Source organism: Armigeres subalbatus, chromosome 2 (assembly GCF_024139115.2).
Source record: "Armigeres subalbatus isolate Guangzhou_Male chromosome 2, GZ_Asu_2, whole genome shotgun sequence".
NCBI lineage: Eukaryota > Metazoa > Arthropoda > Insecta > Diptera > Culicidae > Armigeres > Armigeres subalbatus.
In genome coordinates this window covers 20,047,600-20,119,591 of record NC_085140.1, presented here as the reverse complement: position 1 = coordinate 20,119,591, position 71,992 = coordinate 20,047,600, and the positions used below count along the sequence as shown (strand labels likewise).

General features: G+C 39.0%; 1 protein-coding gene across 1 annotated transcript; it reads right to left on the bottom strand.

The window, feature by feature from the left end:
* Nucleotides 1–22,272: 22,272 nt before the first annotated feature.
* Nucleotides 22,273–53,337, bottom strand: LOC134218118 (uncharacterized). Its single transcript, XM_062696984.1, has 4 exons — nt 53,244–53,337; nt 49,138–51,343; nt 48,683–49,072; nt 22,273–26,670 (listed from the first exon to the last, which is right to left on the bottom strand). Exons 2-4 carry the CDS (start codon nt 51,324–51,326, stop codon nt 22,398–22,400), a joined length of 6,852 nt encoding a protein of 2,283 aa, XP_062552968.1. The 5' UTR covers nt 51,327–51,343; nt 53,244–53,337; the 3' UTR covers nt 22,273–22,397.
* Nucleotides 53,338–71,992: the final 18,655 nt, after the last annotated feature.

Below are 71,992 nucleotides of genomic sequence, written 5' to 3'. Positions count from 1 at the left end.
CCATTATTTGCACGAGCTTCTTAACCCGTATCGGCCTGAGTGAAGGAAAAAAATCAAATTGCTACCATTTCGTCATTTTATGTCGTACTGGCCTGGTTTTATCAATGTTCTGCTTGTACGGATCCCAGAATTCAGAATACATGTTGAAACTTGTGATGTGGTCCTCCTCTCCGTAGTTATTCCGGTGGGTCAATGGGTAAGATGCAGTAAATTTGGCCACAACTTCCTTTTTTGGCAATATAAGCCCAATAAAATGACGTTTACTTTGTCCCTATTTATACCATTCCGGTAGATTTGTTTTGTATATACGGATTATATCAGAAACAATAATCATGGTGACACCTGTTCCAGAAATGATCAACAACAAATGGCCCCAAAATGGCCAGGTCAATATTTTCGCTCCATATTAGCAATATGGGTATCAAACTTCAGCATTTTGCAAGACAAGTAGGGTTATGGCTTCCGGATATGCTTCTGGGGACATTGTCCACCCCAGGATCAGTTCCGAAGCCCTTGAGGAAGCCTCCGGAAGCATCAAAATCGGCATTTTTCGAAATGTCACAAACTATGACAATATGGGTTCAGCATTTTGCAAGATAATGAGGATTATGACATCCGGATCGAACTATAACAATATGGTATCAAACCTCAGCATTTTGCAAGACAAGTAGGATTATGACATTCGGAGAATATTTACTACCCTGAGGTTAGTTCCGAGGCCCCTGAGTAACCCAGGTTTCAGGTATCAGAACGTCGGCTCCAGGGGCACGTTCTCCTCAATATGGGAGATTTGTGCCACCGCCTTCACAGCCTTTTTCATCACACACCTGACGGGAAAAGAATTGAACAAAAAGGAAAGGAATTTAGATGGGAGAACAAAAGGAAAATTTGGAAGAGAGACCTTGAAGATGGCATACAACGTATAAGCGTGGTTCTATCACAAACGCCCGAATGACACTCGCCCGAATTCCATTCGCCCGAATAGACCAAACGCCCGAAAAGACCAAACGCCCGAATGGACCACTCGCCCGAAAAGACCATTCGCCCGAATAGAATATATGCCCGAATAAACCCTTCACCTTACTTGACGAAAAGATTTTTTGTGACTAATAAAAAGAAATGGTATATTTGATTTCCTACTTATCTCATATTTTGTTGCAAACGTCTCTCACATGTATCTAAATATTCGTTTCGTTTATGTTTATGGGTCGTCCTTAGCCGTGCGGTAAGACGCGTGGCTACAAAGCAAGACCATGCTGAGGGTGGCTGGGTTCGATTCCCGTTGCCGGTCTAGGCAATTTTTGGATTGGAAATTGTCTCGACTTCCCTGAGCATAAAAGTATCATCGTGCTAAAGCTATGTCTATTTAGAATCCGGTATAATGAAATCATCTGTATTTCGGTAACGGATTGACGTACAAATAAGGTTAATACATCAAAACAAGGCTAATTCACTGTACTTTAAGGAAAAATTATTGATACAAATAATTTATTCTTGTTTCTAGTGAAAATTCGCACCTTCTTCTTTATTCCTCTTATCAAAAGTTGCACACCTCCGGAGTTAACTTCCTTGGCACATTTTGGTCAGTAATGCCCCACAAATCTATTACATAACTAGTTTTTAGATCGATGGATACCTGGTTATCATGTTACGATGATCTGTTGTTGTTTTATCGAATTTTATTAATATTTATATAACGGTTCTGGTTCTTCGTAGCAACGAGCAATGCACGCAAAAAGGGGGTAAGATTGGGCCAAGCTTTTAGTTGATTTGCCTTACATAGTTGGTACGAGCCGTAATGTAGGCAATTATTTTGAATGAACGATTGAATCGTTTCATCGACACCGCTGAACTATTTCATTTGGCCCAATGTCACCCCCTGTGCGGGGTGAGAATGGGGCAATTTTGAACAACATATAACTTTGAAGAATTTCCATAATTCATTATTTTTTCCCCACACAGCGGTAAAGTTATTATTCAAGCTTGTACCAAACTAACTAAAACTTGATTCCAATGTTAACCACTAGAGCTTTTTAACATTTACTTTTTTATAAATTTAATCAATATACGTTAGATCCAGAGTATATACTACTAGTTTATTCGTGGACGCTGTAGCGCCCGTGGCAAGGTTTTTTTTTTTTCAATATAAACGGTTCTTTAATTCATGCACTTAAGAAAATCAAAATTTTCAACGTCTGTTGTCTGTGATTTTTTTCATCAAATGCTGTGTTTGATTGTCTAAGGTTGTCACTGGTTTTGTTTTCTGCATCTGATAGTAAAAAAGATTTGAAGTGTCAAATATTTTATTTTTTGTGAGAATTTCCCCGCGTGCTGCGTCTGGTTGGCTAGTCACCGGACAGACAAACAGGGCTATTATATATAGTATTGGATTTTAGGATGGCTGGGATTAACCAAAGTTTTGTTTTTAGAAAACATCACTGATTGGGATTACAATCGGCATACGGGAAGGATTGCAAAATACAGACTTCAACTTGCCTATAAAAAGTTTGTTACCTTAGCACTTTTTCCATGTTAAGATATAACAACGGCATTCAAGGAGGTTCGGAAATCTTGCTCAAAGAAACGTATTTTTTTTTATGTAAGCAAGTATTATGTGAATGGGGAATTATTACCGTTAGGCATAATGGACGTTATACATAAATGACCCAAAGAACAGCCTATGACATAAAGAAGGCAGAATTATGCCAGACGACCATTAAGCCTAACGTACATTATTCCTAACGTCCTTAATGCGTAACGTCCATCATGGCTAACGTACTTATGCCTAACGTAGTGGACTCATGTGAATGGTCGCCAATCAACGCACAAAAAGACCACTAGAGACCCACTTTTCTCCCCTTCACTATGGTCGGTCTATGAAAATACCCTAAACAGTATTCCTCGAACTTCCAATAACATTATAGGGAGGCACAATAAGTGGAATACGCTTTTGAAACGAGGAAGTCTCACGTTTTACAGCGTTCCAAAACAGTCCCAACTACCCGATCAGGAATACATAACAAAATTATAACTCAATTCTATCAATGGTTGTTATTTAAAACAACGTGTGTTATAATTAGATAATTCGATAAAAATGTGTCTTCGGCCAGTTTTATTTCATATCAAAAATATAACAACATTAGTTATGTATATTTACACAAAATAATTGCCTACATTTTTTGATATTGGAAAAAAGCGGAAGTAATCACCTCCAGTATAACTTGAATCAATGTTCGATGTTAATAGCTAGTACAAAGTTAATTGCCTACATTATAGATGAAAATTCGGCGTTGTAGCGTACCACATTTTATACGTGATGTAAGCGAAATTACCATGAAAGTAGATTTTTGTACCTCATAATCATATCAACGGTTGTTATAATGTTGAAATGAAGGTAACAACCTCTGATATAATTATGTTACGGCTAGAGGGAATTTTGATATTATTTTTGTTATTTTAACAACTAACCAGCCAATTTTATAACACATTTTGTTACATTATTTTTCTGAAATAAATAACTCCCCTTGTTATAATTTTGTTATGCATTCTTGATCGGGTAGAAGAAAGAAATGCGACCACTGATACCCTACGACCACTGCAGGCTAAGAGGATATCTAAAAAAGCAGAAAAGAATGAAAAACTAGACAAACTGGAAGGCTCATATATTCCAGGTTCCCGATCAAGAATGCATAACAAAATTATAACAAGGGGAGTTATTTATTTCAGAAAAATAATGTAACAAAATGTGTTATAAAATTGGCTGGTTAGTTGTTAAAATAACAAAAATAATATCAAAATTCCCTCTAGCCGTAACATAATTATATCAGAGGTTGTTACCTTCATTTCAACATTATAACAACCGTTGATATGATTATGAGGTACAAAAATCTACTTTCATGGTAATTGCCTACATCACGTATAAAAATGTGGTACGCTACAACGCCGAATTTCCATCCATAATGTAGGCAATTAACTTTGTACTAGCTATTAACATCGAACATTGATTCAAGTTATACTGGAGGTGATTACTTCCGCTTTTTTCCAATATCAAAAAATGTAGGCAATTATTTTGTGTAAATATACATAACTAATGTTGTTATATTTTTGATATGAAATAAAACTGGCCGAAGACACATTTTTATCGAATTATCTAATTATAACACACGTTGTTTTAAATAACAACCATTGATAGAATTGAGTTATAATTTTGTTATGTATTCCTGATCGGGTTATTGGCATATTTTTTCTTTTAATATGATATAAAAAACCCAGATTAATCCACCTAGCGGTAATGATGCCTTTCTCGTGCGGTAAAAAATAGTATTTTGGGCATTACTTCTGAGCCCGTCGTTCGATCGGGCCAATTTTCAATAGGAAATAATGAAACAAGATTCTGCATTGAATGCAACCTGTTGCGAGGAAATCCGTTTAAGGTAAGTGCATTAAAAATGAGCTAGACTTTTTTAAGCGCTTTTTTATGAGAAAAAGTATTTTGGCCATAACTTCCAAGCCCATAGTCCGATCCGGCCAATTTTCAATAGGAAACAATGGGGCAGTATACTGCGTCGAATGCAACTTGTTGCGAGTATATTGGTTGAGGATAAGTGCAAAAAAAGTGAGCTAAACTTTTTGCTCTTTTGGTGCGCACACACACACACACACACACACACACACACACACACGCACACACAGACATCACCTCAATTCGTCGAGCTGAGTTGATTGGTATATAACACTATGGGTCTCCGGGCTTCCTATAAAAAGTTCATTTTTGGAGCGAACATATAGCCTTTACGTATACTTAGTATACGAGAAAGGCAAAAAAGTGAGCGAGACTTTTTTACGCGCTTTTTTATGAGGAAAAGTATTTTGGCCATAACTCCCGAGCCCATAGTCCGATCCAGCCAATTTTCAATAGGAAACAATGGGGCAGAATGCAACCTGTTGCGAAGGAATCGGCCAAGGGAAAGTAAAAAAAAGTGAGCGAGACTTTTTACGCGCTTTTTTATGAGAAAAAAGTATTTTGGCCACAGCTCCCAAGTCCATAGTCCGATCCGGCCAATTTTCAATAGGAAACAATGGGGCAGAATACTGCGTCAAATGCAACCTGTTGCGAAGAAATCGGTCAAGGGTAAGTACAACAAAAGTGAGCGAGACTTTTTGCTCTTTTGGTGCGCACATACACACACACACACACACACACACACACACACACACACACACACACACGCACACACGCACACACACACACACACACACACACACACACACACACACACACACACACACACACACACACACACACACACACACACACACACACACACACACACACACACACACAGCGAGTCACGATGTTCGATGCTGCAAGGACACGCAGCTAACCTCGAGGGTGCGTCATGCACTGGCCCCCCTTTGAAGCATTACTTTCTGGTTGTACCGAAGGGACGATGGGCTTGGCGACAATGGAAACGGTTTAGCTGGTCGGGGATGCAGTCATGTCTCCCCCATTGCAGGTGGCCCCTAACCCAGCACTTCCTGGTCAACCCAGGATGTCTGTTGAGCAGATTCCCCCTCCATTGTTTAGGAAGAAAAAAAAACACACACACACACACACACACATACACACACACAGACATCACCTCAATTCGTCGAGCTGAGTCGATTGGTATATAACACTATGGGTCTCCGAGCCTTCTATAAAAAGTTTGTTTTTGGAGTGAACATATAGCCTTTACGTATACTTAGTATACGAGAAAGGCAAAATAACATGTTGGTATAGAATATATGACCTATTCGGCAGAATGGTCCATTCGGGCGAACGGTCCATTCGGGCGAGTGGTCCATTCGGGCGAATGGTCTTTTCGGGCGTTTGGTCTTTTCGGGCGACTGTTACTTTCGGGCGAGTGTCATTCGGGCGTTTATGATAGAATCATAAGCGTACAAGAGCTTATAGCTCCTTACCACAACGGGTTATGAACAATAAAATGCTCCGAAGGTTCAGGTTTCTGAAGTCAATTTCACTAAGTAAGTGTTTACCAAATATTTGGAAGCGCAATTGCGCATAGACTGGGCAGTTACATATCAGATGAAAAGAAGTTCCATAATCGGATTCACAACTATCACAAACAGATGATTCAACGCGTTATGATAGTTCAGTCGGCAGTGACCTGTCAAGGCCTTGACTAAGACACTGCAATTCTGTTCAGACAGATTAGCTAAATAGCTTGCTACTACCAGAGATGGCTCCTGGATATACAATTTTGTTTGATGACATGAATCCAGACAATGCCATTAGTGCTGAGTGACAGCCCAAGGGTTGATCAAAAGCTTCACCCAACACTTGGATATTGGAATAGCTGGCTCAGAACCAATAAAGTCATGTGATGCTCCTTTATGAGCTAACTCATCAGCCATTTCGGTTTCCAGCTATGGAAGAATAGCCAGGTACCCATATAAGGTATAAAGTATTAACTGAATTCATTTCCTCAATTTGAGTTCAACATGCGATTACTAACTTCGAATTGGCACACATACAAGCCTTTTTGATTCTAAACTCAATGTTAGGAGTCCAGAAAGCTTTTGCATCCAAAATTAGACCCACATACTTTACTTGATCAGTTACATTGATTTCAGAACCAAAAAGATGTAATGGACGAATACGATTACGGTTACGTTTTTCCGTGAAAAGAACAATAGATGAAGACATTGGCGACACCAATTTTCAACTAGCTGAAGAGCGTTTTGCATCAGGTTGAATAAGGTAGTAATGCACAAACCCACTATCAATGTTAGATAGTCGTGGGCAAATCCATAGGTAGGAAAACCGCCATTATTGAGTAACCTCAATAGCGTATCTGCAACGAGATTCCATAAAAGTGGAGACAATACTCCCCCTTGAGGGCATCCACAGACACTTAATTTCCTAATCGCTGCTTGACGTAATGTCGAGTAGAGATGCCGGTTTCTAAGCATCTGGTGAATCCATTTGGTAATTATATTAGGTAGCCCATGACAACGTGCGGCTTCCAATATTGCATCAAAAGACACGCTGTCGAAAGCACCTTCAATATCTAAGATAGCACCAAAGCACGATTGCTTTTGAGCAAATGCTTTCTTGATATCGTAGACAACCTTGTGTAGAAGAGTCACGGTGGACTTTCCAGATTGGTAAGCATGTTGATTAACATGAAGAGGCATGTTTGCTGAACATAAACAGTCATCACGAATGTTATGATCGATAATACATACGTTCTAAGCATTTCAGAAGAAACGAAGTCAGACTGATGGGTCTAAAACTCTTTGCTTCTTCATACAAAGCACGTCCTCCTTTTGGGATAAACTTTACAGTGACATCCCGCCAGAATTTTAAAACATGTTTGATATGCTCAAAACCTCTCTGAAGTAGAACGGGATAAATCGCATCCTCCCCTGGAGATTTGTAGGGAGCAAAACTGTTAAGTGCCCATTGAATCGGTTCAAAAGTTATGATTCTACGAGCTTGAACCCAAGACCCATAGGAACATGAAAAGACATCAGGATCATCCGAAGATGTTATATCGACACATCCAGGGAAGTGAGTATCAAATAAGTGCTCTAACGATTCTTCATCAGAAGAAGTGTAGTCAATGGACGATCACACCTTGTTGTGAACAGGCGTTTTTATTCACTCGCGCGCTTGCTTTCGGCACTTATTTAGCCATAAACTGTAATATTTCGCAATGTGCAGTGAAGCGACGGTCAAGAATACGTTGGCATTTATTTTTCCGGAGAATGCCGCCCAGTCAGCTCTAGCTGACATGGTCCGCTTCGTTAAAGCGCTGAACGGCGACCATTCTTTGATGGAGACCGCTTATAAAATTTCTTATTAAAAAGACAGAATCACCGTCTTCGACCTGAGGTCGCACAGACTGAACACTTAACATATAGCATGAGACAGCTGACAGGACAATTTCACAACACCCAGTGGACCAGTGGAGAACTTTTCGCTTTACGAAAAGTTTTTTTCTTTAACCGGGGTGGGAATCGAACCCACACTCCACAGCACATGCGTCTAGAGCAGCGGTTCTCAACCTTTTTCTCGAGTGGTACCCCTTCAGACCATGGCACAGCTTGAGGTACCCCCTAGTTTTTTTTTTAATTTACTGGTAGCTCAAATGTAAAAGTGGGTAATCGATTTTCATTGGGCTTTTATCAAACTTAACCATTCAATTTGATTGAATTTTCAAAAACATAATTTTGGGCTTATGAAGAATAATTCACGTATAAAAAAAATCGTTATGTCAAAAATGTGGCATATTTGAACCAAAAAGCTGAGAAGGAAAAGCATTCAGGTTCATCAAATGTTTGCATGATTGGATGATTCTATGCTGGAGTGCCTCAGAAAGGAGTTTTGTCAGTAATTGAGACTGTAACATCTATGGCTGTGTCCCTGTGTCCCTAGAAATCTAAAGGATACCAACTTTCATACGTAATGGATCATGTAGGACCTTCGTCACCTTCAACGGAGGACTTGGTATCGATGGTAGCAGAATTTGGCGGCAAATCCGGTAGCTGTTCCAGTTCTTCCATCAGTTGGAAACAAAAAGGTCTTGCGTGGCAACAATTGAATCTGTCAACAATCTGTCTGAGAATCGGTGATTGAACACAAAACTATACTTGAAATCAAAAGGAGAAGAATTTTATCATGCAAACCTTACTGCTCCTGGCATTCATATTAGCGCCGTTGATAAACGACACGTGGAATTCGTAAAGTATCACAAAATCTCCCTTTTTTTAAGTACTAGGGAAGATCCATAAAGTACGTCACGCAAAAATCGGTGATTTTCAACCCCCCCTCCCCCCTTCGTCACACTTTTTTTAATAAAACTCTAAAAATTTTTGAGAGTCGTCACGCTGCTCAGAACCCCCTCCCCTAGCAGCGTGACGTACTTTGTGGATGGCCCCCTATACATATTCCATTAGTTTTCAGGAAGTATATATACTTTCCTTTTTTTCTATCATTTGTTTTATAAAAATAAATCAAACGGAGGGCGACATGTTATGTGCAAAGAAAATATATTGGATTTATTGGGTTTTCATGGGAAATATTAAAACTGTGCCAATGAACCATCAGATTTTTTTAAAATTATAAACTTGCGTTTGCGCTTTATGAGAATATGAACTGATTTTTGGGTATTTGGAACATTTTTCAAGCAAACGAAAAAAAAAAATCATACATTTCCGAACTAATTTTACGTTTTTTTGCCAGAATACGTATTTTTGGATGAGGGTTCAAAAAATATGAAAATCTAATTTTGCCCAAAAATGTCACACATGCAGTTTCTTAAATAAATGGTTCACATATAAGCAAACACTTTTCATATTTTGTTATTTCATATTATGTGTAGAGAAGAAATGTATTTGTAATTTAATGCGCGTCACGTATTCTTCCACCTATTAGATCACTGCAGAGTTATTGCCAATTTTTGTTGAATAACCAGCTCACCACAGTCCAAAATAAAGTTGTCTTGTACTTATCACGTTTATAAATCCTCTGATACAACGATATAAAAAAAAAGATTTTGAAAAAAAAAGTTCATTGTAAGAGACAGGCAAAAAAGTCAGAATACAGATTCATATTAATCAAAACAATTATGTTATTATGTATGATACTGCCATCCGTTTTTTTATTTCATATTTTCAGAAATCAAGAAGTCTATTTCTCGATCTTTGAACCAGAATGAAGCATATTACCCGATCTAAACCAGAACATCTCTTGAAGAGCTATTGGTTTTCGATCTCTAAGGGCATGAATCTAAAACGAGCTGACGTTGAAGAAAGGTCCAGGACATGGAATTAAAACTTGGTGAGAGAATTCCATTATATATAATTACCAAATTATATTGAAACCATATGATTATATACCATAAAAACCATCAGGGCACCCGATTGAAGCGATTTGGATAGGAGGAGTGGAATCGCCAACTTCCTGTTGTTAACATCTCGTGGATAGAAGGCGGGCTCTTCTCCCCATCTATTGGGCCAATCTGGGAAACGAGGGCTAAATTATAATATTGTATGTACGAACTTTCTTCTAGAAGGAGATTCTGTATTCATCCCGTGGATTCGCATAAGTGTCTCTGCTTATGGAACCACCCCACCCATTTTTGGCCCTTCATACAGGAGTCTGATGAGGCAGCCCTTACTTTGCACCGTTCAATGTGGAAAAACGATCCATAAAAGAATGAAAAACGATCCATAAATAACATCTGAATGTTCCATAAAACGCTACCATAAATCCATAAAATAGTTCGAGAGATTCCATAAAGAATATTTTTATGATCCATAAAACTTTGAAAAATGATCCATAAAAACTATAAATTGATCCATAAAATTTCAAATTTGCGCAATTTATATCCTGATGATCCATAATTTCAGCCATATGATCCATAATTTTGATCATATGATCCATAATTTTGATAATGTGATCCATAATGCTTTTTGAAAGAAGGCCAATGAAACCATATTAATTGATCCACACATTTTATAAAATCTATGGATCATTTATCAAAATTTATGGATCATATCAACAAAACTATGGATCATTTGAACAAAGTTATGGATCAAATGGCCAGAATTATGGATCATATGACTAAAATTATGGATCATATTACTGAAATTATGGATCATCATCACGATAAAAAAATGCGCAAATTTGAAGTTTTATGGATCAAAATATAGTTTTTTATGGATCATTTTCCAAAGATTTATGGATCATTTGTCATTTTTCATGGGAAAATAGCAAGAATTTTATTGTTTTTCTTGACTATGTTAATGGAACATATTTCCCAATTAATTGCTAAATATTGGCTTAGTTATGGATCGAAAAATTATTCTTTATGGAATCTCATTAACTATTTTATGGATTTATGGTAACATTTTAAGGAATATTCAGATGTTATTTATGGATCGTTTTCCAGTTTTTTATGGATCCGTCTTTATCGTTTATATGCAAAAGTATGTTTTGCCGTCTGATGAAATACAAACAGTAGTAAAATCGTGATCAAATCGTTTGTCAGATATGGCCAGTGCTATCGGCAGGTGCCTTGCTACAATAGATGGTAGTATCATCATCATCATGAATAATAATTCACGTATATCGACTTATCAATTTTCAACCTTGCTAACAATCATATTTTTTTATTAATTACAACATGGATGCGTTACGAAATCAAAGTAAAATTTAGGATACTTCGACAGAAAGGGTAAAAATTAAAGATGTTCGGTGTTTTAGAAAAATAAAACAGTTCTTCTGATGCAAGACCATGATGAAGGAGGCTGGGTTCGATTCCCGGTTCGGTTCAGAAAGTTTTCTCGGCTGGGTAGTTTCATCGTGTCAATAATGCAAAAGTAATATCACTTTACTTTGTGATGGGCAACTTTATCAACGCGAGAGAGCTCAATCACCACCAAATCCAAATGATATTGACAGAAAAGGAACCAGAATACGTAGATTTGCTGTATTAGCGGGAAATTCGCTGACTTAGCCAATGCTTGAAAGATTTTTTTTTTCTTTTCGAAAGGAAATCGCACTCTCTTTACCAGATAAAGGGAAATCAAAGGTCGAGCTGAATGATCTTGAATAGGTGAATGGATAGCTTCTCTAGTAGATGTCACCAAGCATTTTGTTAACTTGAATATAAAGCTGCAAGGCAAGGATCTACACGTCGAACTTTTATTTTCCAACATTGAAGTTTTTAAAACAAAATTAATATATTGGCACAGTATGTTTACTGGAGTTTTCAACACGGATAAACTCAGAAACTCATTAATGAGTAAAAAAGTATGTGACTGTCAGAAAATGGTGAAAATTTGACAACTTTAAATGTGTGAAAAAATACACATTTCGAGAATGTTGTATCGGTTTGAAAATGATTGTCGTTTACTCCTAAATGGGTGAAAAAATACACTCAGGAAAATCGACACATACTTTATGGCAAAAATCCATGTATTTTGAAATATGCATATCATGTGTCGGCATATACCAAATTGCATACAAATTCACACATGGATACGATGACCCACATAGATAGTATGTATGAACGCTCATGTAATTCATGCGGGCGCATGAAATATATGTGTCAAAAATATGGAATGCATTTGGCAACCCCCATTGCAAAAATCCATGTGTAAACTCATGAATATAATGCGGAGTTTTTTGTGAGTGTACTTAGGAGACAAGTTTGAGCCCATCACAAAGTAAAGTGTTTTTTACATTAAATATTATAGTTTTAATTTGATTTGAGTTGCTCAAGTTTAATTTTACGACCATTTACGACCGTTAACAACATGGGGGTGCTAGTATACGCAAAAGTAAGTATGCACTTTGTTTTTCGCTTCGATTTTCATTCCTCATGTTCGACAGTGCGTGATCTCTCTTGTTTCGGACAGCAGAACGATCGCGCGGTCGGCCGAATTATTGTGTTCTGCATTGCGCGGCCGGTAATAAAATTAATCAGTTCTGTGCGTGATCTCTCTTGTTTCGGACAGCAGAACGATCGCGCGGTCGGCCGAATTATTGTGTTCTGTGTTGTGCGGCCGGCGATAAAATTAATCAGTTCAGTGCGTGATCTCTCTTGTTTCGAGGCGGGCTTGGTAGTCATATGGCTACTGCTTCTGCCTCATACGCAGGAGGTCATGGTTTCAATCCCAGGTCCGTTCCATTCTCCTACTTTTTATCTTTCTCTTTATTTCTTATGTTCTAGCAATCGCTAGAACTGGAAATGGACTTCATACCATTTCCATTACTATTCCTATACCTTCAACTTGAGTATTCTAACAGTAATCTGCTAGAATTGGAAAGAACTATAGAGCCCGTTTCCTTCATCCAATTAGAAATTCCATCAGTTACCTTCTCCTATCTATCACATTGGCAGCTCGTTAACCAAGACGGACCCCTGCCTCCAACCTAACCCAAAAATTCCAACAAATTCCGCATGAACTCGTGTAGCAAGTGCAGAGGTATATTCGGCTTGCAGTGGGCGAGTGATTGCATCATCATTTCCTCCCCTTCCCTACATTGACTTGCATTCTGACGTGGCAGGCGCCAGTATGACCTAACAAATGAGATCACCAGTACTTGTACATTGAAGATGTATGCTAGTCCCAAGCAAACATCTGTTGGTTCCTAATGCAAGAACAGCTGATCTGGTCATAATGGAGTAGCAACTACGAGCAGTCAATCAAGCTCAAGCTCAAGCTCAAGCTCGATTTTCATTCCTCATGTTCGATATAATTTGTTTCAGCATGCAGGTGTCACGGGAGCACACAGTTCACCACGGATCCAATTGCTGCTTCTTCTTCTTCTTCTTCTTCTGCTTATTGGCATTATATCCCCACACTGGGACAGAGCCGCCTCGCAGCTTAGTGTTCATTAAGCACTTCCACAGTTATTAACTGCGAGGTTTCTAAGCCAAGTTACCATTTTTGCATTCGTATATCATGAGGCTAGCACGATGATACTTTTATGCCTAGGGTAAAGACACTATATACAAAGACGCGAAATCTGATCCTTGAACAAACAAATCAACCGGCAACATCGAATGCGCAACACTGCAGACACTGCATAAACTTTCCAAATTGGTCCATCAGATTTTCAAGTTTCATCAATATTGAATTAGTAACGCGTTCACCAAGCCAAATCGGGTTGTGAATTCATGATAAACAAGTAAACTTTATTTCCAACCATTTGTTGTGGTTGATTTGCTCAAAATGATCAAAAAATAGTAAAATAATAATCGAAACATGTGTTTTTATGATAATTGAAATAGCCCTTACCAAATGTTAGGCGTGATTTTTTGGAATGACAGGTCTCTTGCTCGATTGGAATGACACTGACAGTAAATTTGGAATTCCAATTGGAACATTTCCTGTCTTTGTTTATAGTGTCTTTAGCCTAGGGAAGTCGAGACAATTTTCAATCCGAAAATTGCCTAGACCGGCACCGGGAATCGAACCCAGCCACCCTCAGCATGGTCTTGCTTTATAGCCGCGCGTCTTACCGCACGGCTAAGGAGGGCCCCAATTGCTGCATTTTCTGCAAAAACCCAGCAGGGTAACACAAGGGTTTTCGAGTAAAAAAATCCAGAAAAAGACGACATGGCATCCCAGAAAAAAATGACAAAATTCGCACAAGATACGCCGCCTTTTTCAGCTTGGAAAATATTGTGTCGTTCCCTTTGGCGAAAACATATTATAATGTGTAAATACACTTATATTGTCGGTGCTTATATGGCTTATAAATAAACTTATTGTGTTCATATTGTTTCATTTGCTCTTTTATTTTAAAATTAGAAAAAATATTCAAATTATCGGCCGCGGCCAAAAAAAAAAAATCCCAAAGCGAGTAAAATTTACCCATTCAAAGTTCTGAATCATTCTCAAAAATGGGTTAAAAAAGCCCCATTTTTTGACACATATTGCGTTTACTCATTAAAGAGTAAACAATGTTTTACTCATTTTATGAGTAGATCCACTTATTCTTCGAAAAGAGTGAAATTTTACCCATTAATGAGTTTCTGAGATTGTCCGTGAAGCATATTTGCTGATTTTTGAGAACACAGTAACAAAACTTTCATTTTATCAACACCGTTTACTGTTATAAACAATGTACCTGAAATATTTCAAATGGTGATTATTAACCTCCAATGTAAAAACAAGCTTAAATCTATACAAGCAACCTCTTCGGTAGTTCCGTTACCTTTTGCTCTTAAGGACTCTTTATCCAGGACAACAAATCTGCTCAACACAAAAAAAACTGTTCTTTCTGGTAGTAGCGTCATATTAATGAAATAAACAGAATGAAGAGCTTGAGCTTGAGCTTGAGCTTGATTGACTGCTCGTAGTTGCTACTCCATTATGACCAGATCAGCTGTTCTTGCACAGGGAACCAACAGATGTTTGCTTGGGACTAGCACACATCTTCAATGTACAAGTACTGGTGATCTCATTTGTTAGGTCATACTGGCGCCTGCCACGTCAGAATGCAAGTCAATGTAGGGAAGGGGAGGAAATGATGATGCAATCACTCGCCCACTGCAAGCCGAATATACCTCTGCACTTGCCACGAGTTCATGCGGAATTTGTTGGAATTTATGGGTTAGGTTGGAGAGGCAGGGGTCCGTCTTGGTTAACGAGCTGCCAATGTGAACCTACTGTTCAATATAGCGCTCGAGGGAGCGATTAGGAGAGCTGGTGTGCAAAGAAGCGGTACCATTATCACAAAATCGCATATGCTCCTGGGATTTGCGGACGATATCGATATTATCGGAATTGATCGCCGTGCCGTGGAAGAGGCTTTTGTGCCTTTTAAGAGGGAGACAGCGAGGATTGGACTCACGATCAATACCAGCAAAACGAAGTACATGGTCGCTGGCAATCAACGTGGGTTCATTAGTGGTGGTGGTAGCGAAATAGTGCTGGATGGTGAAAAATTTGAAGTGGTAGAAGAATTTGTGTATCTTGGAACATTAGTGACGTGCGATAATGATGTTACCCGCGAGGTGAAAAGGCGTATTGCAGCTGCAAATAGGGCTTATTACGGACTTCGTAACCAGCTTAAGTCCCGTAGTCTGCAAACGAAAACTAAACTCGCGCTGTATACTACTCTGATTCTTCCGGTGGCTTTATACGGCCATGAAACATGGACGTTAAAGGAGGCTGATCGGAGAGCTGGTGCTTGAGCATCAGGTGTTTGAGCGTAAGGTGCTGCGGACAATACTCGGCGGTAAACAGGAGAACGGTATCTGGCGGCGTCGCATGAATCACGAATTGTACCAGGTATATAAAGGGCTGGATATTATTAAGCTTATACAACACGGCAGACTACGGTGGGCTGGTCACGTTGTTCGTATGCCGGAAGAACATCAAGCGAAGATAATATTTAGTAGAGAACCCGGAAGAGGCCGCAGGCTTCGTGGAAGGCCGCGTACACGATGGCTTTTTGCAGTTGAAGAGGACCTGAGGGCGCTCAATGTTCAGGGCGACTGGAAGCGATTGGCCCAGGATCGAGTCCAGTGGAGAAGGATACTCCATTCGGCGTAGGTTCATCGAAGAGCTGTAGCCCATCAAGTATCAAGTATCAAGTAATGTGATAGATAGGAGAAGGTAACTGATGGAATTTCTAATTGGATGTAAGAAACGAGCTCTATAGTTCATTTCCAATTCTAGCAGATTACTGATAGAATACTCAAGTTGGAGGTATAGGAATAGTAATGGAAACGGTATGGAAGTCCATTTCCAGTTCTAGCGATTGCTAGAACATGAGGAATAAAGAGAAAGATACAAAGTAGGCGAATGGAACGGACCTGGGATTTAACCCACGACCTCCTGCGTATGAGGCAGAAGCAGTAGCCATATGACTACCAAGCCCGCTATAATGAAATAAACAGAATGAAGTCGATTAAAACATCAAGGTCAATCCTAAAGTGAGTATTATTTGCTTTTATATAATACAACATCCGCCATTACGCATTTTTGTCTCAGGTACCCCCAGAGACCAGCAAAGGTACCCCCAGGGGTACATGTACCCCAGGTTGAGAACCGCTGGTCTATAACATAGTGGAAGCATGCAACTTACCTTTAACCTCAGGGGCTGCCTACTCTGCCGTTCAAGAGTCGTCGATGGTTAGGTTGGGCCCGCGCCGTCGCTAACTGTTTTAACAACGCCAGCGGTTGGGGACTAGGTATGAGCGTCGTTGGTCGGACGCCGGGATATTACGTCCGGCACTCACGGAACACACGCGCCGAGACGGGGTACCCGCGTCTTTATAGCTACAAAACTAGCTAACACACTGCAAGCCACAAGCTCACTTTCGTGTCCACGACTGGTACAATTTTTCGGGGCTTGATTTAGGGGTTCACTTTTCGGGGGCACTGAGATGGCCGCTCTAAAGGCCGGCTGTTTGGGACCACACTGGACTATCGCTTTACCGACTACCCTTTCTAGGCACACGCTTTACAAGTATGGTTTATTCACTACGGCCAAATGATTGCGGAATCTAACGTCCCGAAATAACTTTCGTTTCCCGGCGGATTCCGGATTATCACTTGGGGTTCCGAAATCACACGATCACGCACTATCGGTATTGAGACATTATTTTCGCCAGTCGCACAACTTTTCGGTTTGGATGCACGGTACAGACTGTCTCGAATAAAAACTCATTTGACCGGACTCTTCACACACGACCGTATCAATGGCTGGCTCAAGCGAAGCCCAAAAGAGGACGAGCAATGGAGATGAGTCTCCACCGAACCCCAACCGTTTTCCCCATTCTTTTTCTGTTTCCGTCAGCTCCGCATACCAACTGTATCGTGTGACTTTGGTAGCAGAAACTTGGAAAGTTTTGGTAGCAGACGGCGTTCAAGTGGGCAGATAAAAATGAACAAATTTTAACAAAACTAATTCCTAACTCCTAACGCAAAACAAAATACATGTATATTTTTTTTAGAATATTAATTTTAATGGGACGTGATTTCATGTTACAGGTCTAGACGATTGAAGTCGCTAGCCGCACGACTACGAAGCCCACAAGCCATCCGGTTTAAAATTGAAGGCAGCTTCCCTTCCATTACACTAATGACAGGAAGGTTGGAAATACTCGCTACGTGCGGGTATATGACTTGCCACCGGAGGTGACAGATCACGAGCTTTCATCAGTGATGTCGAAGTTCTGAAATTGACACGAACTGTGAGTAAGCGATTTCCATCCGAGTTCCAGCTTGACATGTTCACTGGTGTACGCGGGCTCTACATGAATGTCGAGCAGGATATTCCTGAGGTAGTTTTCTTCAAACACCAAAAAGGTAGAATTAATTACACAACAAAAAAAAAATTGTAGTATCACATCAGATTTGATGCACATCATCGCCGTCGTAAATTGTATGTGTTTTTACATCTGTTTTGTGTAACTAAAAGTGACGTAATTGGCATTTTTTCGTCAAATTTATACTATGTAAGACGTAATATGTTCAACGTAATGACAAAATCGACGTAATAACCAGCCAGCAGAAACCTCGCTTTTGGCAACTGGGTTAGGGGTTTTCGGGAATTTTCTTTCATGCTTCTAAAATACATTAAAAAAAACAGATTAATCCACCTAGCGGTGATGGTGCCTTTCTCGTTCGTTCAAAAGGTTTGGCTAAATCTAAAATAACACCAATGTGTGGATTGGTCTTGTTTTTCATATTCATTTATAGGCATAACAAAATTTCTCGCCGAACGCAACTTGTTGCAAACAAATCGGATGAGCATAAGTGCAAAAAATGGGATTTTATTTTGTAGTTTTAAAATTTATATTTTCGCTATAACTTCTGATCCAATTGTACGATCCGGCCAAGTTTCTACAGGAAACAATGAGCCAAGATTCTGCGTCGAATGCAATCCGTTGCGAGCGAATAGATGAAATCTAAGTGCTAAGAAAGAGAGCTAGACTTTTTTGCACTCTTTTTAACAATAAATAATATTTTGACTATAACTTCTAAGCCCATAGTCCGATCTGACCAATTTTCAATAGGAAACAATGGGACATTCTGCGCCGAATGCAATTTAATGCGAGCAAATCGAGTGAGGAAAAGTGCCTGAAAATGAGTGACATTTTTTTAGCGATTTTTCCATAAAAAATTGTATACGTAAAGGCTATATGATCACTCCAAAACCAAACTTTTGATAGAAGGCTCGGAGACCCATAGTGTTATATATCAATCGACTCAGTTCGACGAATTAAGATGATGTCTGTCTGTGTGTATGTGTGTGCGTGTGTATGTATGTGCGCAAAATAAAACTCACTTATCTTTTAGGCACTTATCTTGATCTGATTTGTTTGCAATAAGTTGCATTCGACGGAAAATCCTGTATCATTGTTTCCTATTGAAAATTGGCTAGATCGTACTATATCTGATGAACGAGAAAGGCACAAACACTGCTACGTTGATCAATCAAGGTACGAGAAAGGCAAAAATGGTATAATTATCGATTCCATAGTCCGATATGGCCAATTTTCAATAGGAAACAATGGGACAGGATTCTTCGTTGAATGTAACTTGTTGCGAGTAAATCGGTTAAGGATAAGTGCCCGAAAAATGAGTGACATTTTTTGAGTCGTTTTGCGCACACACACACATACACACAGACACACAGGCTCAATGTCGAAAGATGGTGATGAATGGCACGAGAATGTTGTTAAAAGACTATGATTAGACCTATATCAGGCTGGGAGCTGAATATCTCATGGACAAGGGAGAACAGATCCGGGGGAGATTCCGCCGCCGGGATTTTTTTTCGCCGGTGTACGCCAGATCCATCGCCGGGGACTAGGCCGAGTAGATCGCGACGCGTTGAAGGGCCGGTTTCGGGTCGTCGAGGCACCATTGAACCGGACGCTTTGCTCCACCCAGAATCTCTGGATCGACTTCGGCACTCGTCCGGTAACCCGTTGACGTGAGAAAGTGCATAGGACCTGCTGACCAGGTGTATTAGTAGTGTTGATAACAAAATAGCCTTCCAAAAATGCGGGCCTTCGGTTTCGGGGGAGCTTCCGCCGCCGGGGGACTGCCCGTCGGAGTAGGATAGATCCGCCGCCGGGGATTATCTGAGTAGAGTGCGACCACGTTGAGAGCTAAATGGCTCGAAAAGGAGATGGTGCTGAATGGCACGAGGAAAAGATAAAGGGCTCAAGACTTTTGTGTGCTTACTGGTACAAACAAGGGAGCCAAATGGCTCAGAAGTAAATTGAACATCGAAAAAAGGCGCCGTGAAACGTGCCATTTTGGGAGGAGTTAATTTAATACTGCCTATCCCCCAGAAGTAATACTGGAAGGTTCAGGGTATTAGGGGAGAGGGTAACTCAAGTAACCTTCTGTTACTTGGGTGGTTTTAGTGGGTCCGGCGGTTCGGCCTTCTGCCTAACGTGTCAACCCCACTCCCTAACTGATAATTTCAGGTGTCTGTATGCCTTCACCCCTCTATAAAAAAACACACACACACACAATTCGTCGTACTGAGTCGATTGGTATATAACACTATGGGTCTCCGGGCCTTCTATAAAAAGTTTGTTTTTGGAGCGATCATATCTAGACCAACATTTGAAAAGGGCGTAACAGCCAAAATTTATTCCTTCTGCTTCTTTGTCCACATTTATAGCTATATATGTTGACGAAGAATCAGAAGGAATAAATTTTGGCTGTTACGCCCTTTTCAAATGTTGGTCTAGATATAGCCTTTACGTATACTTTGTTTACGAGAAAGGCAAAACGTTTCGCTATTCTGAGAAATACCAACTTTGAGAATAATGTCTCAAAGTTGGATCCCAGTTCGGAACCCTTTAGGAATTAACGAAAATTCCTAAAAAACCTCAAAAGCCAATTAAAGAGGGAAATAAAATTTTATTAACAAATGGCGAAAAGACTCAAAAACCTGCTTAGCAGTTCGAGAGTACCCATAATTTTAGTCTAGGTCTCACTAGTCCAATTGAGGATCAAGTTACACGGAGCTTCGAAGACATTCTCAATCAAGAGAATGTTTTTGACCCTTCGTTGGGAACTAATTTGGATGAAGTGAGATCTATTACTAGAAAATTTAAAAATATGAAAGCCTCGGGTGATGATGGTATTTTCTACATACTTATCAAAAAACTTTCTGAGAGCTCTTTATCCATTTTGGTTAATTTATTTAACAAATGTTTTCAATTAGCATACTCCCCAGATAAATGGAAAAATGCCAAAGTTGTTCCAATTTTGAAGCCGGACAAAAATCCAGCTGAGGCTTCTATTTAACGCTTTCTTCAAAAAGCAAATTGTTTGAAAAGATTATTTTAAATAGAATGATGGTTCATAATAATGGAAATTCTATTTTTGCTGATGAGCAATTTGGTTTTCGCGATGGGCATTCAACCACTCATAAGTTATTAAGAGTAACGAATTTAATTCGGCTCAACAAATCGAAGGATATTCGACTGGAGTTGCTCTTCTTGATATAGAGAAAGCATTTGACACTGTTTGGCATGAAGGTTTGATTGTAAAATTGATGAATTTTCATTTTCCTCTGTACATTATTAAACTGATCCAAAATTATTTATCAGATCGCTCACTGCAGGTAAACTATCAGAATTCTAAATCTGATAGATTACCTGTAAGAGCTGGTGCTCCTTAAGGCAGCATACTGGGGCCCATATTGTACATACATTTTTACTTCTGACTCACCTGATTTACCACCAGGGTGTCAAAAATCTTTATTTGCAGATGACACGGGTCTCTCTGCCAAAAGGCGAAGCCTTCGTGTCATTTGTAGATACCAAAAAAGTTTGGATATTTTTCCACTTTCTTGCAAAAATGGAAAATTTCCCCGAATGCTTCCATAACTCAGCTTATAATTTTCCCACATTAGCCGAGAGCTTCTTATTTGAAACCTTCTAGCAGACATATTGTCACTATGAATGGGGTTCCATTTAGTTGGTCTAGCGAAGCCAAATAGTTAGGATTTCTGCTAGATCAGAAATTGACTTTTAAAAATCACATTGAAGGCCTTCAAGCCAAATGTAACAAATATATTAAGTGTCTATATCCACTTATAAACAGAAAATCAAAACTTTGTCTTAAGAACAAATTTTTGATTTACAAACAAATTTTTAGACCAGCCATGTTGTATGTTGTGCCAATATGGACTAGTAGCTGCAATACCAGAAAGAAGGCACTACAGAGGATTGAAAATCATTTTTTTTTAAATGATTCTGAAGTTGCTTCCGTGGTAAAGTGCCAATGAACTTAAAAGAATTTCAACAACAAATGTCCAATAAAATAATTTTACAATTTTAGACAAAAATCATTCCAATCTTCTATTGCAACGATTCGCTCCTTGTATCTTTAGTATAAATTGAGTTAAGTTTAGTTTAAGTTGAAAACATGTTAATTCCTACATGGTTCAATTCAACCAGAGGAAAAATCCTAACCGCCAGAGGCAATGGAAGTGTATTAATATTAATTAAATATGAAACATAGCAAATAAGGATGATAGTGTTAAGAAAATACGGAACACCTAGTCTAATGATGAATGCATGTATTAGATAATTAGCAAATAAAATTGGGTAAAAAAAGAAGCAATACAAAGCACAATTACCCTGTTGACTAAACGGGTTTTATCATTTTCCGATTGTAATTAAAAACTGCCAATCAAACTGGAAATTCCAAGCAAAGCGGGACACCTACAACTTATTTAAATAAAAGGCATTATTTGCTAGATCGTCTCTTTATTAATCATGTGTATATCATATTGATAAATCAAGTTATGAAAGATATTATAGCTAAATGGAATTAATTTCGTCAAACATCATATATCATATATCGTTCTGAGCAAGCAGTTCAAATCAGATATTCTGATAAAATCTTATCGATTCCGCATGTTTTCTATTGGATTCTTGTAGTTTCCTTTTCTTACCTTCAGAAGCTGTTGAAGTATTTCGCACCCTGGATGCTTTCAAATATGTATAATTGATTTCATTGAGATGCATATTACTATTAATCAAATTAATTTTCTTAAGATGCGATTGACAAACGATTAATTCGTAACTCCCCAGATGATCTTTTCGAGCGGTACGTCCTTTAATTTGCGTTTCCTCCTTGTCGTCCAGCGAAAAGAACGTCTGTATTACGTGAATGCCGCCATTTTTTTCCACTAGAAGTGACGATTTATAATCCACTCCACGACCCATGGCCCGCGATCCTAAGGTAACCGTCCGGGTTAGACCAGCCTCGGCGATGTACCGTTCTCTGATTCCGGGGTCAGTGTTGATCGTAATTTTGTGCAATCGATCAAGTTGGTTCTCAAAGAGCCGCGTGAACCGGTTGATCTCGATTTCGTCTTCGAAAAATACAATTACCGATCTGTTGGCATTGATGATGGAATTCACTCGAGTGAATATCATTCTTCGCCAGCTGCTTTCGTCCAGAAGACATTGGAAATTTTCGGTTTGCGAGAATATCAGATTTGTGCCGCCGAAGTACGAAGGCATTATCGACCGACGCTTTATATTGTAGTTATTTTCGATGGCATTTTTCTCATAAGGGCTAAGACCTGTAAGCGTACCGGTGACACCCAATATTAGGGGATAACTTTCCGGTAACTTAGAGTACGAAAAAGAAGCAGAATCTAATATCAAGTAACCGAAGTTCAACGAAGCTCCCACCTTTTCAATGAAAGCGGTTTTACGTAGCTTGAAATAAACAAATGTATTGAAATACCCACGTAAGCAATGACTGAATTGGCCAAGATTGTCAGTTGTTTCTATTTTCCCAGAATCATCAATTCTGAAATTACAAAAAAAAATATCATCTATTGTTCGATTATGGACATTCTGCGCAAAGCTTATCATACTCCGTAAGTGTTTAAGAAACAATGATTCGTTCGTGTACATATTACTTGATGCTTTGTCATGATCATACAAAAAGTAAGACCCATTCCGATACATGAGTGATCTAAACTCAACAATGTCTGAAGTGTATGATGAGTCTATGAATTGTCTGACTCTGTTCTCAACGTCATTAGGATAGCATTGAACCAACTCCCAAATCATTTGTTGAATATGACCTAGTCCTTTAATGTTCAGCGTTTTACCATAGTCAGAAGTATTGCCATAAAATGTGTCTATGAAGAAAACATCGACCTCGTCAATCAGGAGTACTGAGTCAGTTAAATCATCCTCATTTGTACTATATTTACTGTATGGAAGTCCGATGCATTTTCTGATATATTGTTCTGATCTACCACTAAGAGTGCGTATTTGATCACATACCACGTCATCGATTGTTTTGTAGGATATCTTCGATTTGATAGAGAACTTTTTGAAGAAACCACAGAAATCATCCGAATCTCGTTCGGTTAAATATTTGCTGTAACAGACAACATCTACTTTATGGCCATACAAGGCGAGTATCGCCGCCACTAGACCAAGAGTGAGTGATTTACCCTGGCCAGTCAAAATTTGTGCCAGGTGCTTGTCAACGCCGGTGGTCTTGTCGTCAACGCACAGCAGTCTCAGAACACTGAGTATTTGGATCGGATGCGGTTTCAAATAGTTTCCTGAGTAAGCGACATCCATCGAAACCATGATGGACCACACAGCTCCCAAGCCGGCAAGAATTTTCGGAATAGTCGTCTGCTTCAATTCTTCGGTCCATGTGGAGGAGAACGTAGGGTGGACCTTTTCGTGAACGGCATGAACGATACTTAGAATTCTTTTATCGCTGTCCAGCTCACTATTTCCAAGCAAGTATATCTCGAACTGATCATTATATAGTTCGAAACATGACTTTAAAATTGATTCGTTAAAATCGTCGTTATCGCGGCTGCACAACTCTAGAGCCATATCGATTCCAATAGAATTCTGGTTACGGATGTACCAGAACGAGTCTTTAATCAGTGACACTCTTTTGGTAAAGTTTTCCATCGAGTCACTGTCTTCAATAACACTGCAAAAAGGTTTGACAGTTTCTTCGAAAAATTTGTCAAAATCAACGTAAAGTGGCTGCTCCTTGAGGTACATTAGCGAGCTCCTAATTGCATTTATCAGCAGAACCGTCGCATTCAGCTGGTCCTCTTCAGTTAGCACACGATCATTCTTCCATTGGGATTTTCGTATAAGACCAATCATGTATTCGAGAAACTCGCACACAATCTCTATTTGATAATGCTTAGGTACTCCTATTCGAGCACAAATCTTTACAAAAAATTCGGACGTTTGTTTTGAAACCTGATAGCATTCATTAAAAGATCCCCTCAAGCTGTTTTTAACTTTTGTTATTACGTTTTGCTCGAGTAGAGAATTCTTGATGGCCTCATCACGAATCCGCACATACCACTCAAAGTTAAGCTCTTTCAAATCCATAAGAAAGTCGTTGAACGACCTGAAGAATTTTGTTATGCCATCCGAATGTATTGTTTTGTTCAAAACGTGTGATATGAGTTCCATGAGTTTGGGCTTAATTTCATGATTCTGTTGATCCAGGCTGGGTATCGTAGGAAGAATATCATTGAATCTCTCCCAGAAATCTTTAAATACATCTGTAACTGCTCGATATTGTGTGAAAGCTATGCGGTCGCCGAGAAATGATTGACGCATGAAGCATATCTGTCTGTCTAGGAACATTTTATTCATTTCATTGAGACCGTATCCCGATTGCTCTATTTGAGCGACTAACTCCAACGTATTATGTGTCAGGGTGCGTATCGATTCAAGCGATTCCGAACGCAAGTCTTCAGAAGACAAGCAGCTCTTCAACATTTCCGCTACAGAGGAATATTCATTTATGCGATGCAAGTCTTTCTGGAAAATATACACCATCGTGAAATCTGCCACATAGAGCCAGATAAGATGTTCACTACATGAGCTCTCTGCCGGTTTAAGAAGCTCGATTTGCATGTCGTATGGATAGTTTAGTCTCACAGTCGGCTTTCCAGGCTCAAAGTGATTTGCCAGTTTCATGAGCATCTCCAACTGCTTTTCAAAACACTTAGAAAGTATCGATTTCATTTGATTCTTAGCTGGGAACGTCATAGTCCATTGGCCATTCTTATAGTCAATAACGCTTACAATTCCAGGATGTTCCGATATTAGGCGATTTTCAATTTCCACCATGCCTTTACATATTGAAAAATAGACTCCATTAACTAAAGGCAACGAATTACAATAATCGTTATGTTTCAGTGCGTTTATTCTTTCAACAAATCTATCCAGAATTTGTGGGAGAGCGACGCTTATGACAGTATCTTTCAAGGAACATTCTAAGTCATTGAAAAGTTTAACATCGTCTTCTCTCAACATCATGAAGCAACACAGCTCTAAATTGCAAAGTTTACTTCCAATTGGAACAGAGCACAAATTTAAGAGATACGATTTATACTTCATGTACACCTGTCCCAAAATATCTTTGAAGCATTCATTATTTTGAATTATTTTTTTGAAAGCTTTCCATCCTCTCTGAAACAAACTTCTTTTTTCCAGTTTAGAAGAACTCCCAACATAATCATTGATAGCTAACTTCAACTTTTCACTTTTAACAAAAGCATTTGAAACAACATCTCCAGCAAAGGCTTCCGTCATTCGGTTCTGGTGCAACTCTGAAATTCTCCACAGCTCCAATAAGCATCTTCCAGAGTTAACATTTGTAGCACTTTCAGTCCCCAAACGGAACAGCTCAGATCGGAAGGACTCCAGTGCGTTCGCAGTCCTCTTCTGCAGTTCGTCCAGCAATACTTTGTCTATTTTCATTTCCTTCAAAAGTATCATCTTTGCAGAGTTGAAATTGGATTCATTGTTGAGCTCTGCAATTGACTGCATAGAGACTTGTGCTACAAAGCTGGATCCGTTTGTGATTAGGCATTCTCGGCCATGCAGCCGCCAGGTGGAGCCGTCGTGGTCAATAACGGCTGAATACGGAATTCCACTGGAATTGGGTTTTCGATGCTTTATATACTGTTTCGCGTTGCCGTCTGTAAGCTGACCTCGGTGCATAAGAGTCCATCCATACATTTTCGCACGCAATGCCTCCATAGTTCGTGGGTTTAAACTTTGTTGCTTAATTCGAAAATTGTCCGATGCTTCAGAATAAGGCCTATTATTAGGTTTCTTTTGATTGGATGTCCTGTGAAATATAAGATAAAAGCGTCTTAGTGGTAATTACACAATTATGAGATCACTGTTTATTCTTCTATTCTCTGCCATATATTTTTGAATCATCATATTTTTACGCGTTTGTTTATTTGGAAGCATCATGTTTCTTCTCGAGCCAAGAGACTCGTGAATTAGCCGAGGTTAAGGTGTACAATAAAATAGTAGAAAGGGAAGGGAATTTAGAATGCTTAAAAATACGATGCTGACGTTCTCGTGGGGTAAAACGAACTATTATGGAGGGGTTAAGCACCATGTCAAAACACAATTGATTTCAAAAATTCTTTAAAAAATACCTGTTGGTCTTTTCCTACATTGCAGTAGTCAAATAGGTTGCTCGTTAACTATAGTTTCTTAAATATTACGTCAATTGTGCTAAACTTATGTTGTTTTGTTTTTATCACTATAAAAACAAACTACCGAAATAATTGGACGTAGTTGCGACATTTTTTCAAGGTTAGTCCTATTATTGCGGTATTGCATGTAATTCTTATGGAGATCGATACCTTAGCACTATCGCAATAACAGGCTCAAAGGATTCAAATTTTTAAAGAAAAATGTTGATTTTTCATAATTTTGAACGGAATTTTGTCAATCAAAAGCTGTTCTAGTCGTTAATTCGAAGAGTTTTAGCGTATCCGCAATTGTTTTTAATGCTATTATATCCAGAATGGACTAATTTAACACTATCGCAACATTAGGACATGAGCTGTTTTGGGACATCGCGATGTGATCTTTGCCTTTCTTTGTTTGGATGACATCAAAGTTTAATGCCTTTATTCTTCTATTTCTCATTTTTATTCCTTGTCCGATTCTGTTTTTCTGTACCATGTATCACGAAGCTCTGGCCATCTGAAAGATGCTCTCTGACGCACCAAAATCGAGCCCGACGCCACGTGAGCCGTTTTCAACGTCAAAAGCCCGTATGAGCAGCTGAAATAGCCAAAACCCAGATCGCTATCCCGTCCGTCCTGTATTAAGTAATTTTTAACCTTGAGTCGCCAGGAGTATTATGGAGTTCTGTGCGTGATCTCTCTTGTTTCGGACCGCAGAACGATCGCGCGGTCGGACGAATTATTGTTGTTGCCGCTGGCTACACTGCTCGAAGTAATCCGTCACAGGTGTCATCTGAACTGAACCTGGCACATGGCCTGTCAAAAGGAGCAGAAGACAACAGAGGAGGGGAAAATTGGCATGTGAATCGCAAGCATAGTGGCAAATCGTTTCTCTAAAATCTAGCTTATTTATTCTTCCTAAACCTATAAGTAAATACCTAAAACTATTTGTGAATTCGTTGATGAATTGAATGCAAAGCAGAAAGATGTGAGAATAATGCAAACCTAAAATTATATAAAGCTAATTAAGATTACTATTGCAGCTTACTAAAAGAGGTTAAAACCTAGAATCTAGCGTGTAGTTAAAAATATAGTTTCTGCCTAAAAGTAACTTAATCTAACATGCAAACTAGACTACAATCTAATGATTTCCCTGTTTATAGCTAGGATACTCGTGAACTGAGTCGGGTTGAGTAGAGGGATAGTCTGCAAAGTACGAATACCGAAAGTGTAAGCTATCAAATATGTAATCTAGAACTTCCGCTAACTAAAATATATTTACAGTTTAAAGCTGTACCACAATCTACCTAGCGTGTTTGGTCCTGCTGAGAACCCGGTGTCTAGTTCCCCTTCATACTCCCCGCTAACAGAGCTTTAAAACTTTCGACGATGAGTACTATCTCGAAAAACAAATCTCCTACATCGCCAAAGGTAGGACAAGAGGGAGGCTGCGTAAATTGTTCGCGCCCCAATTCCTACGACAATTTAGTACAATGCGATAATTGTGACGATTGGTGGCATATGCGATGTGCAGGAGTGACTAGCTCAATATCGGAGCGACCGTGGACCTGTCCCACATGCCTGCCACTAAGTGTGTCGTCCTCTGGTAGTAACGCTGCACGTATAGCACTCCGACTGAAGCAACTCGAAGAAGAGCGCGCAATCCAGCAGCGCGAATGGGAGGCGGAGAAGAAGGCTTTGGAGCAGGAAAAAAGGGCCATGCAAGAGAAATATAAACTGCTGGAAGAGCAGTTAGCAGAAAAGGAGAACGGATCTAAACGAAGTCACGTAAGCCGGCGCTCCGGTATGCAGAGAGTGAGTGCTTGGGTCGAAAACTTAGCTGAGAATGAAGAATTAGAGGGCGCCGTCGGCGGAGAGGTCGGCGGAGAAGAATTAGCGGAACGAGGTAGATTAGACCAACCGAAGCCAAGTAATGGACCGTCAATGGAAGAACAACCAAATCAACCGACGATGGCTAATACTTCAGTGAATAGAATGTTGCTGAATCAGCGGCGAAATACTGGCGCGTACCCTAAAAGTGCTCCGAAGTATCCAAATCAAATCGTAGGTTGTATAAAGGCAACCCAAGGTAATATTAAACTCCCTGCACCCCCCGTACTTCCACCAGGTAAGCCAACAATTAGCAGTAAGAAAATCGAGGAGCCCTCCTTTCAACCTACCAATGACTCATATAAAGATTTGCTAGCTAAATTAGGCTCGATAAGCGTATCTCCTAATATTGAACATTCTCCACCTGTTTTTGGTACAGAGCCTCCAATACAAGGCCGTGTCCCTACTGTTTCTTTTCCTGCAGTTGCGGAAGGAAACAAAACTTGTTCAGCACAAAGAGGCAATACTCAACTTCGTTCTGATAATATTCAATCAAGTTTGTCTCCTGCATTATGCGCCATGAGTGTGCCTGAGCAGGCCCCTTCCCCCTCGCAGTTAGCCGCGCGACAAGTAATGCCTCGTGATTTACCTGTGTTCACCGGTGACCCCGCGGACTGGCCGATATTCATAAGTGCGTTTGAAAACACAACCGTCGCGTGTGGGTACTCTAAAGTGGAAAACTTGACAAGACTACAGCGATGTTTAAGAGGTGCAGCCTACGAATCAGTCAGAAGTCGTCTCCTGTTGCCAGAATCCGTGCCTCAAGTTATCAGTACTCTGCAACTTCTCTATGGACGCCCGGAGCTGCTAATTAGTGTGCTATTAGAAAAGGTGCGATCAACTCCAGCACCGAAGGCCGAGAAACTCGAGACTCTAATGGAATTCGGAATGGCCGTGCAAAGTTTATGCGACCATCTTCAAGCAGCTGGTCAACAGTCCCATCTAACAAATCCTTATCTGTTGATGGAGCTGGTGGAAAAGCTTCCGGCACACGTCAAGATGGATTGGGCCAACTACATGCAACGACATGTGGAAGTGAACTTGAAAACGTTTGGAGACTTCATGAGTGAAATTGTGATATCAGCAAGCAAGGTGACGCTGTACTCTGGAGGGTATGGTAAAAGCGGTTCCACAGATAGGACGAAAATTAAACCCAGAAGTTCAATGAATGCTCATTTGGTTAGACCGGAACATCCGAAACAAGAAGAGAAGTGTTGTGTTGTATGTGAGGAGCGTGGACATTATGCTCGAGACTGCGACGTTTTTCGTGCTTTTTCTGTCGATGACCGTTGGAAAACGGTACAAATCCACGAGTTATGTCGCAGTTGTTTAAATGCTCACGGAAGAAGGAGCTGTCGCAACGCCAACCAGTGTGGAATCAACGGTTGTACATATCGACACCATCGTTTGCTGCATTCAAATAGCAGTAGTCAACCCACAGCAGAAACAAGTGCGCGAAACATCGAATCGGCTGGGAGCCATACGCACCGTTTAATGGAACATCCATTGCTCTTTCGTATTTTGCCAATTACACTTCATGGACCTTCTAAGACGGTAGATACGTACGCGTTCCTAGACGATGGATCGCATCTCACGCTTCTAGAAGAACAACTCGCCAAGGAACTCGGAGTTAGGGGTAGAAGTATGCCTCTCTGTCTCACGTGGACAGGAAATGTTTCACGCGTAGAAGCCAACTCGAAACAGTTACATCTTGAGGTGTCTGGGGCAAAGCAAAGAAACCTTCTAAAATTGAACGACGTTCGCACAGTGGAGAGCCTTGCACTGCCTGGTCAAACCTTACGAATTGAGTCTCTTAGAAGTAAGTTTGAACATCTGAAAGGTCTGCCTATATCTAGCTACAATAATGCGATCCCTCGTTTACTGATTGGAGTGAATAATCTGCACGTAACAGTTCCATTAAAAGTGAAAGAAGGTGAAACAAATGGACCAGTGGCCGTCAAAACTCGACTGGGATGGTGTGTATGGTGGAGGAAGTAATCCATCGTCAACGTCACTCAACATTCACACATGTGAGTGTAACAACGATCGGGACCTCCACGAGATGGTGAAGAACTATTTCACTCTGGAAGATGTCAGATCAAGCTCAACCGAACCATTGATCGCAGTGGAGGACACGAGAGCTCTCGAAATTCTAAAGAGAACAACTGTTCGCATTGGCGATAGATTTGAGACGGGGTTATTGTGGAAACAAGACGATATCGAGTTTCCTGAGAGTTACAGCATGGCAATTCGTAGACTTGAATGTTTGGAACGTCGAATGGGAAAGAACGCCTTTCTGAAAGAAAATTTGTGTCGGCAAGTAGCAGAATATCAACAGAAGGGATATGCTCACAAGATCAGTGACAAAGAGATGCAGACAGCTGATCTCAAACGGGTTTGGTACTTGCCACTCGGGTCGGTGGTTAACCCGAAGAAGCCAGAGAAAGTTCGTCTGATTTGGGATGCAGCGGCCATGGTCGATGGAATTTCTCTCAACTCCATGCTCCTGAAAGGTCCAGATCAGCTAGCATCCTTGACAGGGGTGTTATTCCGGTTTCGCCAGTATGCTGTAGCGGTAACGGCGGACATCAAAGAGATGTTCCACCAAATAAGGATTCGAGAAACCGATCGGCACTCGCAGAGATTCTTGTGGCGCGATGATCCCGCAAAGTCAGCTGAGGTATTTGTAATGGACGTCGCTACATTTGGGTCATCTTGTTCGCCTTCGTCAGCCCAGTATGTTAAGAACAAGAACGCCAAGGAGTTCGCCAAAAAATTCCCGATTGCTGCAAAGGAAATTGTCGAGAATACATACGTAGACGACTATTTAGCTAGTTTCTCGTCAGAAGCCGACGCAGCAGACACGGTTGTACAAGTTAAAGCGATTCAACGAGAAGGTGGCTTTTTATTGAGGAATTGGCAATCTAACAGCGGTGTTTAGGAGAACCGTTGGAGAAAGGAAAAAGACATCTATTTCACGACAAAAGTCAAAATTTTGGGCGAGTCCTAGGTATGCTCTGGGTTACGGATGAAGATGTATTAAGTTTCTGTACGCAACTAAAGGACGATGTACAGCAAATCATCTGCAGTGACGGACACCCAACGAAAAGACAAGTACTTCGCTGCTTAATGAGCTTCTTTGATCCATTAGGATTATTGGGGTTCCTTCTAGTCCATGGTAAAATATTGCTGCAAGAGATTTGGCGTACTGGAACTCAGTGGGATCAGGTAGTTGAAGAGAAACAATTTGAATTGTGGCAGAGATGGACTTCGTTACTACGGAAAATAGCCAATATTAGAATACCTCGATGTTATTTCGCTGGTGCTACAGAACTCGACTATCGGAAGGTGCAAATACACGTGTTCGTGGACGCAAGCGAAGCTGCCTATGCGGCAGTAGCGTACTTCAGGATTGTAGATATAAATGGAGCAGCACGTTGTGCGTTGGTGTCAGCAAAACTAAAGTGGCGCCACTGAAGCCGTTGTCTGTACCACGACTGGAGCTGCAGGCTGCGGTTCTTGGGACTAGATTAATGCGGTTTGTCCTGGATTCCCACTCCTTTAAAGTTGCAGAGCGCTACTTGTGGTCGGACTCGTCAACGGTACTGTCGTGGCTTAAAGCAGATCCAAGGAAATACAAGCAATATGTGGCCTGTAGAATTGGAGAAATTTTATCGGTGACTGAAGTTAACGAATGGCGGTGGGTACCAACAAAGTTGAACCCTGCGGACTTAGCAACAAAATGGGGAAGTGGCCCATCACTGGATGTAGGAAACATTTGGTTTGGAGGACCGTCATACCTATTACAATCAACCGAAGAATGGCCAAAGCAATTGTTCTCGCGCCAAACAGTTGAGGAGGAACTACGACCATGCAACGCCCATTACCAAAGTTCAATGCGGTTACCAATTATCAATTATGAACGATTTTCCAAGTGGGAGAGGCTTCTGCGGGCTATAGCCTATGTTCACAGATACGTGGGTAATCTGAAGAGAAAGCGTCTTGGTGTCGCGATGGTTGATAGTTTCCTCACACAAGAAGAGTTAAGGAAAGCCGAAGTAACGTTAATCGGGGAAGCTCAGTGGCAAGAATTTCCAACAGAAATGACGATACTTCTTCGCAATCGGAACTGCTCAGAAACGGAGAAGAGAAATCTCGATCCACGTAGCACATTACACCAGTTAACGCCGTACATTGACGACAATGGAATTCTACGATTGGACGGACGAATAAAAGCGGCACAAAATGTGTGCAATGACACGAAATTTCCGGTGATTCTTCCAAGGAAACATCCGCTCACCGAACTTATGGTGGAACAGTATCATCGGATGTTCCAACACGCCAATTTTGAGACTGTAGTGAACGAGATTAGACAGCGGTATTACGTGCCACGACTCAGGACAGTAGTTCGCAAAATTAACAACCGATGCACGGTTTGCAAATTACAACGAGCAGCTCCTCGAGTACCACGAATGGCTTCACTTCCACCAGCTAGGCTCGCAACGTACACCAGGCCCTTCACATACGTTGGTCTGGACTACTTCGGGCCTCTGTCGGTGAAGATAGGGCGCGGCGGTGCGAAAAGGTGGATAGCACTCTTTACCTGCCTAACCATCCGAGCTGTTCATTGTGAAGTAGTGTATGGGCTTTCTTCGGACGCATGCATCAAAGCTATACGTCGATTTGTAAGTCGCCGTGGTTCACCGGCCGAAATCTATACAGACAACGGCACCAACTTCCACGGCACTGAACGGATTTTGATGAAGGAGATACAACACGGTGTTGCTGCGACTCTTACAAGTACCACAACTAAATGGACTTTTATTCCTCCGTCGTCGCCCCACATGGGGGGTGCGTGAAAACGTATGGTAAAGCAGGCAATGATGGGTGCTTACCGCTGTGACAGAAAGCTGGACGACGAATCACTGCTCACTTTTGTCGTCGAAGCAGAAAGTATAGTTAACAGTAGACCGCTCACCTATCTACCACTAGATTCTGAGGAGAGTGAAGCACTGTCTCCCAATCACTTCCTTTTGGGGAGCTCACGTGGTGTTCGACAACCTGTTGCAGAGCCAACCGACGATTCAGCTGCGCTGAAGAGTTCCTTGCACATGATTAGACATCAGTTAGACTGTTTTTGGAAACGATGGATTAAGGAGATGCTGCCGACCCTGACGAAAAGAACGAAGTGGTTCGGAGAAGAGAAGATGATAGAAAATGGCGACCTCGTTTTAATAATTGATGACGGCGTTAGGAACAACTGGATTAGGGGACGAGTATTGGAGGTCATACCGGGCAGCGATGGCCGCATTCGCCAGGCGGTAGTGAAAACTGCGAGGGGATGTCTGCGTAGATCTGTCGCTAAGCTAGCAGTCTTAGAGATATCGGATGTTGGTAAAACTGGGACCGGTGGCCAGTGTTACGGGGGGGAGGATGTTGCCGCTGGCTACACTGCTCGAAGTAATCCGTCACAGGTGTCATCTGAACTGAACCTGGCACATGGCCTGTCAAAAGGAGCAGAAGACAACAGAGGAGATAAGGGAAAAATTGGCATGTGAATCGCAAGCAAAGTGGCTAATCGTTTCTCTAAAATCTAAATTATATATTCTACCTAAACCCATAAGTAAATACCTAAAACTATTTGTGAATTCGTTGATGAATTGGAAGCAAAGCAGAAAGATGTGAGAATTATAATGCAAACCTAAAATTATATAAAGCTAATTAAGATTACTATTGCAGCTTACTAAAGAGGTTAAAACCTATAATCTAGCGTGTGGTTAAAAATATAGTTTCTGCCTAAAAGTAACTTAATCTAACATGCAAACTAGACTACAATCTAATGATTTCCCTGTTTATAGCTAGGATACTCGTGAACTGAATCGGGTTGAGTAGAGGATAGTCTGCAAAGTACGAATACCGAAAGTGTAAGCTATCAAATATGTAATCTAGAACTTCCGCTAACTAAAATATATTTACAGTTTAAAGCTGTACCACAATCTACCTAGCGTGTTTGGTCCTGCTGAGAACCCGGTGTCTAGTTCCCCTTCATACTCCCCGCTAACAATTGTGTTCTGCATTGCGCGGCCGGTAATAAAATTAATCAGTTCTGTGCGTGATCTCTCTTGTTTCGGACAGCAGAACGATCGCGCGGTCGGACGAATTATTGTAATCTGCATTGCGCGGCCGGTAATAAAATTAATCAGTTCTGTGCGTGATCTCTCTTGTTTCGGACCGCAGAACGATCGCGCGGTCGGACGAATTATTGTGTTTTGCATTGCGCGGCCGGTAATAAAATTAATCAGTTCTGTGCGTGATCTCTCTTGTTTCGGACCGCAGAACGATCGCGCGGTCGAACGAATTATTGTGTTCTGCACTGCGCGGCCGGTAATCAAATTAATCAGTTCTGTGCGTGATCTCTCTTGTTTCGAAGCGGGCTTGGTAGTCATATGGCTACTGCTTCTGCCTCATACGCAGGAGGTCGTGGGTTCAATCCCAGGTCCGTTCCATTCTCCTACTTTGTATCTTCCTCTATATTTCTCATGTTAGCAATCGCTAGAACTGGAAATGGACTTTCATACCGTTTCCATTTTATTCCTCTACCTTCAACTTGAGTATTCTAACAGTAATCTGCTAGAATTGGAAATGAACTATAGAGCTCGTTTCCTACATCCAATTAGAAATCCCATCAGCTACCTTCTCCTATCTATCACATTGGCAGCCCGTTAACCAAGACGGACCTCTGCCTCTCGAACCTAATCCAAAAATTCCAACAAATTCCGCATGAACTCGTGGCAAGTGCAGAGGTATATTCGGCTTGCAGTGGGCGAGTGATTGCATCATCATCAAGCCTACATTGACTTGTATTCTGACGTGGCAGGCGCCAGTATGGCCTAACAAATGAGATCACCAGTTCTTGTACATTGAAGATGTGTGCTAGTCCCAAGCAAACATCTGTTGGTTCCCTGTGCAAGAACAGCTGATCTGGTCATAATGGAGTAGCAACTACGAGCAGTCAATCAAGCTCAAGCTCAAGCTCAAGCTTGAGTCGCCACGAGTATTATGGTCTATGTCCCCTACCAAGTTAGTTAAGATAAGATGACATACCATATAAAAATATCAAACTTGACAATTGCGGCTCCGCAAAGTGTCACACACGACTGAGCTTACCAAATAAACTGATTAAAAAAAAACATTTGACAGAAATTTTCCTGTAATTTTCGTGTTTCAAAAAAGTCTAACTTTGACCGTCTGGTCAAACACTTAACGAAGTCCGATTGACTGTACTGGGTGTCAAATCTGAATCCAAAATAAGGGACCATTACGAAATAATGTAAGATTTTGAACGTTCCAGCATCGATGGCGGTGGTTTCTGTATCTGAAGCCGTTTAGCGACAGATGAAAATGCCAGTCTAACGTCGCTTTTTTTGTATGCGGTTTAGCGACAAACTGCTGAGTGGCTATCGTCGGCGTCAGCGGTCCTCCAGTGAAATTTTCTCGCATGGTTCTGGAACTGGTTTTGTTGCAGTTAATTGAGAAAGCGCATTATTGAAAATAAATCTGTCCTTTCAAAACCTCAATTTTATAGAAGTGCAAATCTTCATCGCTTGGAGACAGCAGAAATTCTACTTCGGCAGCAGTATCAAAGGCGCGCGTCGAACTATTGAGTGGTTGCTGTTAGTAATTCGGAAGCTACATTATTGGAAACTATTCGGTTTCTCCCAGGACCAAAATTCTATACAAGGGAAGGTTAAGCCTGGACGAATTCGATTCACCGACGCAAGTTGTCGTCCGTGGCAGAATCAAAGGGGCACGTAGGAGGGAGATGCTGCAAACATTTATTCGAATCCACAACATTCGTAGTCCAACACCACTGATCGAAGCAGCGAATCCTCTTCTTTCATTAAATGGCGTATGATTGCGTGGGTAGGCTCAAATTAATCCACCAGCAACGTGAGAAGCTTTTGTTTAGAAAAGCAGTTTTGCCCTTTTGAAATGTTGCTGCAGATATTTGCAAAAAGTGTCAATTGTTAATTCCACCATTTAATTAAAAATGATCAAGCTAGTTTTTCAGCTGGAGAAGCCTTTTTTGAATGAAATATACCCTTCATCAGCTATCAGTGTTTGTTGGGTATTTTGTTTATATTTTTTCATATTTTCAAAAGCTTTCACACTTCTATTAGAAATATAAGAAAAGACGCAGAAATATAGGACGCTTTCATTACTTTCATTTCATCACATTACTTACAAAAAAGCGCATTTGTACATTAGGTGGCTCAAATTAGTATGGGAAAACCTTTTTTTAATTTCGATGCCCTGATGCTTTGGAAAAAAATCAGCCAAACTGTAACCTGCCAAATTGCTTACATTAGAAATTTTGTAGCGTAGCGGTTTTCCGAATTAAGTTTAATGTTTTACGTTTATATATTCCTATAAGAAAATAAATATTAAATGCATCAAATATAGGGAACCAACAGTAGAATAATCTCACAAGCTCGCATGCAATAAATGAACCCAAGTCACTTCCTGCAAGAAAGTTCACCGCCAGAATTTATCGTTCACTCACTTGGCGCGCTGAGTTATGATCTCGCGAAACATGCGCTTGGAACCGTTGGGATTGAGTAAGATCTCCCATCAGGACCACTTGTCGTTAGATTATTAATAAAAGAAATCGGAGTAGGAATTGAACTGAGTTAGCTAGATGCCAAATGTTGGAGAGGGAAAAGGACAAAACCACTGATCAACTCAAAGGGTAATCGAGAACCGATTACTGAAAAGATCGTCTCTCGATTTCCGGTACGAATGCCTAATCTAAGATTGCGACCTATCTGAGGAATCTCAAGTTCGGTCTCGTCCACTTTGATCTGACCCGTCGAAGAGGCAGGAGTGTGAAGTTTCTTCTATTAGTTTCGCGGTGTGTTTCCGAGGTAGATAAATGTGAGATGTGTCTATAATCAGTGTATTAATTATAAGAATTTTCCCTCCCGATAGGCAGTGCAAAAGCTAGGGCAATAAAAAAGCCATCTGTGCGGTATTGTGCGTGATATGAAATAGAAAAAAAAAGGTAGGAGATTCCTTTATCGCTTTCCCCCGTATCAAGCTCACCCAAGTGTGTAGCCGATCGTCGACCGTTGCTGCACCAGCCCGCCTCCCGCTCGCCACACCGCGCCCATTACGCCTTTGCCACACTTCTGATCCCACGTGCCATCGAAGGATCCCTAACTGCCGGCCGGAGTTAGAAGGGAGTTGCGCCGTTCTATCGTACTCCGGAAGAGCGATTTTCCCACCCTCAAAGAAAATTCATCGTACCGACGACGGTACCTTTTTGATTTGGACCATCGAGCCATTCATTCGGTGCGCCTTTGTTCATTGGGTGAACAGGCGTCGCAGACGCGACGCGAAGAAGGGTTTACCCCGATCAAGTAGAAGTCGGTAGCAAGACACAACAACTGTAAGTAAGCGCTACAATTGTATCAGGTTAGTGAAGCTTTGGGGAAAGTGTTTTTTTGAAAAGACAGTTGGAAGCTAGAAAAATCCGCACAGTTAGGAAATAGTAAAGGGAGGAAGAAGAAGAAATGGAAAGTATGTAGAGAGAAGTGGGTACCCGAATATAAATAATTTGTGAATAAATGTTATGCGAAAGTTTTGCGTTTCTCTAGATTTAGTTTTTGTAAATTGAGCCTATGAAGTCTTATTTTGAGTGCACTGTTTGTTAGACGGATGTCACGTTTCGTTCGTTTTGTTGATTTAGTTTGTTGTATTGTTGTTGTATACTCCAAGTCGGACTGCTTGGGATTCTCAGTCCTCCATTCTTGTCCTGAAGCGTGCGGGTAATTGTGGTAGGAAAGAACTTGTCCAATGATGAAATTGATCGCTTAAGTGCATTCGGTATTGGTAGGTAATTGGGTTCTTCATTACGTTTTGAGTTGGTCCCCAGGTAGCGACACGAGTATCTGAAAACATTTGGCATCTTCTAGGATTTGCGGTAATTTGATAAACTGAACTCGCCCTGAGGTTTGAGTTTGCCGGGCACGGAAACGACAAGTGGTCCTCTCCGGAGGTGGCGCATAAGCCATTTGTTCTTAAATCATTTAAAAACGCCCCCTAGTTAGGTAGCCTCGCCAGGTCAGGCTACAATTTACCTAAATTTACTGTACATATTATATTTATTTAATGATCCATAAAATCCTACTTACTATTTACATAAAAACTTCTTTTTATAAATGCTATGTAATATAAAAGTTTACAACTAGGATTGAACTTAAATCTAATGGAATTGAAATAAAATGAAATACATAAATATTAAACAAATATCGAAAATAAAAAAATCGGAAAAACCTCTTGCCCATCCCTATTCCTATCCGTTACCCCTCTAACGTATCACTGACATCTGCGCTGTCAAACGTCCGTCCACCACCACTATTGTCATCGTTGACCAACACAAGCACGAAACCACAGCCAAAAGCAGCGAAACGACGTGGGATGAACTCTCTAATGGAACGTACACACGGTCAAGCAGTTTGACTAACATTAACTCCACCTCTCTATTTGGCGTCATAGCTTCATGCTAGTAAGGAAAAAGAGTTCAAAATGTAACGGTAAATGCTTCAAATCAAGATCCGATTTTCAAACGATTCTTTATCGCTGGCGAGTTTTAATCACTTGATAATTTAAAAGTAAAATCGCCGGTGAGTTTGATCATTCTCGATTTTTCGAAAATTTGATTTTTCCCAACCCTGACTATCATGTACTTCGTCTTCGACGTGTTGATGACTAGTCCGATCCGCTTAGCTTCCCTCTTCAGTCTGATGTAGGCTTCCTCCATCTTCTCAAAGTTACGTGCCATAATATCTATGTCGTCGGCGAAGCCAAATAGCTGGACGGACTTATTGAAAATTGCACCACTCGTATTAATCCCTGCTCTTCGTATTACCCCTTTTCAAAGCTATGTTAAATAGTAGACACGAAAGACCATCACCTTGCCGTAATCCTCTGTGGGACTCGAGAATGCCCCTGAAACTCGAACTACGCACATCACCCGATCCATCGTCGCTTTGATCAACCGTGTCAGTTTATCTGGAAAACCGTTTTCGTGCATTAGCTGCCATAGCTGGTCCCGATGGGGCCCTCCTTAGTCGTGCGGTATGACGCGCGGCTACAAAGCAAGACCATGCTGAGGGTGGCTGGGTTCGATTCCCGCTGCCGGTCTAGGCAATTTTCGGATTGGAAATTGTCTCGTCCTCCCTGGGCATAAAGTATCATCGTGCTAGCCTCATGATATACGAATGCAAAAATGGTAACTTGGCTTAGAAACCTCGCAGTTAATAACTGTGGAAGTGCTCAATGAACACTAAGCTGTGAGGCGGCTCTGTCCCAGTGAGGGGATGTAATGCCAATAAGAAGAAGGAGAAGAAGAAGAAGCTGGTCCCGATCGATTGTATCATATGCGGCTTTGAAGTCGATGAATAGATGATGTGTGGGCACGTTGTATTTGCGGCATTTCTGCAGTACTTGGCGAATGGCGAACACCCGCGAACACCCATAAAACCCGCCTGGTGCTAGTCGACGGCATAAAATTTGGGAGAGTACCTTGTAGGCAGCGTTCAGCAATGTGATTGCGCAGTAGTTGCTACAGTCCAGCGTATCGCCCTTTTTGTAGATGGGACACACTACACCTTCCATCCACTCCTGCGGCAAAACTTCTTCCTCCCAGATCTTGGTAATGACCCAGTGCAGCGCTCTAGCCAGTGCCTCACCACCGTGTTTAAATAGCTCTCCTGGTAGTTGGTCAACCCCAGGGGCTTTGTTGTTCTTCAGCCGGCCAAAGTCCTCCTGGATTTCCTAGAGATCCGGAGCCGGTAGAATTATGTCCTGCGCGCGTTCCCCCAGGTCCATCACCATACAGCCATCTTCGTCTGCTACATCGCCATTCAGGTGCTCTTCTTCGTACTGCCGCCACCTTTGGATCACCTCACGCTCGTTCGTAAGAAGGTTCCCGTTTATGTCCTTACACATATCGGGCTGTGGCACGTGGCCCTTACGTGAACGGTTTAACTTCTCATAGAACTTTCGTGTGTTATTAGCGCGGTACAGTTGCTCCGTTTCTTCACGGTCTCGATCTTCCTGCTGGCGCTTTTTCCTCCGGAAAATCGAGTTTTGTCTGTTCCGCGCCTGTTTATATCGTGCCTCGTTCGCACTCGTGCGGTGTTGCAGCAATCTCGCCCATGCTGCATTCTTCTCTTCCACTAACTGCTCACATTCGCCGTCATACCAGTCGTTTCTCTGATCCGGGGGCACCGTGCCAAGTGCAGCGGTTGCGGTGCTACCAATGGCGGATCGAATATCTCTCCAGCCATCTTCAAGAGACGCTGCGCCTAGCTGCTCTTCCGTTGGGAGTGCCACTTCAAGCTGCTGCGCGTATTCTTGGGCTAGTCTACCGTCTTGTAGCCGCCCAATGTTAAGCCGCGGCGTCCGACTTCGACGCGTGTTGTACACCGTCGAGAGTTTTGAGCGCAGGCATACTGCAACGAGGTAGTGGTCGGATTCAATTGTCGGATTCGTGATGTCGGAGAAGAATTTACCGGTCAAAAGCTTTTTCGTAGTCAATAAGTACCAAGTAAAGGGACTCGAACTGCGCACCCAGAGAAAACAATGGATCATCGATGAGACCTGGAGGAAGATAGAGGAGCGAAGAGAAGCCAAAGCCGCGATAGAGCGATCAAGAACCAGAGGAGCCAAAGTCTTAGCCCGTCAACGATACGCGGCTCTTGAGGAGGAAGTAAAACGCTCATGTCGACGGGACAAGCGAGCGTGGGCAGACTCTCTGGCCGACGAAGGAGAGATAGCCGCCGCAACATTCGCCTTCTGGACATTCGCCTTCTCTACGATATCTCACGACGCTTAAGCGGGCGAAGATGAATGCAACGATGCCTGTGAAAGACGCGAATGATCAGTTATTAATCGACCCAACTGACCAGCTAAAACGCTGGTTCGAACAACTTTTTCAAGTGCCAGCCAGACCATCACCACCTCGGCATGATCTGCCTAGGATCCGACGTATAACACGCGTCAATACCGAAGCTCCATCACTGCTAGAGATTCAAACAGCCATCCAAAGCATGAAATTGAATAAAGCCCCAGGGATCGACCGCATATCAGCCGAGATGCTCAAAGCTGACCCCATGACATCCGCTCAACTACTGCTTCGTTTATTTCGTAATATCTGGGAAACCGCAACTTTCCCGGTTGACTAGATGCAAGGTATCTTAGTGAAGGTGCCCGAAAAAGGTGACCTGACTGTATGCGATAATTGGCGAGGCATTATGTTGCTGTGTACCGCTCTCAAAGTTCTGTGCAAAATTATCCTAGCCCGGATTCAGGAGAAGATCGATGCGACTCACCGGCGGCAGCAAGCCGGATTCCGTGCCGGAAGATCCATATTGTCGTGCCGGAAGATCCAGATCGTGTGGACCATATTGTCACGCTCCGCATCATTCTGGAGCAGTTCAACGAATTCCAAGAGTCCCTTTACTTTTTATTCATTGACTACGAAAAAGCTTTCGACCGTCTTAATCACGAGAATATGTGGGGCGCCCTGAGACGCAAGGGGAACCTGAGAAAATCATTGGCCTCATCGAAGCACAGTACGAGGCCTTTTCGTGTAGAGTGCTGCACAATGGGGTCCTGTCCGACCCTATCCGGGTCGTAGCTGGTGTGAGGCAAGGATGTATTCTATCACCGTTACTGTTCCTCATCGTAATCGATGAGATTCTGGTAGATGCGATTGACCGTGAACCAAACCGCGGGCTGTTATGGCAGCCTATAACCATGGAGCACCTAAACGACTTCGAATAAGTAAGCTCAACGACCTTGCCGAGCGCTCCTCCTCGGCAGGTTCAGTCATCAACGTCAACAAAACTAAATCGTTGGATGTAAACACGGTGACTCCTTCCAGTTTTACAGTAGCCGGGCAACCAGTGGAGAATGTTGAAAGCTTCCAATATCTTGGTAGCTAAATGGCGTCAGACGGCGGTAACAAGATCGACATAGGCGCACGGATCAAGAAAGCCTTTGCGAGTTTAAGAAATATCTGGAAAAACAGGCAAATAAGTGAACAGTTTCCGCTCAACTTCTGAGACGAGCAAACGTGTTTTCGATTACGCTCTCCAAAAGTCAAGCGATTTAATCCGGTGGTTTATCTTTCATCTGTCCGTGCCGCGTCGCGCGCTTTAGTGTTTCGCGATGAGGCGAGAAAACACTTTTCGAATAGACTATTCGCGCTTTCCAGTGAAGCCGTCTTTCGAGAAGGTGCATGGCTTTTGCCGCACAGTTCTAGGACTGCAAAAAGACGATGTAGTGAGATTTCAGTGCCACCGCGGTGAACAATGTGCGTTCATCAAGGTGAAGGACCTGGCGCTCGCACTAAAAGTCGTGGACGAACACGACGAAAAGCATGAGGTGGATATTGCGGGAAGAAGCACAAGCTCCGTATAACTATGGAAGATGGAAGTGTGGAAGTGAAAGTGCACGTCCTTCCAGAGAAGATTTTTCAATTCGCGACTACGAAGGTAAATGCTTCACGCACAGTCTGACAGTTCCTTATGGGATTTTACTGTGGAGGAACAAGAATGGGTGATTGGCGGCCATGTTTCACGCACAGTCTGACAGATAGCAATGAGATTTTGCCATAAGAGTGAGTAGAGGCATTACTTTCGTATTCGCGAATGGCACGCTGGCATATTATCTCCGCCACCACACTGAAAACGTCATCCTCGCTGGCGATTTCAATTGCGTGCTCCGTGCGTGCGATTCGTCCAGCCCGAATACTAGTCCATCCCTTAAAACCTCCGTACAGCAGCTGCAGCTGCACGATGCGTGGGAGATGCTGTGCCCACGAGATGCCGGCTTTACGTACATCAATCGAAACGCGCGGTCTCGACTCGACCGTATTTACGTAAGCCGGGGACTACGCGACAAACTGCAGTCCGCCTTCACACACGTCTGCTGCTTCACAGACCATAAAGCGCTTACGGTCAGAATATGTTTCCCTCCACTGGGACATGAGCCGGGCGCGGTTTCTGGGCCCTTCGACCGCATCTCTTTACCGATTAAAACGTTGCCGAGTTCCAGTATAAGTGGCATTACTAGACTCGACAACGCAGAAACCATGAAACATTAATGATTTGGTGGCTGTCTTATGCTAAGCCTAAAATTAAGTCGTTTTTAAGTGGAAATCTCGATCTGTTTTTGACGAACTTCACGATGCGCACCAGCATCTTTATGCGCAGTTACGGCAAGCGTACGACGGCTACTACCAGCAGCCACAATTGATAACTACAATCAATCGGCTGAAAGGAGAAATGTTGGCACTGCAGCGTAATTTCTCGCACATGTTTATGCGCATCAACGAGACGCATCTGGCCGGCGAACCAATGTCGATCTTCCAACTGGGGGAAAGACGACGAAAGAAAACCGTAATTACACAGCTGCAGACGGGAGAGAACGAATTTGTCGCCGAGCCTCAGGCGATAGAAATGAAGCTGTTTGATTTCTTCTCGAGCCTCTATGCAGAAGAAGCAGCAGCAAACGGTGACAATAACAACGACGGGGACGATTTTGCATGCGAGCGCGTAATCCCTCCGGACGACCCGTCGAACGAAGCGTGCATGGAGGAGATAACAACAGCAGAGATCCTCTCTGCTATCAGGGCAAGCGCACCCAAACGATCCCCCGGTGCCGACGGGATCCCAAGAGAATTTTATCTCCGTATGTTCGACGTAATTCACCGCGAATTAAACCTGCTGCTGAATGAAGCACTCACTGGCAATCTCCCCAATGCCTTCGTGGAGGGTATTATCGTGCTGGTGAAGAAAAGGAGGTGAAGAAAGGTGAGGTGAAAGGAGGTGAAGAAATAGGGAGGTGAGGCCCGAGCATACCGGCCCATATCGCTGCTCAACAGCGATTACAAGTTGCTTTCTCGTATCCTCAAAATCCGGCTAGAGCGCGTCATGCGAGCCCATCGTGTGCTGAGCGACGGACAGAAATGTTCGAACTCCGAACGCAATATCTTTCAAGCTACTCTCGCTCTCAAAGACCGGATTGCCAGCCTTCGTCACCACCGTCGCACCGGTAAACTCATCAGTTTCGATCTGGAGAACGCCTTCGATCGGGTACGTCATTCGTTCTTGTTCGGCACCATGCGGTCGCTCGGGTTCAACGAGGAACTCATCGCTCTTCTCGCGCGCATAGCCAGTCGCCACATCCCGACTGCTTATCAATGGGCACCGATCACGATCGTTGGAGATTGCACGGTCGGTGCGGCAAGGGGACCCGTTGTCGATGCATCTCTTTGTACTGTATCTCCATCCACTGATATGCAGACTAGAGCCAATGTAAATAAATACTAAGGTATGGAAATCTATATATTGTGTGCGTGCCTTTTGTGTATGGCGAAAAAGCTTTCACTACTACATTCGAACGAGCTCCCATAAGAAGCCGTGCAAATATGTACGTCACTATTTGCTGTTTACATTTTTCATCATCCACTAATACACTTGCATTTCGTCTTCTTCCTCACCTTCTATCTATTCTCATTGGACTAGAGCAAGCGTTTGGGGATGATTTGCTTGTGGCATATGCGGACGACATCAGCGTCATCGTCACAACAGAGGCACGGATAGGAATGATCCGTGAAATATTTAACCGTTTCTGTGCAACAGCCGGCGCAAAACTAAATTTGCGCAAAACGATGTCGATTGATGTTGGGTATTGCGAAGGTAATATCATCGATATTCCGTGGCTGCAAACGGTAAACGTCGTCAAAATTCTAGGTATCACCTTCGCGAATAACAAATGTGGCTTCACGGTTTTCGCGCTCTGACGTTACACCAGAAGGTGATTATGTTAAACACTTTCGGCACAGCAAAATTATGGTACCTCTCATCGGTGCTGCCTCCACTGAACGTACATACAGCGAAGATAACGTCGACGATGGGAACGTTCCTGTGGAGGGGTATTGTCGCCCGCGTGCCGATGATGCAACTGGCTCGGAAACAGGAACACGGGGGTTTAAATCTGCACATCCCGGCCCTCAAAAGTCGCAGTCTGGCTTTGAACAGACATCTGAAAGAGATCGACTCCCTTCCCTATTATAGATCCCTTCTTCTCCACGTTAATCCTCGCCCTGCAATTTCAATAGATCATCCCGACATCAAAACAATCCTATCATGCTTATCCCAAATCCCTCACCAAATCCAACAAAACCCCTCCGCCGATCAAATCCACCAGCATTTTGTGCAGCAAACAGAACGGCCTAAAGTGGAACAAAATAGTCCGACGATCGACTGGCCCCGCGTGTGGAAAAACATTGGATACAAACAGCTGTCTTCAATACACCGTTCGCAACTCTACCTGTTTGTGGTATGACCGCGCATCGGAAGCTGCTTCATACAATGCAGAGAGTAGCAGACGACAACTGCACCCATTGCGGGAACCATTTACAAGAAACGCTCCAGCACAAATGTTGCTTTTGTCCTCGTGTCGGCCCGGCTTGGACGATCCTACAGCAGAGAATAGCAGGGCTTATGAATGGATGGAGAAGATTCTTTTACGAAGAGTTGGCGATACCTACACTGGCAGGGGTGAACAAACGTAAACGAGTGGAGATTCTACAAATGTTAACAAATTACATCAACTTTGTTAATTTTAGTAACGATGCTATAGATGTAAACTCATTAGTCTTCCACTTGGACGTTAATTTTTAAAACTGTAAAAACTTTTAATTTTAAATGAACTACAAATAAACTGAATTTTAAACCAAAAAAAAAAAAAAAAGTGATCGCACCAAAATACGAATTTTTATCAATAATTCGGGCCTGATGGCCTCACAACTGGATCTCAAACAACGAGCTCCATCGTCGTTGTCACCAGAGGCCGATAGCAACAGAAATTCGGAATCGGAAGTGGGGCTGGGTCGGCCACACTCTACGTAGGGGCAGAAACGAAATCTATAAACAAGCAGTAGACTGGAACCCAGCGGGACATCGCAGCAGAAGCAGACCCAGAGGCTCATGGCGGCGAAGCCTCAATAAAGAAATAAAAGAAGTCGACCGAAATCTAACCTGGCAACAAGTTAAAGCGATAGCCGGGCAACGCTCAGGATGGAGATCTTTCAAGTCGGCCCTTTGCACCACCGGAGGTGTACAGGTTTCATAAGTAAGTAAGTAAGGACCAAAGCTATGTTACGCGCTCCTTCCGGGATGTAAACTCACCATTTCGTAGCTCTATGCTGAAAACCGCGGAAAGATTATTTTTTAGCGGGCGAAGTTATTAGCATTTCTCTGAGTGCTAATATCTTTGCCTTATAAACTATAATCTTCTCGCGTTTTAACATTCTGTATTTAAATTCTACAATTTCTACTATTTTAAGCTCTTTTTTTTTGTTCAGTGGAATGTACCCAACAGTCTAAGACGAGTTTAGTACTGTGACATGAGTATAGTTAGCCATTGAAGAGCCCCTTATCCAGTTATTAATGTTACACACACACAAACACTTATTCCTATGTAAGACACTAAAGAGAAAGCCATCAATAAATCAGTTTGTTATAGATACGCGTCCGAGTAGCATTCCACTCGGACTAATTCCACTACGTTTCGTTATCTTTGCAGATACGTATTTCGACCTCAACTGTGAGGTCGCTTCAGTGTCTCGTACGTGACTCGACTTTTCTACAAGAACTGTTGTAGCGTTGTAGTTTGTGCACCAGGCCATCATGTCATACATTTTCGGGTTTAGGGTCATTTGACCAAATGCCGTTTGGCCGAATGCCATTTGGCCGAATGTCGTTTGGCCGAATAGTTGAAATACGTTTTCTAAATAAGTGTGTGAAGGAAGATGTAAGAAGGGGAAATAAAGAAGGATGAAGGAAGAAGGAGGAAGGAAGAAAAATGAAGGAAGAAGAAAGAAGGGAAAATCAAGAAGGAAGACGGAAGAAGGATGAAGGGGGAAGGAAGAATGAAGACGAAAGAATGAAGAAGGAAGAAGGGAGAAGGGAGAAAGAAGAAGGAAGATGGAAGAAAGATGAGGGAAGGAGTAAGAAGGAAGAAGGAAAGTTGAAGAAGGAAGTAGAATGAACGAAGAAGGAAGACGTATATTTTCGCACATTTTCAAATGACCTACTCGGCCAAATGTCATATTCGTTCAAATGACCCTTTCGGCCTAATGGTATGTTCGGCCTAATGGTCTGTTCGGCCAAATGGTATATTCGGCCAAACAACTTTCGGCCCAGTGGCATTCAGCCAAACGACCCTTCCCCTTGGGGCCACACATTTTGGCGATCCTGCCAGGTTATTTTTTGGACCCTGACGCAGATTTCAAAATGTGAGTTGATTTCAAGTGGTTAATATACACCCAGGTTTTTTTTTACGCGGTTGGAATTCATTAATTTCTCGGTTAACCTGAACTTTCATAGCTTTTTAAATACCCCCTGAATTTTCTTTGATTTTTTGTGAATTTTTTCGTGGAGTTAACTCATTGCTTCATTGACGATAAAGGTCTTGAACGACCAAAATCAAACCGTGTAAAAAAAAAACCTGGGTGTACTAATGTGTTCAAATATTTGATGGCCTAAAAAAATCGTCCTAAGTTTAATTACAAATGTAGTAATTTTTCATGACAATATTCTACTTCAGAAAAACCACCTGAACGACCGGTGTGGTTTATATGTGTTATGATAAAAGCTTATCTCACAGACAACTTATGCTTACCATGTATTGAAAAGCCGAATTAAATCCAGCCAGTTTGGCGTTCCAGTACTGGTCCAACGTTGAACCGACATTTTTCGCCATTGTGTGCTAAGGAAATTGGCCCAATTTTGCGGCTTCAGCACCTCCTCGATCTCAATATTTCTCAAAAGTATCTGCCGAGCACTATGAAAGTCACTGCTTTCGTTAAGTCCGACGGTGCATTTTATACGCGCTTTTGCCACATAGTTTGGACCAACAGTGATCAAACATTCTGCGCCGTGCAGCTTCCAGTATGAGTTCCTGAAGCGAAATTTTGCAGAATACGGAAGTCCTACGGAGTCGGATCCATGTAGTTCGACATACTGATCCCGGTCAGCGTCCATCAACTTTTTGCAGTGCTTTAGAGGTGACCTGCAATTTTGTGTGGTTATTGAAACTGACGAAGAAATGGAAAAAATGGAAAAAGGTTCACTTACTTGACTTGGAGTGGAATTAAACGATTTTCAATAAGAATTGCGTTCTCTCGATGGATATCTTCCAAGTATTTGCCTATCTCTTCTACTCGTTTGGTAAAATGTTCCAAGGAGTTAGATTTCTCAACTGCGTCGCGGAACGGTTTGATGAACTCTTCGTAAAATATATCAAAGTTTAAGTAATTTGGTTGCTTCTTGAGAAAAACGAATGCATCCCTAAAGACATTCAGCATCAGTGTTGCAGTAATTATCTGATCATGATTGGACAAAAGTTTGTCTCCGTTGCTCCATCTTCGTTTTTGCATTAGGACGATTGTGTATTTCAGCAGAACTCTAACGACATCCATTTGAAAATGTTTTGAAATTTCTTCCATAGAACACAGCTCTGTAAAAGTCTTGTAGTAGTGTTTCGAAACTTTGAAGGACTCGTATTTTGTTCTACTTAATTGCGTGTTGGTGCTTGTTATAATTTTAGCTTCCAATAGAACATTTTTCATTCTCTCATTAGCAAAGCGCAAGTACCATTCGAAAGGGAAACCATCCAGCCCCGCAAGAAAGTTGTTGCACACTGCTAAAAAGTCGACAATGCTTTCGGGGTTTATTTCTTTATCGAGCGCATGGTATATTAGCTCCATTGACATACCTTTGACCTCATCCATTAGAGGGTTTAAATAGTTTCCTTTGAATAAATTGGATAAGCTTGACAGCAACACCAATTCCCAATTATTTTTGAAGACCGCGATGCGTTGACAAAGCAAATTTAATGCTTTCTGCTGATTAGGCAAGCTGCGTAGGATATTTGACTGCTTTCGAAATACTTCTTCGTGTAATTTGACTTGTTTTACATTCAGCTCATGTTCCACTAGTGCCACAAATTCCAGCAGGTTATGAGTTATCTTGCGACTCAATTCCAATTGATCATAATGTAAATCTTCAGACACCCAACACTCATGCAGAGTTTTCAAAACATCCGAATACAGTTCCAGCCGTTCTAAATCTTTTTCAAAAATGTTGAACGTGGTGGCATCAGCCAGACAGAGCCACGCGTGCTGCTCACATCGCAGAATATCCGTAGGCTCCAATAGCTTAATCCGAAATGTGTAAGGATATTTTTTCCAGGCTGTAGCCTTTCCAGGCTCGAAATGATTCGCCAAATTGGCAAGCATGTTGAGCTGCATTTCGAAACATCTTTGCGTCGAAGAATTGATTACGTTGGGCTTTTTGACCACTATCCATTGATTTTTACAATAACGCAGAACATGTTTTACGTCAAATGTTTGTTCAAAACTAGAAATCACCTCACACAAGCTTCTAATTACTTGTACATAAACAACATTTGCTAATGGAAGCGAAAAGAAAAAATCTGCAAATTTGATGGCATCGAGTCTGTTGACGAAATTATTCAATATTGCGGACATAACTGATTCAAAATTGGCATGATGCAGAATGTGTTCCAAGTCACATAAAATTCCAATATCTATTGAACTGAGCAGAATGCTGCGTTGGGGTTTCAGTTTCTTTATCATGCTTTTAATCCGTGGGGTACTATTTTCCATTATTGCTTTTTTGTGTCGCAGAAGTGATTTTTGCAAATAGGCACGAAAAAAATTGGAACCATCATTCCATTCTTTGTCTGAAATGTTTTCTAGTAGCAGAGTGCATCGGCATTTCATCGCGTTTCTAATTACGACATATTTTACACAAGACACTTTCAAATGGCTTCTGTTGATCAGCTTGCTTGAGCACAAATCCTTGCAGAATTGGGAATCGATCACAAAATGACTCTGGGCTATTCTCAAAAGATCCAACAAACATTTGGCGTTGGCAGGGTTTCTTGCGGCTTCCGTTCCCAGCTCGAGCAATTGCATTTTAATAGAACTCTCAAGTTCAATCACATCGTCCTTCATTTGGTCTAACAAAATATGCTCTATCTTTACATTTCGTAGGAGAATGTTTCGTGCCACATTGAAATCACGGGATCTGTTCAATTCATCATTCCGATCTATGGAAACAAGAGCCACGTAGCCTGTTCCGATCGTAACCAAACATTCTTGGCCATGCAGTTTCCAGGTCAAATCACCAAGCCAAAATTTGGCAGAATATGGAAGACCAGGATCTGCACAGTCGTGCAGTTCGATACATTGATCGCCGTCACAATCCGTCAGTTGTCCGCACTGTTCCAGGGTTGCCATAGTGTGATAATGGTTCACTGAAAGTAGAAAGGAAAAGAATATTATTTCAGAGGAGAACTATAACAAATGGTATGATGCAAGGCACTTTTCTTCCATCAAACTAATTTTACATAACATCATCAAATTTGCTCTGACTGCCGTTTATTCCATCGAACATTGTGAACACCGGGATGAATTTAAGGTATTTCTTTGGATATAGATAAGGTAACAAGATGCGTTCTCAGCTTATGATGGGGAAGAGTCGTTTGGTCGAAGCCCATTCGGCCGAAAGCCATTTGGCCGAATGCCACTAGGCCGAACAAACCATTAGGCCAAAACCCATCAGGCCGAAAGGATCATTTGGCCGAACGGGTCATTTGGCTGAATAGGTAATTTGAAAAGTGAGAAAAGAGAAGACGTCTCACTTCTCACTTCTCATTGCTCATTTTTCACTGTAAAAAATGAGAAGCGCGAAATGAGTTGTTAAACGTCTCCTACCCACTCTCACTTCTCACTCCTCATTTCTCACTGTGCAAAGTGAGTAGTGCGAAATGGGTAGTGAGACGTCTCACTACTCACTTCGTGCTTCTTACTTTTTACAGCAAGAAGTGAGAAATGAGGAATGAGAATTTGAACGTCTCTCTTTTCACTCCTAATTTCTCACTTTTCAAATGACCTATTCGGCCAAATGTCGTATTCGTCCTAATGATTCTTTCGGCCAAATGACCATTTCGGCCAAATCCTACTGGGTTGGCATGTGCACAAAAATACATATGAGAGAGAGTTAGTTCTGAAAATGTATTGCGAGAGTTCGGCTGGTACCTAGGGCTGGGAATTTGGTTTCATCAGTACCCGCTAAGGTGCGGAGAACGACGGAGGTCTTTCGTAGCTTAGTAGGGAAAGCACCTGTCTAGCGTACTGGGGTCGTGGGATCAAAGCCCACCAAAGGGGCGGTTACCCTCCAATACCTTTTCCGAACTAAATTTATCACATGTTGTACATATGCATAATCGAGTTTCAGACATAGTAATTAATTTCCACTCGGGGTGGCTTAATACCCGGAATATAGGCAATAAGGGACCGACTGTTTACTTCGATGTAATTTACTTCCAGGGTGCAGCAGCCGTAAAAAGTGTAGACAACAACCTTCCGTGCACCATGTTTACGGTACTCGTCACTGAGTGGCGATACCGGCGTTTCTATCTGTTTTGTTAGACCCGCTACTCTATGTTTTGAGATTTTCACAATTTTCACTATGAGCTCATGGAAGAATGGTAGTTGGAAATCGATAAAACATATGGAAAAATAAGGTATTTCGCAAATTTATGGAAAATGGAAGTGTTTTAGAAGAAAGTAGTGATAAGGAATGAAGTATGAGGTGAAAACATTATCTCCTGCACTTAGTTTGCACTGATTAGTAGTTTTATAGTGATGAAATTTAAATTTTACTACCACTGAAAAAACGCCATCTCTTGCATTAATCGTTTTGACTGGTACCTTATTAACTTTGAATGTACTGACCATTTCGGCCAAATTACCCTTTTGGCCTAATGACCATTTCGTTCAAATAACCCTTTCGGCTAAAAGACCCATTCGGCCAAATGACTTTTGGCTTAATTGTCTATTCGGCCAAAAACTTTCGGCCTAGTGGCATTCGGTCGAACGGTATTCGGCCAACCGGCCCTTCCCCCTTATGAGCAAAAACCAACCAAAAATAGAAATGTTATTTTGTTCTTAAAAAATGTATAAGAGCAGTTTATTGGATGACTGACTGAAGCAATTTGTGACATGTCCTGATCAATATGATGTCATGTTTCAACTAGCTGCTACGAGAGCTATATAAATCGTTTGTTTGGAGTGCTTCAATCAGTCATCCAATAGGTAAACTGATAATATAAATTTTAATTCGCGTTATGCGTAGCATTTCGGAGTACCAACCTCCCCGCGTCTTCGAAACACTCGTGTTTAATTGCACAATATTATAAACTGACAACAAGGTTGATTTAAGTTCCACCAAACAGCACTTACTATTATTGGCAGCAGACGCAAAACTGGAGAAAAGTGCTCCTGCGACAATTCACTGAAGCAGAGAAAAGTATTTACAAAAGATTGCTTATCACCCAGTTTTGGTCATCACAAACTTTGCGATACAGTTCCGGGTAAACTTTACGATAAACGATCGCACACATGGCCAGTAACGTGCAGCTACAGATCGGTTCTTCTTCTTCTTCTTCTTCTATGGCTCTACATTCCAACTGGAACCTGGTTTGCTTTTCAGTTTTCCAATTCTATTAGCATTTCCTCTGTTATTAATTGAAAGCTTTTCTATGATCACCATCACATGGACTTGTGTGGCAAGTCCAATGGATACACTATGCCCAACAATGTTTCCCTCCTGGAAAAGAATATGGATGGGAACGATAATCGAACTCGCCATCTCCGGATTGGCAATCTTATGTCTTTGTTCCCCGTCAAATGAAAGTTATTGAGCAAATCTATTAAGGTAACTCCTGACGGAATCCAAGTTTAAAAGTGCTTGCGTTTTCGGGGGCACACCACTCGATTCAGAGGCGGCGCACAACAGTCATTTTTGTTTATTTAGCTTTGCTGCGTCGCAGCATGCGTGGAATAATAAAAATGACAGTTGTGCGTTGCTTCCGTATGGAGTGGTGTGCCCCCGAAAACGCGAGCACTTTTAAACTTGGACTTCGTCAGGAGTGACCTTAAGGACATACAATCTATATATATAAAACAGGGTTGCTGTGGTGGCTCTTCTTCGCGAGTGGTAATCTTTGCCTCTTCGCGAGTCAACATTCGGCCACATCCGTTTTTCCAACGACTCGCTGCGAATGGTATTCGAATCGGCGAATGATTGGACCTGAGATAAGATAAGACATCTCGGAGCTGAATGCCCTCACACAAATTATCCACAATCCATGCAACGGGCAGCTCCAGTGTGACCATCTTTTTTAACTAACCGAAAATGAACCAGCCGTATAAAGTTCAATCAATAATTACCGAATACTGAGTTGTTCATTTGTACTTCATGATTGCAGTTCTGACTATAATTACAACATTTTTATTATTCATCCTATTTCACGTTGAAATCAATGAAACAAACGTTTATTCGTGTTTACTTGTTTCTTTAGAAATTGAAGTTGGAAAATCCCCGACTACTAGCAACACCGCAAAAGTAATAACAAAGCACCCACCAGCAAAATAAAACAACGCTGTGCTGTGCTTGCCGGCGTCTGTCAAATCTCCCAATCAAAACTGGCCTTTTCTGACAGGCAATTGGTTGCAAAAAGGGACAGTGAGATGTCTTATCTCATCTCAGGATTGGACCAGCGAGTGAACAAAAACATCAAAAGCAATGAACTCAAATCGACACAGTTGTTTCATAAGGGCCAATGTCGCAATGAGCTCGAATGGAGAAAAATGGGTTCGAATGTTCCATGACATGTTTTCAATTATATTTCAAAGAGTAGATGTTATTTTAAATGTTAATAGTTTGCATGAAATTCATCCATATCTAATCATTGAATCCAGATATAAATAAAATTTATTTCGGATTTATTTCGATTTGAAAATATGATTAAAGAATTAGTCGTCCTTTTTGACGTAGGACTTACGTCTCTCTTTACTATACCGGGTGTCATTTCAAAATATTCAAATCGACCGCGTTACGCTGTGTTGAAAGATAGCGTTCGTCTCAGTGGACGAATTTCTGCGGTAAGCCCCTCAATCGACAGATTTCAAGTATGCCTTTCATGTCCATGCTTGATAAGACCCGAAAAACTTGGTTCAATAGGCATGAAACTGTTTTCAATGAAAAACATTGAGATCAAGGGAACCTATAAATATGGGTACCGCATAATTCTTGCATCATTCCATTACCACGTTCTGATTGGTGCAGACACCAGCGAATGAGCAGCCGCTGGGTCTGCCGAAAAGCCATAAAATAGCGCAACGCGATTTTTTCCTTTCATTCTGACCGGGACAAGCGAAGCAACCGCATCATCGATTGAACAGCACTCACACCTTTTAGCAGGGAATGAAGTCTGCACCGACCGCTTTTTCGGCTCGACACCATCGAAGTGACCATCATCAGCCGAAACCTAGCCAGTACAGCAGCAGTCCACCCTACAGACCCGACAAAGCAGCAATGCTGAGCAGATACCGGCAGCAGCAGCAGAATCGAGCCGAGACCGGCCGGCATCGGTGATGAGCCGAGACAGGCTGAAGAAAAGCCACATGATGCAGCATGTATGTCCAAAAAACAAACGGTTCTTCAGAGAGCCAATGATAGAGATCAATATCAAAGCTTTCAATTCCCTTCGGGATAGAAATTGCAGGGTTGTTACGGAGATTCTGAAATATTTTCCGCACCGACTAAAATCAAATCCACGCCATTTCCGCGCGACATGAAAATCCATTCTGCGCCAAATCCGCGCGACCCAAAACTAAATTCTAAGCAAATACACGTTAAATATCAATGTTAAATATTACGCTAAACATTACAACAATTTAGTGAACGTCTTTTTTCGAGTTCGTTTTTATAATATTACTGATTTTAAGTATATGTTTTAACTTCAACGTTACACATGTTTGTACAAAATTGAAAATAGGATTAAGGAAAAAGTAGTTGATATAACAACTCATCTAGATGGTCCTTCTTGGAATTTCTGAAGAAGTCGCTCCAAAATTGTCTGCGGGTGTTTCTCCGAGAACATCTGTGGAAATTTCTCCATTCTTGCAAAAGGTTCCCCGGAAATTTATGCGGAAATTCATTTTTTCATAAATTTTTGTGAATTCCTCAAAAACAACATGTAGGAAATTTTCGGAAACTGTATGTGGACACCCCTAATTAATTCCTACAGAAATCGCTTGGGAAATTCTAACAGAAATTGGTTGGTGACTTCCTGCTGAAAAACTTCCGAAAAATCTGTTGTTAAATTTTTGGGATTTTTCACGGAAATTCTTGTGATCATAGCTAAATAAACTTCGAAGGAAATCGCAACGTGAATTCTTGCGGGAATTTCTCATAACATTTGTTTAATCAATGCTCAAGAGTGTAACCATGGAATTCAAACAGGGTTTGTTAATATCCGAAAAATGATGTTAGTACATAACTACAAACGTTAATTTTGTTCTCGAAAACATTTGCTAACGAGAATAAAACCCATCTAGATAGACGTAAAAATAATTTTCAAATAAACGTCCTTAGATATAGAATTTCATTTGTTTAAATACTCCTAAAACTAAATCCGCACAAAGTCCTAAAATCGTTATGTAAATCCGCGCCGAATCCGCGAAAACCGCAAAATCCGCGAAAATCGCGAAATCCGCTTAGTCGTAACAACCCTGAAATTGTACTTGGGTGCCAAATCCAATATTCTAGAGATACAATTTTATGCGTGATTTTCATAAATAGCGTTAAAACTAACAGTGGATAATTTTTTTGACTTAACCGCGAAGAGGACGAAGGGCTTCACTTGACCATGCCTTTAAAGATTCATAAGATGTTCAAATCTTTCACATAATCTTATTTGGATAAAAAACCACCGATAACAGCTCAAACATTAATAAACTATCAATCGATTTTTCATCAAATGTTGGATTTTTTTGGCCTTGTTTGATACTGACCGCACACAAAGCGAACGTGACTGAATGATCGTCCCATGTTATGAATTCTAAATCTTATCACCCAAAATCCCATGTCCGGGTGTTTCCTTCCTTCTACTACTAACAATGTTGTCTCAGAAAAGAACACCCTACTTCCCACCTGAACTGCAATTCTAAGCTCGCTTGCCCGGCTTATTGGCCTGTATCAAGCGAAAAGTCCCGTTAAGAAATAGACACCAGCAGCGAGCAACAAGCGTAAAAAAGAAGAAGCCCTTCTCGAACGCGTTGATGATGATGACGCTTTGGCTGACAAAGAAGCGGGATACAAGACACTAGCTGATTGGCCCACCAATTGGGAAGCAGAGAAGATTCAAAATTAAGTAGTATAAAAAAGAAAAAAACATTCGCTCGCAGAGCATTCAGTCTTTTTTATACCATCACTAGAAATTCGCGGTTATTTGAAAAGATCGTTTTCTTACTTTTTGCACTTAGCCGAAGCAAACAGCCTTTTTCAAGGCTCTAACTTGTGGTTTTTTTCAGGCAGTCCTTCAGTGGGAAGGTTGCCACTGTCGAGGCTAATATTTCGTGACCGGACAGATACTTCCTGAATTTTTTTTTTGATGATTTTTGTTCGAGGTAGATTCGATTTCTGTGTCGGTTTGATGAGAAGATTTTGCCAAGGAATGGTATGCAACGCCGATTATTTATCCAAAATAGTTGATGTGAGAAATTTGGACATATTATGTATCTTAAAGGCATGATCAAGTCAAGTCCTACGTCCACTTAGCGGTTATGTCACAGACATTACCCACTGTTCGTTTTTTCGATGTTAAAAATAGTTAGAGGCTTAAAAAATATGGTTTCCTTGGGAAAGTTGATCTTAAATAAGCTAAAGAATCGACTTAGACAATAAAACGAGATACAACTTTTGACGGGAAAGGTCAATTGAACGTTGGGAAAGATATCCCAATATTTGAAATAAGCAAAGCCTTCTGGATTTTGTTTTTCAAAACAAATTTGTTGAAAACGTAAAAAGTATTGCGAAATAGTGAGTGATTCCTTATAAAGAAACGTTGGTGGAATTTCAAACTAAATTTTCCTCCAAGATCAAAAATTTTGTAGACGGTGTCTTTGTAAATCTCATGAATTGCAATGACAGCAATTCTTCACTAGTATATCACTGCTGTCAACAATTGAATTCTAAATTCCAAATAATTTCTCATTCACTAGTGCCGCAAACGGTTGAAGTCCTAATTGGATTAAATCCGTCTTACATTTGCTTTTACCACCAAAACAATTTTGTAGAAGACGGCAGCATTCTAAATCTCACAATGTGCAAGATATCTCACCTAAAAAGTAATTTATCATACACTAGTGCTACCAAACGGTTGAATTCCTAAATAAACTTGTCCCATGTTGACTTTACCAATCGAACCACTTTGTTGAAGATGACTACTCCCTTAAGACCACGAATTGTGCAATAGCTTACCCAACAATTGATTTTTCATACTTTAGCGCAGCACAGCTTAAATTCCATAACTACTTCCATATTGAGTACTACCACTCGAACAACTTTGAATAAGACGCCAACTTTCTAAATCGAACAGATTTCGAGATATCTCACCTAACAAATAGCGGGTGAATACCAAACTAAACTTAATTCTATCATGAAGGTTCTTACCTTCCGAAAAACTTCGTTGGAGATGCTAGTTTTCTAAATCTTATAAATTTCGAGACATCTGGTCATGGTGGTGAAAAATTTCAACTATCACTCCGTATCATCGGATTCCCGGAGGCTACTTCAGTAAATTATCCGGTGGTCACCCAATAATGGCAAAAATAGACCGAAAATCATTTTGTTGGCTGCAGGGTAAGTGATTTGAGGAAAACACGTTGGTTTCATATTTGACTTACATATAGAATGGCAGCTGAAAATCCACATGTATTGTACAAATTACAACACTGCGCGTGCTCGAGTGTTAATAACTGTGGAAATGCTAAATTAATACTAAGTTTACCTATAAGCAGGCTAAGTTACAGCTAGATTGTAGAGCCTTTGAGGAAAAATAAGAAGGCTTGTTAGAATTTCGACAAAGTTTTGCCTATCTGATCTGAACTTATTTGTCTGTCTACAATTTGTATATTTATTAAACGGGATTGATTTGCGATTTGGGCGTAACTTGTTTTGAAAACAAACATTGTTTTACGGATTTCGTAAAATGCAAACGTTTTTATCTAAAACTAATTCCCTTACCTTACAGATTAAAGCTTATTCTGTTAAATACACCCCTTAGTTTTCGCAGGAAATGATTGCTATAACAGGAATTCTCCAAAATTTGTTCACAAAATAAGTTACGTCCAATTTTATTATAGAAAAATCACCGAAATTAAGTATTAAAAATATCTGGCTAGCGTATTATTCAGCATACATTCTATTAAAGCTATGAATTTCACAGCTAAACAATCTAACGACGTTGAAGTTTATATGCAGCTTGTCGTTGATTGTATTGAATAATATTTTTATCGAGAGCATTCCTAGTTTTATGGACGTGTATTTAACGAAAAATTTGCGCTTTCCTATTAAGCATTTTAAGGTAATTCCACGTGTCTACATTGCCACATCTCACTCATTTCACATCTTGCGCTTATATTCAAACATATTTGATTCATTACAATTAAGACGGTACGGTGTAACGTAACGTGCCGCGCAAATCCTAAAACCCATGTAAACATTCTTGATCACAAAATCCGCATCAAACGCGACTCCAAATAATGTGGTTTGTAACGCCATGGCATGTGGTCGAGTTTCTGAAAAATTGCAACAAGCGCCAACGAAAAATTACCCATTTTTTTGCTCAAGCTTCCGTTTAGCAGATTTAATTAATTGCAAATCGTATCGGATATCCCTCAACCCCGTAACTGAGGATATTTTACAGCAAATATACGCATGAATTAATATGAAATGATTTTCTTTTTTCCTGACAAAATTTCGACCATGTTACGTCATATAAATGTTTTATAAAAACGCTAAGTCTTAATATATTTATTACATTCTGAAACCTACCTTTTACATACATATTTTAACTCTATCCGACAATACTAGTGTAAAATAAGTAAAATGTTAACATGAATTGTTATCTGCTAGAAAGTGTTTACATCATGCTTCAGTCTCAGATACCTAGTTTTTGCCACCTATGCGATGCTTGCATTCGATGCGAGTAGAATTATGATTCTTCGCGAAGAGCAAGCCGCACGTTAGAGTGAAATCAGTAGTGATTCAGTTTCATTCCAAATTTTCGACCACTATTCTAGTTTGCATCTGGAGCAAAATAGAATAAACATGTTGGTTTCTCCAGCAGTGTTTCATTCATGTTTTAAAATTTTCAATAAGATGAAATCATTATGTTGCTGCCAAGAAAGGCGCCGTAATTGCAAAGTGGATTGATCAGTAGATAAAATGACGCATTCATACACCAAAACAATTGAAAAATATTTGAATCTCGTGATTCAACCGTGGTTCAAATCTGCAGAAAGTAGAACGGAGCGTTATACCAGTTTTATTTTTTTGACATTTGACTGGTATAAAAAATGAACCTAGAACAGCTGCTGGGAAAATGAATGTTCCAGATTGATATTCAAACTGACAGCCCCGAACGATTTGAATCACTGCTGATTTTACTCTTAAACAGCATACGCATCATCGGGCGAGCCAAAGTCATTAGACAGTCGCAAAGGAAAACGAAAAAATGAATAATGAACCACACCAACGTTCGTTTTCAGCATTCATTCGCCTGCTGAAGAATAGACTTATGCAGGGGTTCATCGAATTCACTCACCCGACGGATTTTGACATTAGAGCGGGTCGTCTTCTCGAACAAAAGTTCATTTTGCGTTCATTATGCGACCCGCTCAAACGTCATAATTTCTTGGGGGAGTTCATTTTGCGTTAGTCTATAGACTAGACCAAGAAATTATGACGTTTGAGCGGGTCGCATAATGAACGCAAAATGAACTTTTGTTCGAGAAGACGACCCGCTCAAATGTCAAAATCCATCGGGTGAGTAAATTTGATGAACTCCTGCACAGGTTTATAGAACGCAAGAAAGGCAAAATGAATTCTTCACTGGTCGCTGCTACTCGACCGAGTGGAATTCGTTTTCCTTTTGCGATTTTTTTCGCTCTTCAACAACACTGGATTTATATCCCTTTTCTACTTCGCTTTACGAGGAAAAATGTTAAGATGAAATGGAATACTTTAAAGATCAATGCCCAATCTTTTCGTTAAAATGGGTTTTCGTACAATTTTTCATGATTTTTTTTAAATTTTGATCATCTATTTTTGCTTTTCTCGTATACAAAGTATACGTAAAGGCTATATGATCGCTCCAAAACCAAACTTTTGATAGAAGGCTCGGAGACCCATAGTGTTATATACCAATCGACTCAGCTCGACGAATTGTGGTGATGTCTGTTTGTGTGTATGTATGTATGTGTGTGTGTGTGTATGTGTACAAAATTTTGTAGATACACTTTTTGGAATTTAACATTGGCCGAATTACTCGCAACAAGTTCCATTCGACTGAGAATCCTGTCCCATTGTTTGCTATTGAAAATCGGCCAGATTGGACTATGGGATCAAAAGTTATGGTCAAAATACTATTTTCTATGGGCAAAACACGCTAAAAAACACTCATTCATATTTTTTCAGTTTTTTCACGAGAAAGGCACCAACACCGCTAGGTGGATTAATCAGGGTTTTTATATATATATAACAAAGTTGGCATTTGTACGACCGCGCATCACTCAAGAAAAGACAACCCAATTTTTGCTAATTTATATCCCTTTTCTTTTTCTATTTACGAGGAAAAATATTAAGATGAAATGGAATACTTTAAAGATCAATGCCCAATCTTTTCGTTGAAATGGTTTTTCGTACAATTTTGCATAATTTTTTTTCCATTCAGATCATCTTTATATATAAAACAAAGTTGGCATTTGTTCGACCGCGCATGGCTCCAGAATAGAATTTTTGCTAATTTATATCCCTTTCTTTTTGAAAAAAATTGACAATCGAAATAAAATCTTTCCGATGAAATGGTTTGTCGTGCATTTTGTATGATAATTTCAAATCATGTCATCTAAGTTGACATTATCATCAGATAACGGAAAGATCGATTTTTGTTAGTTTTGGTTTGGCTACTAAATTAATTCGAAAAGTGTCATGATAAAATAATGTCAAAAAAAAAGAAAAATTATTTTGAAAAACCGGTTTGTTTTTTAGATAAATTGTGTACGTAAAAAAATATATCAGCAAATTGATCAGTTTTGGGCGAGACAAAGTTCGCCGGGTCAGCTAGTATATATTCTCAATCCAGTTGAAACCCGAAATCGGGTGCTAGCGAAGTTGGATTTTTCTCACAATCCGTACGTTAAACCTAACTTCGGAAGTGGTGCGCTGTTTTCATATCGCGAAGCGCTATTCAGCGCACCACTTCCGAAGTTACCCAGCAAACAAGGTTACTCTAACTTGACCCTAACATGAGTGTAACCTGTTAGAAAGTTACTCTAATTTTCTCACTAACGTTAGGGTAAAATGAGACTAAAATTAGACAGATCTGCAACACTTTTGTTAGGTATTGCAAATTTTGCGCCGTGTTCGACTCCCATGCAAAAAATATTGTCCCACCAAAATATGTTCCCACCAGTTTCTCCATATATGGTTGACATCTCCACTGCAAGAAAGAGCTGTTTGAGGTGTGAGATAAGATGCAAGAATGATGTTTTGGATTGTGCTTTCGCTAATTTCTATATACAATTGGACGTGTGAGCATTTGTTTTGGTACTTCGACAAATTTGCACGGTAGTCTATTCTTCGGTGAGAAAAGCAATATGTTTATGATTTATGCATATTTTAATCTAACACGTTACCCTCACATTAGATGAACGTTAGCTATGTTTCGCTTTAGGCGGTTAGGCAGTGGTTAGGGTATTTTCGGGTGGGATTTCATGCTGGTTTATTTACATCCAGCTGTCATACGAGCAAAAAGTGCATGTATTGGCGCGAAATATATTATTAACCAACACAAGCACACTTTTGCACCGAATCACAGCTAGATGCAAACAAAACTGAATTAAATGAAGAATAGTTCGTTTATTTTTGTGAAATTATTATTTTTAAAGTTTGATTGTTTTACAAAAGTGCGTTCGCGAAGGCTTTCCTTACCCTCAGTCTATAAAAAGAGGTGCACCAAATTTCCGGCAGCAACGATCCATATTCGCCGGTTTATGAAAAGCTGAGCCGCAAGCAGCTGATTTACGGCGTCGTGCCTCTGGAACTGGCTTCGGTCCCGAAGACTCCAATCCGTGACAAATTGGCGGCCATGTATCCCGATGCAGTGTTCGTTTTTGGATTTGGAACCAACTTTGACGGTGGCAAGTCGACCGGTGCACCAAAATGCCGGCAGCAACGATCCATATCCGCCTGGCGGTCATGTACCCCCGATGCAGTGTTCGTTTTTGGATTTGGAACCAATTTTGACGGTGGCAAGTCGACCGGTGCACTAAAATGCCGGCAGCAACGATCCATATCCGCCGGTTTATGAACAGCTGAGCCGCAAGCAGCTGATTTACGGCGTTGTGCCCCTGGGACTGGGTTCGATCCCAAAGATTCCAATCCGTGAAAAAATGGCGGTCATGTATACCCCCGATGCAGTGTTCGTTTTTGGATTTGGAACCAACTTTGATGGTGGCAACTCGACCGGCTTTGCAATGATCTCGACATGCCAAGAAGTTTGAACCCAAGCACCGATTGGTCAGCCACGAAGTGTTTGGAAGAAGATGAATCGCAAGCAGCGCAAGGAACGCAGGAACCGTATGAAGAAGATGCACGGTAACAAGATGGCCAATGGCGGACAGGCCGTGACGAAGCAAGCAAGTTGCTTGGAGTTGTGATTTGACTCCGTCAATAAAAAATTCTCTCGATAAAATCATATTAGACTTCATTGAATTTTGATTTTAAGTCTCTTTTAATCCGAAAACAGTAAATAGGGAATGTCATTAGGATTCCTCCAGGAGCTACTTCCTTAGGCAATTCCTCTAGGAATTGTTCCAGGAAATCTTCCAGCAGTTCCTCTAAAAACTCATTGGGAATTTATTCAGGAGTTACTTTGGTAATTCCTCTAGGAGCTCCTTTAGGAATTCCCTAGGAATACATTTTACAATATCTCCAGGAGTTCCTCTAGGAATTTACATAGAATTTTTTTTTCAAAAAGAGAAAATCCGGGAATTCTATGAGTTTCTCTTTAAAAATCCCCCAGAAAATGCCTAGGTGGTTGCTTTGGGAATTGCGCCAGCAGTTATTCTGAAAATGTTTAAGATTCCGCCACAACTTTCTCTGGCAATTCCACCAGAAGTTCAACTACGAATTCCCAGGAATTCTTCTAGATTTTATTCCAAAAACTCATTTGGGAATTCTTCAAGGAGTTTCTCTAGAAATTTATTTGTGAAATTGTCCAGAAATTCATCTGGGAATTCCTCCAGGATTTCCGCTGGGAAATCCTCTCCTTCACAACTTCCTCTGAAAATTCTATCAGGAGTCCGGCCAGATTTTTTTTGAGTATTCCACCAAAAATTCATCTGGGAATTCCTTCAGGAGTTCCACTTGAAATTGCTCCGAAAACTAATTTCAGAATTCCTCCAGGAGTTCCTCTAGAAATTTATTTGAGAAATTCCTTCAGGGGTTCCCAAGGAAATTCCTCTGGGAATTTCTCCAGGATTTGCCCTGAAAATTCCTCCAGGATTTTCTCTGAAAATTCGTCCATGAGTTCTTCCAGGAGTTTCGCCAGAATTTTCCTTGGGATTTCCACCGGAAATTCATCTACAAATTCCTCTGGAACTTGTTCCAAGAGTTTATTTGGAAATTCCACCAGGAGGTCATCAGATAATTCCTCCAGAAGGGCCGCTAAGAATTACAGCTCCAACCAGATCCTCTGGAAATTCTTTCAAGAGTTAATCTGAAAATTCCTACATGAGTTTCTATGGAAGTTCGGGAAGAAGTTTCTCTGGGAATTGCTGCAGGAGTCCCTCTGGGATATTGTCTATGGAAATACCTCCAGGAGTTCCTAAAGAAATTCCTCCAATAGTAATTCTAGTTTATTTGGGAATACCTTCAGGAGTTCTTTTTGTAATTATTCCAGAAGCTACTTCGGGAGTTCATCTGGGAGTTCCTAACTAATGTAATTCTGTCAGAAAATCCTCCAGGAGTTGCTCTGCGAAATCCTCTAGGAGTATCTCTGCGAATTCCGGTATTTCCTCCAAGAGTTCTTCCAGGAGTTCTTTTGAGAATACTCCAGGGGTTCTTTTGAGAATTCTCTGAAAACTCCTCCAGAACTTTCTCTGGGAATTCCTCCTGGATTTCCTCTTGTAATACTCCCAGAAGTTTCTTCTGGATTTCTTGTGTAATTCTTTCAGGAGTTCCACTGGAAATTCTTCCAGCAGTTCCTCAACGAGAGTCCTCTTGTAATACTTCCAGAAGTTCCTTTGAGAGTTATCTGAGCATTCCTCCAGGAGTTCACCGGGAATTCCTTCAGAAGTTCCTCTAGGAGCTTCTCTGAAAATTCCACCAGGAGTTCCTTTCGTAATATTTCCAGAAGTTCCTTCAAGAGTTTCTCTGGGCATTACTCCAAAATCTCCACGCCTCCAGGAGTTCCTCTGGGGATTACGCCAGAAGTTTCTTCGGGAGTTTCTATGAGAATTTCTTCAGGAGTTCCAGAGAGAATTCCTTTAGAATACTTTCAGAAATTTCTACAGGAGTTTCTCTAAGCATTCTTCCAGGAGTTCCACTGGGAATTCCTCCAGGAGTTCCACTGAACATTCTTCCAGGAGTTCCACTGAACATACTTCCAGGAGTTCTACTGGGAATTCTTCCAGGAGTTTCTCTGAGAATTCTTTCGGAAGTTCCTTTGGGAATACCTCCGGAAGTTCTTCTGGGAATTCCTCTGGAAATTCCGCCAGGAGTTCCTCTGGAAATTCCTCCAGGAGTTCCTCTGGGAATTACGCGAGAAGTTTCTTGTGTAATTCTTCCGGTATTTTCTCTGAGAATTCCTCCAGGAGTTCCACTGGGAGTTCCTCCAAAATCTCCTCCGCGAGTTCCACTTGTAATACTTCCAGAAAGTCGTTGAGGAGTTTCTCTGAGCATTCTTCCAGGAGTTCCACTGGGAATTCCTCCAGGAGTTCCTCTGAGAATTCTTCCAGAAGTTCCTCTGGGAATACCTCCGGAAGTTCTTCTGGAAATTCCTCCAGAAGTTTCTCTGGAAATTACTCCAGGAGTTCTACTAGGAATAACGCCAGAAGTTTCTTGTGTAATTCTTTCAGGATTTTCTGCGGGAGTGTCTATGAGAATTCCTTCAGGAGTTCCTCCAGAATCTCCTCCGCAAGTTCCTCTGGAAATTCTTCCAGGAGTTCCTCTGGGAATTACGCCAGAAGTTTCTTGTGTAATTCTTCGAGGAGTTTCTCTGGAAATTCTTCCAGGTTTTTCTTTGGATTTTTTTTTGGAAATTACGCCAGAAGTTTCTTCGGGAGTGTCTATGAGAATTCTTTCAAGAGTTCCAATGGGAATTCCTCCAGAATCTCCTCCGAGTTCCACTTGTAATACTTCCAGAAATTCCTTCAGGAGTTTCTCTGAGCATTCTTCCACGAGTTCCACTGGGAATTCTTCCAGGAGTTTCTCTGAGAATTCTTCCGGGAGTTCCTTTTGGGAATACCTCCGGAAGTTCTTCTGGAAATACCTCCAGGAGTTCCTCTGGAAATTCCTCCAGGAGTTCCTCTGGGATTAACGACAGAAGTTTCTTGTGTAATTCTCCGGAAGTTTCTCTGGAAATTCCTCCAGGTGTTCCTTTGGAAATTTCTCTGGGAATTACGCCAGAATTCAGTAAGAATTCCTCCAGAATCTCCTCCGCGACTTCCACTTGTAATACTTCCAGAAATTCCAGAGTTTCTCTGAGCATTCTTCCAGGAGTTCCACTGGGAATTTCTCCAGGAGTTCCACTGAACATTCTTCCAGGAGTTCCAATGAACATTCTTCTACTGGGTATTCTTCCAGGAGTTTCTTTGAGAATTCTTTCGGAAGTTCCTTTGGGAATACCTCCGGAAGTTGTTATGGGAATTCCTCCAGTAGTTCCTCTGGAAATTACGCCAGAAGTTTCTTGTGTAATTCTTCCGGGTATTTCTCTGAGAATTCCTCCAGGAGTTCCACTGGGAATTCCTCCAGAATCTCCTCCGCGAGTTCCACTTGTAATACTTCCAGAAAGTCCTTGAGGAGTTTCTCTGAGCATTCTTCCAGGAGTTCCACTGGGAATTCCTCCAGGAGTTCCTCTGAGAATTCTTCCAGAAGTTCCTCTGGGAATACCTCCAGAAGTTCTTCTGGAAATTCCTCCAGAAGTTTCTCTGGAAATTACTCCAGGAGTTCCTCTGGGAATAACGCCAGAAGCTTCTTGTGTAATTCTTTCAGGATTTTCTGCGGGAGTGTCTATGAGAATTCCTTCAGGAGTTCCTCCAGAATCTCCTCCGCAAGTTCCTCCAGGAGATCCTCTGGGAATTACGCCAGAAGTTTCTTGTGTAATTCTTCCGGGAGTTTCTCTGGAAATTCCTCCTGAAGTTCCTCTGGGAATTACGACAGAAGATTCTCTGGGAGTACTTCCAGAAACTCCTTCACGAGTTTCTCTGAGCATTCTTCCAGGAGTTCCACTGGGAATTCCTTCAGGAATTTCTCTGAGAATTCTTCCGAAAGTTCCTTTGAGAATACCTCCGGAATTTCATCTGGGAATACCTCCAGGAGGAGTTCCTCTGGAAATTCCTTTGGGAGTTACGGTAAAAGTATCTTGTGTAATTCTCCGGGAGTGTCTATGAGAATTCCTTCAGGAGTTCTAATGGTAATTCCTCCAGGAGTTCCTATGGGAATTTCTCCAGAATCTCCTCCGCTACTTCCACTTGTAATACTTCCAGAAATTCCTTCAGGAGCATCTCTGAGAATTCTTTCGGAAGTTCCTATTGGGAATACCTCCGGAAGTTCTTCTGGGAATTCCTCCAGAAGCTCCTCCGGAAATTCCTCCAGGAATTCCTCTGGGAATTACACCAGAAGTTTCTCTGAGAATTCTTCCAGAAGTTCCTCTTAAAATTAAATTAAAATTAAATTAAAATTAAATTAAAATTAAATTAAAATTAAATTAAAATTAAATTAAAATTAAATTAAAATTAAATTAAAATTAAATTAAAATTAAATTAAAATTAAATTAAAATTAAATTAAAATTAAATTAAAATTAAATTAAAATTAAATTAAAATTAAATTAAAATTAAATTAAAATTAAATTAAAATTAAATTAAAATTAAATTAAAATTAAATTAAAATTAAATTAAAATTAAATTAAAATTAAATTAAAATTAAATTAAAATTAAATTAAAATTAAATTAAAATTAAATTAAAATTAAATTAAAATTAAATTAAAATTAAATTAAAATTAAATTAAAATTAAATTAAAATTAAATTAAAATTAAATTAAAATTAAATTAAAATTAAATTAAAATTAAATTAAAATTAAATTAAAATTAAATTAAAATTAAATTAAAATTAAATTAAAATTAAATTAAAATTAAATTAAAATTAAATTAAAATTAAATTAAAATTAAATTAAAATTAAATTAAAATTAAATTAAAATTAAATTAAAATTAAATTAAAATTAAATTAAAATTAAATTAAAATTAAATTAAAATTAAATTAAAATTAAATTAAAATTAAATTAAAATTAAATTAAAATTAAATTAAAATTAAATTAAAATTAAATTAAAATTAAATTAAAATTAAATTAAAATTAAATTAAAATTAAATTAAAATTAAATTAAAATTAAATTAAAATTAAATTAAAATTAAATTAAAATTAAATTAAAATTAAATTAAAATTAAATTAAAATTAAATTAAAATTAAATTAAAATTAAATTAAAATTAAATTAAAATTAAATTAAAATTAAATTAAAATTAAATTAAAATTAAATTAAAATTAAATTAAAATTAAATTAAAATTAAATTAAAATTAAATTAAAATTAAATTAAAATTAAATTAAAATTAAATTAAAATTAAATTAAAATTAAATTAAAATTAAATTAAAATTAAATTAAAATTAAATTAAAATTAAATTAAAATTAAATTAAAATTAAATTAAAATTAAATTAAAATTAAATTAAAATTAAATTAATTTTAATTAAATTAAAATTAAATTAAAATTAAATTAAAATTAAATTAAAACTAAATTAAAATTAAATTAAAATTAAATTAAAATTAAATTAAAATTAAATTAAATTAAAATTAAATTAAAATTAAATTAAAATTAAATTGAAATTAAATTAAAATTAAATTAAAATTAAATTAAAATTAAATTAAAATTAAATTAAAATTAAATTAAAATTAAATTAATTAAATTAATTAAAATTGAATTAAATTTAATTAAATTAAAATTAAATTAAAATTAAATTAAAATTAAATTAAAATTAAATTAAAATTAAATTAAAATTAAATTAAAATTAAATTAAAATTAAATTAAAATTAAATTAAAATTAAATTAAAATTAAATTAAAATTAAATTAAAATTAAATTAAAATTAAATTAAAATTAAATTAAAATTAAATTAAAATTAAATTAAAATTAAATTAAAATTAAATTAAAATTAAATTAAAATTAAATTAAAATTAAATTAAAATTAAATTAAAATTAAATTAAAATTAAATTAAAATTAAATTAAAATTAAATTAAAATTAAATTAAAATTAAATTAAAATTAAATTAAAATTAAATTAAAATTAAATTAAAATTAAATTCAAAATTAAATTAAAATTAAATTAAAATTAAATTAAAATTAAATTAAAATTAAATTAAAATTAAATTAAAATTAAATTAAAATTAAATTAAAATTAAATTAAAATTAAATTAAAATTAAATTAAAATTAAATTAAAATTAAATTAAAATTAAATTAAAATTAAATTAAAATTAAATTAAAATTAAATAAAAAATAAATTAAAATTAAATTAAAATAAAATTAAAATTAAATTAAATTAAAATTAAATTAAAATTAAATTAAAATTAAATTAAAATTAAATTAAAATTAAATTAAAATTAAATTAAAATTAAATTGAAATTAAATTAAAATTAAATTAAAATTAAATTAAATTAAAATTAAATTAAAATTAAATTAAAATTAAATTAAAATTAAATTAAAATTAAATTAAAATTAAATTAAAATTAAATTAAAATTAAATTAAAATTAAATTAAAATTAAATTAAAATTAAATTAAAATTAAAATTAAAATTAAATTAAAATTAAATTAAAATTAAATTAAAATTAAATTAAAATTAAATTAAAATTAAATTAAAATTAAATTAAAATTAAATTAAAATTAAATTAAAATTAAATTAAAATTAAATTAAAATTAAATTAAAATTAAATTAAAATTAAATTAAAATTAAATTAAAATTAAATTAAAATTAAATTAAAATTAAATTAAAATTAAATTAAAATTAAATTAAAATTAAATTAAAATTAAATTAAAATTAAATTAAAATTAAATTAAAATTAAATTAAAATTAAATTAAAATTAAATTAAAATTAAATTAAAATTAAATTAAAATTAAATTAAAATTAAATTTAAAATTAAATTAAAATTAAATTAAAATTAAATTAAAATTAAATTAAAATTAAATTAAAATTAAATTAAAATTAAATTAAAATTAAATTAAAATTAAATTAAAATTAAATTAAAATTAAATTAAAATTAAATTAAAATTAAATTAAAATTAAATTAAAATTAAATTAAAATTAAATTAAAATTAAATTAAAATTAAATTAAAATTAAATTAAAATTAAATTAAAATTAAATTAAAATTAAATTAAAATTAAATTAAAATTAAATTAAAATTAAATTAAAATTAAATTAAAATTAAATTAAAATTAAATTAAAATTAAATTAAAATTAAATTAAAATTAAATTAAAATTAAATTAAATTAAATTAAATTAAAATTAAATTAAAATTAAATTAAAATTAAATTAAAATTAAATTAAAATTAAATTAAAATTAAATTAAAATTAAATTAAAATTAAATTAAAATTAAATTAAAATTAAATTAAAATTAAATTAAAATTAAATTAAAATTAAATTAAAATTAAATTAAAATTAAATTAAAATTAAATTAAAATTAAATTAAAATTAAATTAAAATTAAATTAAAATTAAATTAAAATTAAATTAAAATTAAATTAAAATTAAATTAAAATTAAATTAAAATTAAATTAAAATTAAATTAAAATTAAATTAAAATTAAATTAAAATTAAATTAAAATTAAATTAAAATTAAATTAAAATTAAATTAAAATTAAATTAAAATTAAATTAAAATTAAATTAAAATTAAATTAAAATTAAATTAAAATTAAATTAAAATTAAATTAAAATTAAATTAAAATTAAATTAAAATTAAATTAAAATTAAATTAAAATTAAATTAAAATTAAATTAAAATTAAATTAAAATTAAATTAAAATTAAATTAAAATTAAATTAAAATTAAATTAAAATTAAATTAAAATTAAATTAAAATTAAATTAAAAATTAAATTAAAATTAAATTAAAATTAAATTAAAATTAAATTAAAATTAAATTAAAATTAAATTAAAATTAAATTAAAATTAAATTAAAATTAAATTAAAATTAAATTAAAATTAAATTAAAATTAAATTAAAATTAAATTAAAATTAAATTAAAATTAAATTAAAATTAAATTAAAATTAAATTAAAATTAAATTAAAATTAAATTAAAATTAAATTAAAATTAAATTAAAATTAAATTAAAATTAAATTAAAATTAAATTAAAATTAAATTAAAATTAAATTAAAATTAAATTAAAATTAAATTAAAATTAAATTAAAATTAAATTAAAATTAAATTAAAATTAAATTAAAATTAAATTAAAATTAAATTAAAATTAAATTAAAATTAAATTAAAATTAAATTAAAATTAAAT

What these genes read in the sequence shown, in the direction of transcription:
- LOC134218118 (XM_062696984.1), bottom strand. Translation starts at nt 51,326, where the DNA reads ATGGCAACCCTGGAACAGTGCGGACAACTGACGGATTGTGACGGCGAT. An exon ending in TTAATTCCACTCCAAGTCAA is followed by an intron (nt 49,073 to 49,137) that starts GTAAGTGAACCT and finishes ACAAAATTGCAG; the next exon opens with GTCACCTCTAAAGCACTGCA. An exon ending in ATTCGGCTTTTCAATACATG is followed by an intron (nt 26,671 to 48,682) that starts GTAAGCATAAGT and finishes TATATTTCACAG; the next exon opens with GACATCCAATCAAAAGAAAC.